The sequence below is a fragment of the Engystomops pustulosus genome, chromosome 6 (assembly GCF_040894005.1).
Source record: "Engystomops pustulosus chromosome 6, aEngPut4.maternal, whole genome shotgun sequence".
Taxonomy (NCBI): domain Eukaryota; kingdom Metazoa; phylum Chordata; class Amphibia; order Anura; family Leptodactylidae; genus Engystomops; species Engystomops pustulosus.
In genome coordinates this window covers 162,714,379-162,775,152 of record NC_092416.1, presented here as the reverse complement: position 1 = coordinate 162,775,152, position 60,774 = coordinate 162,714,379, and the positions used below count along the sequence as shown (strand labels likewise).

General features: G+C 41.5%; 1 protein-coding gene across 1 annotated transcript; it reads right to left on the bottom strand.

Annotated features, from left to right (window-relative positions):
* Positions 1–10,561: 10,561 nt before the first annotated feature.
* Positions 10,562–60,473, bottom strand: PLCG1 (phospholipase C gamma 1). Its single transcript, XM_072112162.1, has 32 exons — positions 59,784–60,473; positions 35,417–35,569; positions 35,080–35,173; positions 33,704–33,751; positions 32,438–32,522; positions 29,980–30,063; positions 29,563–29,585; positions 26,848–26,920; positions 25,693–25,794; positions 25,494–25,612; positions 25,306–25,391; positions 23,558–23,678; positions 21,721–21,889; positions 21,498–21,620; positions 21,309–21,410; positions 20,518–20,705; positions 20,198–20,398; positions 19,898–20,017; positions 19,338–19,518; positions 18,533–18,610; positions 18,296–18,399; positions 17,785–17,881; positions 17,292–17,361; positions 17,042–17,199; positions 16,330–16,426; positions 15,995–16,219; positions 15,203–15,351; positions 14,971–15,085; positions 14,271–14,432; positions 14,097–14,185; positions 13,192–13,355; positions 10,562–12,589 (listed from the first exon to the last, which is right to left on the bottom strand). The coding sequence occupies exons 1-32, from the start codon at positions 60,064–60,066 to the stop codon at positions 12,547–12,549; spliced, it is 3,906 nt and encodes a 1,301-aa protein (XP_071968263.1). The 5' UTR covers positions 60,067–60,473; the 3' UTR covers positions 10,562–12,546.
* Between the last annotated feature and the right edge of the window lie 301 nt (positions 60,474–60,774).

Sequence of the window (60,774 nt, the reverse complement as noted above, 5' to 3'; positions counted from 1 at the left end):
CTCTATGGTTACAGACTACAAGTGGTTTATATTAAACCCTAAATGCGTTTGTAGTCTGTTACCATAGTAAAGCATTAAATTCTAGAAACATAATTTAAGGGAGTCTATTCCACCAATTGACTGGGCATGGTAGAGAAATGCAAAGCAATTTCTAATTTATTATTTCTTTCTGTTTCCAAGATTTTCCCAGTCTAAGGCTCCATTCACACACATGTATGGGGGACGTATATACGGCCGATATACGTCCCCCATACACTCCTATGGGCTCACGGCCCTGTACGGGCGCGGTACGGGAAAAGAAAGGACATGTCCTATCTTTTCCCGTATTACGGCGCCGTGCGCTGTATCTCCCTATGGAGAGGGGTGGGGGGGAGCAGCGCTCATCCCCTGCTCATCTCCGCAGCGCATCGTGTGAATGTAAAGGAAATCTACAAGATGGATTCAGTATTTTTCACTAAGCATACTTACATGCATGTGTGTGTCCCCTGAACCTGGAACCGTTCTTCTTTTATCCTCTAAAGGGAACCTTTCATCAGGAGCCCTTTTTCTGGCCTTTTTATGTCTCCGTAGAGAATAATATACACATTGCCAAAAAGTTTTTATAGTAAAACTCACTTATTCTGAAAAAAATGTTGGATGAAAGTTTACCTTTCTGTATGCAGAGCTGTGTCCCTAGCCCCATGGGAGGGGCCAGTCAGGAGAGGTTTCCCACCCCACCCGCAGGAAACCGCTTCATCATGCATTGATTTCAAATTGGAAAAAAAAAAGTCCCATATCCCCCTGTCTCTTTCCCTCTCGGGACTTCAAACATGTCTTCCCTGCTCCTCACTGGCCACTCCCATAGGACTAGGGACACATCTCTGCATACAGAAAGGTAAACTTTCATCTAACTTATGTTTTTTTTTTTGGGGGGGGGTGTTGAAGACAGAACGTTACCTTGAAGAAACCTAATTTGCATAGGGATTAAAATAGAATTTCATAGAATAGAAATTCATAAAGATATATAACATTTATTATAGTAGAAATAGTTGACATGGACTGTTCTTGCTTCCCAGTCAAACGTCTATCAAAAGTTTTTTTTTTTAGCTGCCACTTTTTCAAGTTTCCTGAAGTCGGCCTACTTAAAGGGGTTATCCGGGTTTAAAAAATTTCTTATGGCCGGGCTGGGGAGGGCTAGTTAAACATAATAAACATGTACTTACCTCGTCCGGCGCCGCTGATGTCCCGCGCCGCGGTCCCTTCGATCCGTGCCCCTGTTTGTTTACAGGGGCACGGAAGCCACGCACAGGGAGCTTCCGGTCCGCGATGTGGCCGGCTCCTCCCATCCGTTCCTATCTCTCAGCGTTGTAAGCGCTGGGAGATGGTGCCGCATGGGAGCTTCCGGCCGCCCTTGTACTGAAACCGGCGCACGGAGAAGATGGCCCGCGGCGCGGGACATCGGCAGCACCGGAGGAGGTAAGTACATGTTTATTGTGTTCACATGTCCCTCCCCAGCCCGGCCATAAGAAATTTTTTAAACCCGGATAACCCCTTTAATCATTGCAAAGTTTTACCTTTTTGTGATATACATGTGATGGCCTGTTTAGTCTCACTTATGCGACTTTTTGTGGTGTGCAACTTTTTAGTCCCAAATAGTAGCTCCCAGAAGTAAGTCTGGGTCTATCACGCTCTATTTTGGGACTTATTAGGTGCAATAATGGGACAATATCAGAGCCAAAAAGTTGAACAAACATCTGCAAAGATAAATACGGCCACTGCATTACATCCTTTAGGCAGATAACTTTGAGAATGTTTAGGTGCAGAATCAAGCAGCCTACCAAACTGCAAAAAGTCGCCCAGAAAAAGAAAGCAATAGGAGTGATACATGTCTCCCAAAGAATTGATTCAGTGGGGTCAAAATGGATGAATTGATAGAATTGTTGTAGTGTTTTTAGTAGGTATCTGGGATATGCCATAAAACGCTTTCCCAAAAACTGGACACACTCCTATCTCCAGTATTGAGGTCCTCCAATTCTAATAACAGATGTGCTTGGAATTCCCAGGTCTCCGGTGGGTTCTATACATTCGAGGCAGCGACCAACAGCCACATTACTAGACAGGGAGGTGGTTGGTGCTCCGTGTTCTGATACAAGGGGCATGTGCCAGGGGTAGGACACGCAGATATAGGTGATACTTTAACATCAATTCTGTGATCATACTGAGCCTATGCAGTTACTGGGATAGAAATGACACTGCTACTGAATGGCAGAGTCGCTGTGTTTGTAATCTTGTCTCCGGTTGGCACATTAAATGTACCATTTTGGAGCTTTTTTTATCGCCTCATATTCGCTGACGTTGCACTATACCTTGTGTCTGTCAAGATTTGGTTAGAGGCTGTTTGTCCAAGACAACTTAGTGTAAGTAACAGGGGCGTAACTACAGCTTGGAGCTAGCTGCTATGGGGCCTGCAGTGTCAGGGGGCCCAGGTACCCGACCTGCTACATTGAAGAATGGAGGATGTACACCATTATATACAGCAAAATATGTATATAACATATTCCACAGTACACAACTGAGGCTGCACCTTAGATAAGAAATGTCGGGAGGAGGGGAGGACTAGGGATCTTCCATCTCTGCTTCCTTTGCTCTACTTTCCTGATGTCGTCAGTACCTGCTGGGACCTAGAATAAGAAATTTGGCACATAGTGAGTATATACATATTTGTGTATATGCTGTGTGTGTATATGTGATGTTTATTTTCCAAGACAGACTTAGGAGTTACAGATACTGTATAGATGTGTACATATGGTGAGTTTGTATATACTGGATGTGTACATATTGTATGGGGGTACACGTGCATATAGTGTATGTATAAGTGTATAAACGTGTGTGTACAAATATGTATATTTTCTAAGGGCCTCCTGATCTCCTAGTTACACCCCTGGTAACTAATATTCTTATTACTAACTTCTGATATGTCACAGATTATAAATGGTGGAGCTCTGAGTGGTACGAGGCCCTGCTGAGTACAAAAGTTAAGCCATAGTTAAGCCATGAACTACAAATAGTGGGAGCTGGTTAGATTGTAAAGGAAACCTGTCACCAGGGACCACATTTCCACTAAAGACAGGTTGTAGAAGCCCATCACACCTACAGTGCAAATATACCTTCCTGCCTTTTAATTACAATAGAATAGTGTGTCATAACTGACAGAATCCTCTGTGTAGTCACAGGGGTTGGGCTTTGGTTTGGATGCATTTCAAAAAACAATGTGACTTGTTTGTGCTGCTGACTGCTCAGTTCTCAGCCCCCACCTTTGTTCTCCTATACAGCTCCTCTCTCCCCCCCTGATGTCAGCTCACCAGGCTGTGATCTCGGTGAAGGAGCAGGAGGGAGGAGCTGTACAGAAGCACAAAGGTGGGGGCAAAGAGCTGAACAGTGAGCAGCACAGACAAGTCACATTTTGTTTTTTTTTAAATGTATCCAAACCAAAGCCCAACCCCTGCAACTACACAGAGTGCCAGGATGCAAGGTAAGTTATATCACACAATTAAATTGTAAATGCTTAGAGAAAACAGAAATACATTTGCACTGCAACTGTAATGGTCTTCTGCCACATACCTTTAGTAAAAATGAGGTTCCTGGTGACAGGTTCCCTTTACGGACAGTACTAAGAGCATCTTAATGACTTAAGCTACAAGAGTCCCTGCAAAAAAAAAAAAACCTAAACAAAACACAAGTGCTTAACTGTACAGGATAACAAAGGGGAAGAAGGGACTCCTTGTATGATATATCACTATGATGCCCAGAGTCCTATCCTCTGCACTTTGGATGGTCAGTGAAACCCAGCCAGCTCTCTGAGCAGATTTGTGGTTAACCTTAAAGGGCTTAGGTTTTTAGCTGAGTCCTGTGATGCTTTGTTTCACTCAATGGAAAGTTGAAAAGTTTATGAAACCTGCACAAAAATAAAGAGGCACAGCTCTCAGCCGGATTCTTCTGTCCCATTGTTGAAGGCCACCAGATACATCAGGAGGCTGCGGGTCGGCTGCTTACACACATTGGGGCTCATTTACTAAGGGTCCGTGGAGCGCATTTTTGTTGGGTTTCCCGGCGATTTCCGTTTTGCGCTGCATCGTGCCGGGGATTGTGTCGCACAAGAATGGATTTTGGCGTATCGCCTCGGCAGGCACACAACAGAAATCGGGGGCCGGGCCGTCGGACAACGCACAGGATTTAACATTTAGAATTGTGTCGCAAGACACGCACTTACAAGCACCGGGAAGAAGGAGGGGAACTACGGCGGACCTCGCCACAGAGGCGACGGATGCAGGAACTCGGGCGCACGATCTTCATGAATCGCGCCGGACTTCATCCTCGTCGGACAGTCCGAATCGGGGATCGCGACAGGACCAGGTAAGTTAATTTGCCCCATTAACTCCTTGCAGGCTATAGGGAGTGCGTAGGACAGGACCCCCCTCACCAGTCAGACTATATAGGCCGCGGTACAATACATCACTGCATCATGGCGTTACGTTATTCACACACTGGTGACTGTGTCGTGCCTTGGTAGGAAAACCTAGGTTCTGACTCTAGAATTTTAGATTGTATATTTAAGAAAACATATTTGGACAAAAGATATTTTTGTGTTTAACTAAAGAACTTGTGATTTCAAGGGAACAGGAGCACTTTCACATGACTGCGTGTAAATAGACAAGTGTGTAAACTGGAGGAACGGTTTTAGCTGTTTTTACACTGTATTTTATTCAGTAACCCTTAAATAAACCGTACGTTTTTTTGATTAATTTTACAAATTTTCTGCCTTAAACTTTTTTACGTACGTAGTTCTGAATGTAGATCATCATCTTCCCCCCTGCCTCATGGAGGGCTGTTAATTGGGGAGTCAAGGTAAATGTTATTGTATGTGTTATGAAAAGTTATATAATTTTCCAGTAAACTTTCTGTATGAACTCCTGGTTTATAGATCTCTGCTTGCTGTCCTTCTATAGGAAGTTTCATTGTTTACTTTATGTGGATTGAAACTGATCCCTGGTCATGTGATGTCACACAGGTGCACGGCTTGTTATATTCCTGGTCATGTGATGTCACACAGGTGCACGGCTTGTTATATCCCTGGTCATGTGATGTCCCACAGGTGCACGGCTTGTTATATCCCTGGTCATGTGATGTCACACAGCTGCACGGCTCGTTATATTCCTGGTCCTGTGATGTCATACAGGTGCTCGGCCGCTAAATAACTGGTCATGTGATGTCATACAGGTGCACGGCCGCTAAATCCCTGGTCATGTAATGTCACACAGGTGCACAACGCTTTAAATCACAGAGAGTAATTAGAACTGTGTAATACTAAGGAGCTGTGCACTTGTGTGACAACACATGACCAGGGACTGGCGTTTATCCACAGGAAGTAAACAATGAAGCTTCCGATAGAAGCAAGCAGAGATCTAGAAAACATTGAGAAATTCACACAGAAAGTATATTGTCAAATTATTTCATTACACAAAACATATCAATTGCTTGCCATAAGTGGACAATCCCTAGAAAGTAACTGTCCAAAATGAAGCACAAAAATTGTAGGCAATACGTGTAGAGGAGGATTAGCTGCTGTTTATTATCCTCAGATCTCGTTTTTTAGCTGGTTTTTAACTCGGCAGTATCAGGGCATAACTATGATCAGCGGCTACTACAGGGGCCTTTAAGGTGTCTGGGACACACCCCTGCAACCTTTATTGGCTCACACAGCTTTTACTCCAAATTTTATACTCCATAATACTATCAGCTCCCTCAGATATGTACGAAATGTCTTTTCTGGAACTCACAAATTATCCTTTACCTATAAAAAGTCTCCACAAAAGTTATGTGAAAATGATCAGAGAAGTGTCATAGCTAGAGGCTGCAGGGGGCGTAGAAACACGCTCTTGGTGTCCTAAAACTTTGTAACTCTGACCTATATATACACATAAACATAATGGGGTGAGAAATAATATTTAAAAGTGGGAGATTTATCATAAGTGTTTGACATGGGAAACTAGAACAGATCTGCTCTCAACCACTCAGAGCTCAGCTTTCATTTTACCACAGCCGTTTGTAAAAGTAAAGCTGAGCTCTGATTGGTTTTCATGGGCAACTAGGACACTAGACACTTCTGAGAAATCTTCCACATGGGGGTTGCTGCATATTACAGCAAACAAACTGCTAGCACCGATCACGGGTGTTTGAGTGCCGACGGCGGGACGTGGGTGCTGCCATTTTTGTTTACACATCAGTCCCCCTGACGTCATTGGGGATCATTGATCCGTTACCATGACAGCCTTAGGTCTTTATAAGGCACAAGGTTATCTCCTTCCTGCTATTACAATAAAACCTAAAATTTCAAAATCACCCCCTTTCCCTAGAACAGATAAACATAAATATAAACATGTTAGGTTTTACCATGTCCCAAAAAGTCCGGTCTATCAAAACTACAATAATAGTTATTCCTGAAGTTGAACCCTGTAATGGAAAATCGTGCCCAAATGTCTGAAACACCACTTTTTTGCATTTTTGCAGCATATAAAAAAAACTGGAACAAAAAGTGATCAAAAGGTTGTACAGCCCACAAAATGGTAGCAATGAAAACATCAGCTCATATCACAAAAAAAAATGACACCACGCACAGATCCGGACAATGAAGTATGAAAAAGTTTAGTGTCAAAAGAGGGCGAAAATGAATTTTTTTTTTCTGTGCACAATGAGAAGCATCTGCTTCCCAAGCAGTGCTAAACTTGACTCATCAGGCAAAAACATGACTCTTCTCTGCTCATTTTCTAATGACTTTGGAGGAAATTTCAGATAAAAAAGGAAATCCTAGAAAGTATATTTTATACCCTACGTGGAGGGGGGGGGGGGGTGTTTGGGGCTGCTTGTTTAATGGGATAAAATCTGGTGAAAGAGTCCATTTAAATAAATCTATATAGTACAATGACATCCTTTCTATAAGGTTTTCCTGTCTTTGAAAACGCATGCGTTTTTGTCCATTTTTAATTGCGCAAATTTGGAAGACCTGACAAAAAAATGCGTTTTTAAATACAGGTGAGTTTTTTAACAATCTGAAAACACACTAAAAACGCCATGTGTGACATCACCCTAAGGTTTCCAGTGCTGTTTTCAGTATGCAGACTCTTTGTCGCTGCCCTGACCTTTGCCCCAGCCGGGGAAATGAGGGTATAAGGATGTAGGACTTGGCTTTGAGCAAGTTATTTCATATATCCCTTCATAAAAACATAAGGAAAGATTTTATCAGACGACCCAGTTTGGGCTGGAAAATGCAGGTTCAAGGCCTTTCTCATGTCTGCATTTATCCCCTATCCACAAGTTTATTGGTGAGGGTGATCCACACGTGGCATTTTTGGTCCGTTTTTAAGCATGCGTTTTAAACGGACCAAAAACACCATGTGTGGCATCACCTTGAGGGTCCAACTACCAGGACCATGGCCAATCACGTGAATAAACCCCCAAGCCGGTGAATTTCTGATCCTCCCATATTATTGAACGGAGCGGAAGGACCTGCCACTCCAACAATTAGTGATGCTAGGATCCACTGGGTCTGTTACTATGAAGCGTAGGAGTCCCAGCTCTCAGACTTATCACCATCCACATCACCATAGAACCCCTAAAAAGGAAACCTTTAATGCCATCAAATCAATTCATGGAGTGAGTTTTATGACCCAAAAATCTGCATAATCGTAGTCCTCTTGACTTATCAAATGGGACAAGGACCATTGTTCAAATTATGAAGTACCAGCAAGCAGAGATATTGAAAAACCATAAGATCCAGGAGATTTAACGGAAAAGCGTTTAGTTTTCGAATATAAAACTGAATCTATAATTCAACTTTAAAGGGATATATGCGAGAATTTTCCAAATATTTCTCAGATTCACTCACACAAGGACAATGGTAACGGGACAATGGTAACGTTCAGACACGAGGTTATAAATATGTGCTTTATTACTAACATAGTGACGTTTTCTCCGGTTTTTGCCAGATCTGAAATGATAAATAATCTGCTGTACATTAGCGGTTTCTTTACAAACACGAGGAAATCAATGTTCAGGAAAGAAGTTTATAGGTCAGGACTGGATTCATTATCCCATGTCTGGTCCCTGCAAAATCATAGCCCCAAGTCACCAATACTCAGTGTATCAGAGGCTTTCCATGTGAGAAAGTGATAATAGGTAGATAAAAGGGGTGTTCCAGGCAAGAAGTGGTGGGGGTCCAACACCACGGACTCCACAGATCATCCGTTTTCAGCGGCTGATACATGGAGAATAAAATTGGAAGCAGACAACACCATTCTCTGTGTAGTGTTCATACTAGGTTACTACAGATCATTTTAATGGGAGCTAAGAATCAGTTCAGCAATAACACAGAGAATGGCGCTGCCTGCTGTTCTGCAGTACCCAGATGTAACCACTACACCGCGAACAGCGCTGTTTCCTATTTAAGCTTAGCTGTGGGAGAATAAGGGGTTGGACCTCCAAAATTCAAAATTTATGTTCAATCCATAGAATCTATAGCCCTCTTAAGGCTGTAGGAACATCACAGAAACACAAACCTATTCGCATATGAGGCCTTAAAGGGGATTGGAACTTTACCTCATGTTTTTTTGTAATGTGTATGTAAGTGTGGGGGGCAGGATGTTTGGTAATTAACCAATAAACATCTATTATTAGTTTCCTGATATGTAAAGTGAAGCCTCTTGTCTATTACCTCATCAGCCAGAAATTCCTGTCCATAAAATGGCCGCAGATGGAGGGTCATGTGAACTCTGTCCATGAACAATCACCTTACCAGAACCTTCATCTTTTATTTTATGAATACCATCAGAAAGTCCTGGTAGGGAGATTGTTCATGTACAGATAGAGATCACATGAACCTCCATGGGCAGCCATTTTATAGACAGGAATGACTGGCTGATTAAGTAAAAGTCAGGAGGCTTCACTTTTCAATATCCCACCCGCGACACTTAGGCCTCATATACACTATATATGTGGGAACACGAGACGGCCGCACAATTTGCTGCCATATCACAGCTCCCATAGACATCTATGGCACCCGGTCATGACTGTGCCGCAAAATATAGACCATGTCCTTTATTTTGCAATAGTAGATCGCAGTCTGCATCGCTTTTAATGGAGAGAGGTGTACATGAGGCCTTATACGCACCCCTTACAAAAAACATGAGGTAAACTGGCCAACCCCTTTAATATGTATCCCATAAACTTGCTTAAAACCAGTAATGTAACTTGGAGGTTATTTTTGGAGATGATCCTCCTTCATATATTTATGGTATATAGAGATCTATTCACATGTGATAGCGTTTGTATGAGGCAAATGTTAAAATTCCTGCAGCAAACCTATTAAAATGAATAAAATACTTATTTTTCGGCTACAAAATTTAAGAACTTTATATGTCGAGGGAAAAAAAAAACAGAGATGCTCCCTCTCGTGCCCTAAGCAAAAACGTCAAAAAGATGAGCGAATTGTTGGGAAAATTTGCCAGAGAATGGATCACCTTCATGATAACCAATCACAGGGCAGCTTTTATTTTTCCACAGCTGTTTAAAAAATGAATGCTGTGTCACGATTGGTTGCCATGCTAATATGGCTAATCATTCAGTTTTGATAAATTATTGTTATGTGGGATTGCAGCCATAGAATCAGATATTGGGGTAGATAAAGCTCTTACAATACATATTCCAGAATTAGATCCTAATATATCTAAAACAGTTGTATCTATTCAGGGTTAAAATTGATGCCCTGACCCTAATGGTTCCTTCTTTTCTTCTTGGGATTAGTATTAGCCCCACCAATTAAAGATATAGTCTATTTTAACAAAAGTCATTAAATTATATTACATTTCTGAAATAATCACTGTGGGTCTTCTGAGATAAACAGCTTAAAAGGATTTTTCAGGCTGTTAAAGGGGTTGGCCACTTTTCCTCATGTTTTTTGGAATGTGTGTGGGGGGGCGGGCAGGATATTAGGTAATTTACCAATCGCCCTGCCAGGACCTTGATCTTATATTCATGAATAGTATAAAAAGGTTCAGGCAGGAGGAAAGTTCATGGACAGATAAGGTCACATGACCCTCCATCTGAGGCCATTTTATGGTCAGGAATGTCTGGCTGGTGAGGTAAAAGACAGGCAGATTCATTTTACACATCACTAAAGCGGTACAGAACTTTTAATAGATGTATATTGTTAAATTACCTAATATCCTGCCCCCCCCCACACACACAATTTACAAAAATCAAAAGTGGCCAACCCCTTTAATTCCCCGGAGAGGCCATTAGTATCCAATTGATGCGGATCCAACAGCAGTACTGTGCAAATCAGGGTGCAAGAGGCTGCACAGCCTATAGCACCCACACTAAGGCACCTGCTGCCTCACGCTGTAATAGCACATATAACCTACGAACCAGAATGGAGCCATGTTTTTACTAAACAGACAACCCCTTTAAATAAGGATCTCATTACAGAATACTAATAAAGTTTACAAAAAAAAAAATACAAAATACTGTAGATGGCAGCATAGTTTCTCTTCCAAAGAAGGTCTGTGCTTACAAAGGTTGCAAAAAAATTTGAAAACTAAAACAGCGCCTCTCTTTTCCATGGGTATCGGGTCAGACAACATTTTTCATTTTTTTCATACAACCTGTTAAAGATTTTTTTTATTAAAAGTTGTGGCATTCTCTTAGAGGGTTGTGTGAAGGAATACATAACGGATTCTGACTTCTCAATACAAGTGCTAATGATAATACTGCAGGGTTCAGTGAGATGGAGGCTACAAGCCAAAAAATGCTCGGAATGGAGTTGAACCTTGTCCGTGTGTATGGCCTAAGAACGAAAATTCAGGCGTGGCTATGTAACACAGGATAGGGGAAAACAACTAAAATAAGGCACGTGAAATCGGAATATATTGGTCTCTTGCGCCTCACGGATCATTTCTGTAGAAGGAATGTAAATCTATAAACGTGGGTGCATTTTAGCCTCCATTTTCCGGATGCACAAACCAGATCTCAGGACGCCAAAGAATGCAATGATGGGTCCAGGTGCTGTGGCGGTAATGCTTCCATCTTAGTGGACGTCCGTCCCTCCTCCGAATTTAATTCTAACAACTGAACAAATGGCAACTACACAAAAAGTAATACTACTCACAAGTATGGCCCCATGAATATAAGATGGCAATGTCTTACGTTACATTGCTGGCCATTGGCTTGTATGAATATGGCCACACCGACATACGATTACAGAATATACCACCTTAATACGTTTTATCGGATGAAACCCCAAATCGGCCGATATATTCTAGATGTTAAAGCATATTAAAGAATACATTCGGAAAAACCAATCTGGTCTAGAAAACATTGATCTGACCACCATTCAGGGCATATCGGGGGTGTCCAGCCAGTAAATTTTTTTTGAAAACCAGAATTATTCGCCTTATCAATCCTCAGCTTAAACGGTGAAACAGCGATGTTATTGATTGGCTGCAGCAGTCACATGTCAATGCGGGGAACCAGTAGGCATTGGAACAAGTGCAATGGAGTAATTGGTAAGGCGAATACTACTGTATAAATTTTATATTATTCTAAGCAGTTTTTATAAAAAATTTTAGTGGTTGGAAAAGGGTTGCCAGCTTCCCCCTGCACCACCCTTGTCCATGTGCAATACCAGACCTAGCTTATGGACTAATCTCCCCACATTTCTAGAGAATAACATACAATAAACTTTTCTTTCTTTTTTTTTGCAATTCCCAGACATCCCATTTAACGACTTCATTGGTCTCATTCTCTCGAAATCAACAAAAACAGTAACAACGGCATCCTGGTTAGTAATACATCCAAGCTGCCATGTCCGATTGTCCAAATCTGATGAAATGGCTGGTTTTCTAAGGATAGGTCCAAATCGATAAAACATGATGTACAGAACACGATAGTCCTTAAAAGGATGAAATGTAAAACGAGGCGTGATTGCAGCAAGATATCACGGTCCATACAGGAATACCGCAGTGAGAGGTCAAAGGCCGTGCACTTGAAAAAGAAAGAAGAAAAATATCATCTTTGTACTGCTCGAGTCCCTGAAATGTGACGCAGTACGGAAAGAACGGCAAAACAACCTGGAATATGAACACTGACTATTCTTTAGTATCTTCTTTCACAGTTCGACAGAAGAAAACCAAAGGCCAAGCAAGGCCGCTATGCTACTCCAGAAACGTTTTTTTGGAAACTCAAGTTTTTTGAGAGCAGCCAAACTCATATACAAGGCATTATATATAGAGAAGGTTCCGGGTCACGCTGTAGGTAAAGGGTTCCCATGGCCGGAAACGCTAAGCAAAATGACCCTTTCAGGGGTTAAGTTGAGACACCAAATGTGCAAAGAACAAGCTGCCAGGCAGCAGAGTTCCACATCGAGGCACTGTTTTCCAAGGACTGAAAATGGATCCTTGTTCCAAAAAGCCATATCAGCCTCTGGTTTACGAACAACTTTGTCTTTATTTTTTGAGTTTAAAGTCTATTATCTCCACTCAGACGTGTCTTTCGGGGGACCCTGTAACAAAAAGAATAGTAAGTGTAAAAATTGTAGAGGTGACCTTCCACCACCAATTCCAACTCTTTGCACACTCCAATTGGTGTCATTTCACCATTTTCAGAACAGTTGGATTTTGTCCTCTAGCTTACATCTTTCCTGAACAATCAGTGCTGCTATTTTTTTTTTTTGGCTCTGTCATGTGGGAGGTACCAAGCTGTTGGCTCCACCCCACACAACTGACAGTTGGGTGCCAAATTAGCACACTGGTTTCTGAATAATAGCAATGATTGCTTTGGAATGTTGGTGGTTCCATCATCATTGCTTCTCGTAATAGGTGTTGCTACAAAGAGTTGGTGGAGATGGTAAAAGGTCCTCTCTCACCATCGAATTTATAACCAAACCATAGTTCTCACAAATTCAAAAGGCTACTGACTACTAGTGAGAACTTTGTCAACAGGATTTCTCCAAAGTTTGGTCATCTCAAATCGGTGTTTGGAGCCGGGACAAGTCTGGTACACTTATCAGTGATGGAAACCATGCCTATATGTTTTCCTACAGCCGAACGTGATCATCTATGATAGAATTCAAATCAAACGTTCATAAGAAACACTGAGCTTTACCTCCTATCTCGATCAAAACCATCTGTAAATTCTTGAGGGATTCGAAAGTCATCCAGCTGGTGTAGAGCATAGCGAGAATCCCCAAAGCCATCACGTAGCCTTCCGGATGAATCACTGACACGCTCTCGGGGTGCGGAGGCTCCATTCAGATCACCATTCTCCTGCTGAAAAATGGATGGGAGATTAGGATCTCTGTGACTCCAAAAGACTGCACTTCTGAGCGCTTTAAAAAAAAATCACATACATCGTGGCCAGTATTCCTTGCCTCAAAGCTTTAAGGGGTTTGCAGAACTTTGCTTTTCTATCCCTGCTATACCTGATGACCATCGATTACTACATTTCAGTACGCTTGCTTCAATTCAGGCTTGATCGTATGGTCAAGGTAACACCTGTGAGATTTTATGACTATGCCCGTTGAGTCACAAAAGTAGAACCATAGTCAGATAAAGTCATGTGATCCGCATAGGAGCCAACATGGAGTTATAACTGGATCTAGAAATCCATCAGAGCTTACAACTTCTTGGACAGTCTATATACATGTGATGGTAAATTTGGGGTTTGATCTTTTTTTTGCATCACCTTCTAAAATAATGGCAAAATCAACTTTAATCAACTTCAACTTCTTTAATAGAAGTCATCCACAAATTTAAGTAGATTTGAACTTTTTTTCTAGGGGTTTTGCCACCTAATATGCTAATAAGGCCCTAAACGATGGGTGGTGCCAGGCTTTGTGTTCCAGCCCAGGATGGCAAAGATTGCCGGAAGCAGTGGCACCAATTAAATGAGGAAAGTTGTTGATTGAACTATACATGAAGAAAAATGTCGGAGATGAAGAAAAGTTATCTTTAAAATGGAATAGAGGGACTTGTCTTCATAAAGGGAAGAGCCCCTGAATATGTTCTTACCTTACTGGAGTAGATGTCTAACCGGATGAGAAGTGAAGCCAGCTCCAAGTCTTCAGTGTAATTATTCTTCAGTGGGACAGCCCTGAATCCTGCAATACATACAGGTATTTACAATCTTCACGAACTAAGCCATATATGTATCACTAGTGAATTCTCTCTCATTAAATACTGTACCTGTTTTCAGACCGCGCACCACAAATGACGCCTGGGCCAAGAAGTTCTGATCACTGAACATGTCTTCTTCATAGACGACAAATCGTAGGAAGGCAAAGTCTGGATTGGCAATGAGAAACTGGAACGTCTTTTGAGGCCAGACTGGGTTGAGACCATTATCAACTGTGGAGAAACCAAAAGAAATGTAAGGGATCCTTAAATCTTGAGAGCAAAATAGCACTTAGGTCAACCTAAGGTAAGACCTTTTAATGTAGGAAGAGGCTTTACTAATCTAAAGTATTAGGGTTATCACTGCTTAAAGAACATCTACCACCAGGATGAAGGACTGTAGGCAAATGAGCCTGAGGGGCTCCAGGCTCCATTAACACCTATGGAGCCTGGAGCCCCTTTGACTCATTTGCATACAGTTCTTCATCCTGGTGGTAGATGCCCTTTAAGCCAAGACATCAAGAGGGTGCACCATGGCCATACCCATGCTCATTTGCATATTACTAGATTTTATTCTGCATCGAGGCCCCAAAGTTTCTCATAAATAGACACTTCTCCTACAAAGATGTATATCTAATGTATATAATGTATATGTGAACCTAGAGCACATACTAAACCAAGACAATGTGAAAGTACAGCGTTTTACTTCAAAGACATCTCAGCTCCTCCACAAGCAGCACGAGTGCCACAAAAGAATACAGAATAATCTTACCAACAATTTCTGTCTTCGATTTAGCATTGTCATATTCTGCTCCACAAATTTCCACTTCTACAAATGGGCACACAATACCGCGGCCATTTTTAGGCAAATGTCTGGCACCAAGGATCTGAGGTGGAAAAAAAAAGAAGACATAGTAGTCATCACAGTCATCACAGTCCAACTGGTCCAAATCGATGGCCTGTTCTGGTTTGTCTGTATAGGAAACCAATCTCCGGAGACTTACCTCAACACAGATAATGATTGGCTCCAAAATGTGAAGGGAACATTTGTCAAATGGATCAAACAGGTCTTCTCTCATACTGTTTGGTTGCAGGACATAACCACAACGTCCGCCTGACTGGAACAGGGCTTGGTTCATCTGCATAGGCTTGTCTGAAGAAAAGAAGTGTTGAACTTAGTGTAAAAAGACATTTAACCGTTTCACAAAGCGAGTTCAATATGGGCAACTAGGTTCATGTGTTAGCCGGCTGTGACCCAAACCCAAGTCAACTGAACCAACATGCTGAGGTGGTTTGGGCCCAGTAAATCAAGGATACACAATGAACCAGTTTCAGGCGATACACTTGGCAATGGACATGGCAGAGACTGCAGGTACCTTCTATTTGCTTCTAGGACACATTTCCCAAAGCCACAAGTACCGCAGAATACGACAGAGAAGTTTTTTGTGAGCACTACCTCAACTCTGTGCACATCAGAGGATGCAAGTGTTCAAGTGTCAGAGTAAAGCTACATTCACACTGCCATATGGGGGACGTATATACGGCGTATATACTTCCCCCATGGACGGCAATGGGTGCAGCACCGGGAGCGGTACGGTGCAGCACCGTCCCATTCCTTAGCCAGGAGAAAGATAGGACATGTCCTATCTTGCCCCAGAATATGGCGCCGTGCGCCATGTTTCTCTATGGAAAGGGGTGGTGGTGAGCATCCCCTCATCTCCCCGGCGGCAACGTGTGCCCGCAGTGCTATGGTACAGGGGGCACACAGTGTGAATATAGCCTTAAAAAGAAATTACCTGGCGTCTGGAAATTGAGGGCCACCAACTGGCTACCACATATCCACATGTTCAGAGGGTCATAGTTAGAGGAGTCCAGGCGTTGGCCTTTGGGGTAAATACGAGACAGCTGACGCCGATTGTACTGCAGGAACTTCTTGCCCTTCTGCTTATTCACATATTTCTCAGCTTTAGTTTCAGGGAAAGAGGACATATCCCGATAGCATGCCCTCTCTGTGCCAATCTCTGCAAAGGAACAGACATCGTTGATGTCAATGACACAGTCACTTCTCCTGGATACTTAAACATGGGTAACCATACACCCGTAGGGTAATATAATTAACTATTTCACTTACTCTCTTCATCAAAGGGCACAGGCCGGCAGTAAATGACAAGTTCAGACAACTCTAAGGCAATTTTCTTTCTTCGCTCCATGATTTTACCCTCTGTGAGCTATACGTGTTGAAAAATATATATATATTAGTAAATTCACGATTTATTTAACCCCCTTAGGACCAGGTTTTTCAGAGTTTCCAATTTTTTAATCCCCTTCTTCCGCCAGCTGTATCTTTTTAAGTTTTGCAGTCACAAAGCTATTGGAGGGTTTATTATCTGTGGGACAACTTATACTAGTGGCACCATTTTATACACTGTGGCATGTACTGGGAAGCTGGAATTTTTTTTTTTTAAAGGGGACGGAATTGGCAAAAAATGATGGGCTCCTAGAAGACGATACTTCTATGTTCACGTGTTCACAGCAGCACGAGATGCATATTTTTTGCTGGATGAGATGAAAAGTTTTCATTGATACCATTTTGACAGCTGTATTATTTTTCATCAGTTTTATGTATCAGGGCTTTTAGTCCTGTCAGATTGGCAAGTGACTGAAGTGTGATGGGACCATAAGCCCAGAGACTGGAAATATGTTGCTGTGACCAGCGTGGATGTTTTTTTATTTTTTTGGACAAAAGTCACATACCTGAATGGTGAATGTCTGAATATTATAAAATCGCTCAGATAAGATTTAAAAAACAAACAAACTACAAGACAAGACATGGATCCTCATACCCGAGCATCTGCTGTCTGGGTCGCCTCCCGGATCTTTCTCACCCAGTCGTGCATGTCATCTGCTGAGTCAGCTGCCACATCAAGTTGACATCTTGTCACAGATGGGACATTTATAGTAAAAACATATGGACGATTGTTCAGTCCCTCATGGCGGATGGCTAAAACATGGAAGATAGATAAAAGTAAATTGCCTAATACATGATGTACCTCCATAACCAGCATAAATATAACACTTTTGAGAAACACTCACCAATCTGACAAGATGGAACATCGATTATACCTCCAAGGAGGTCTCCAAGTGGACTGTTCTCATCCAGATGCTGAGGGAAAAAAACAGGATTAGACATGGCACAGATGGGTATGTGTGTCCACTAAGGCCTCATGCACACGTCCGGGAGAGTCCGCTGTGAGCTAGCCCCAAAAACGGAAGCTAGCTGGCGGCCACCATTGACGTGATCACATTTTGTCTCACTGTACTATGTCCGAGCTTTGCGCTAAAGATAGATCAGGTCCTATACTTGTCCTGGGAGGCTCTTCTGCTCACTATGGAAAGTAGCGCTCACCGTTCTTCTCTCCATTCCCCTTGCTGCTCACGGCACACATTGGCTGCTGCAGACATGTGCATGGGGCCTAATACAGATTTCTTTTCAGTAGGCATTCCGTTTTTGCTTCCCAAATAAGGAAACAGATGGCATTGTGAGGTGTCCAAGCATACACAAACTTTACGCAGGAATATGACTTACTGGTCGCTCTGGTTCAGGTTCAGGGGGGCTGAAGATCTCCTCCACATAGTTGGAAGGGAACCACATCTGCTTTTTACCGCCATAATCTCCTCTCCACCTTTAAAAAAAAAAATCTCAGTATAAGTAATAGCCCCTTACTGTGATAAGAGTATATTCCACTTACATACATTCTGATCCAATCTCAGCCTTTTATAGCATATGATAGGCCTTGGATGTCTTACAGACATCTCAAAAGTGGGGGTTATGACCCCTTATGTCATCCATGGCATATAGGTTGAGTGTCCCTGACCTCCGGTGTGAGTCCCATATTTTAGAGGGATTTTCTCATTACTAAATATCCTTCTGAAAATCAGGATCATCACAGCGGGTTTGCTTTTTAAAACCCCCAACAGGTTTCCTCTGCTCAATGGGAAATTTATGAGAAAGTACAGGACCACCCTCAATGACTCAATAGGCAGGGGTTGTCCTAAAATGATCTTTATAGAACAAGGTTGGGAGGCAATGTGCTTACCATCCACCCTCCTGCTTATCCACATTCTGGATTATGGCGTTCTTGGTAAATGTAAGTTCATCCTCGCGCTGAGCTTTATAATCAAACAGGGCCCTAACAGAGCACTGGGGACACAGAAGGAGCAAGATTCGGGGAGAGAAAAAGGAAGATTAGGAAGGGAAAGAACAAAGGACCATTGGTAAAAGGAGACACAGACATCTACAGACAATCTTGGGTGAAATTAGTAGGATTGAATACCTTGAATGCGGGCATGGGATTGGGCTCCACATACAAACCAGGATTTCTCCCCTCATAAAGAGCCCCATAATCTGGTTCCTACAACAAGAAGAGGAAATTGTGAATGCCCAATATTTCAAAAGTAAAGACTTGCGCAGATGACATTCTATGTAATGGATTTTTTCCCTAGTCGAAGAAAAGCAGCTGCAGTTTTGGTAGAGGAATCAACTTTTAAACTGTGGTCAAAAGGGGAGTTTTAAGGCAGAATACTGCCTTAAAAGGGATTGTACACAGTTTGCTATTATCCACAATCCAAAAGGATAGAGGATGATAAGCTGATCATTCGATTGCAGAGTCACCCATTGATAAGGAGAACAGATCCCAGAAACCTGGAGAATAGGAGTCCCGTTCTTACGAGCATATACATCCTTCCTCTCCATTCAATAGTATGGGAGTGTTGGACATTGCCACGCATAGCGCTCAGGTATCTCCAGCACTCTTTTTATTATATGTTAATACTAAAGATAGCTGAGCGCTGACTATTGAATGGAATGGCAGGAAAATTGCTTGACCTGCTCCTCCACCCATTATTGAGAAAGTTACGTTCTCTGGATTTCTAAGGTTCCATTCTCATGATCAGTGGGGTCCCTGCTATTGGGCTCTCCCCGATCATCTGGTGCAAACTTTGTACAAACAACATGTGTGAACTTAGCCTTAAAAGTCAATGCAACCTATACAAAAATCGAAATAGAGACTAACACCCCAATAGGATTTTGAAGCAGGAGACTGAACCTAACCTAAACAAAATCCCAGCCTTAGCACTCACATTTGTGCCGATCTTCTCCAGAGTCTCTTCATTGATGGGATATCTCAGCTTCATCTTGCGGTACAAGGGATGCTTCTCATAATAACTGATGAGATCCACCAAGCTGTCAAACTCTGAGCTCCCCAGTACCACACTCTGACCCTCCTGCTGGACCCGGCAGTGTTTGATCTTTCCCTCCGCTCTGTATCAGATCAATGAGAAATGGGATATATTAAAAGCAAATCATAGATCTTTAGAAGGGTTGAAGACGCATTGAAATACCCTTCCAAAATTACACCAATTGGTGCACATATATTTGTTCAATTTTGATAAATCTGTGAATGATTAGTGCCAAATAGAACAAACGTGAAACAGTTAGTGCCAGGTTTATTACTGGGATTTGCCACTTTATTGGAGCAAAGTATTAAGACGGTTTAATGAAGAGCCAACACGAGCCTAAGATGCACCAAATTTACAGCACCAGCATAAGCCATAGTATTAGATTTGGTTCATCTTATTAATGCTCAATTGACATTTGGGATATCCTAAATATTAGGCAGCATTAGTAAATCTCTCCTTACCTGAAAGATATTGCATAAGAGTTGGGCTCGCTCCTTTTGCGCACTAGGAAAGCACCGTCCCGCGGTACTCTCATCAGCATATGTTCGGCTTGTGTTCGGGTGAGGCTAGCATGGTACCATCTGCAACGAGAACATCAAAACTCAGATTCAAAGAGTGTAACTTGACAAACAACAGGCACAATAATAATCTATGAGAGTTCAGTGTCAAACAGCTGGTGCATCCTGTGAGATCATCAATATTTTAGTCCCCAAAACCCCTTTTAACTACATCCACTTGTGTGTACAGATCCCAAAACTCACTCTTTACTCTCATGTGCATTGGTTTGTGGAACGGGCTCGGTCAGCCTCATCTCAAACTCATTACACCTTAATGGCATCTGTTGGTAGTGGTTGATAAGCACATATAGACTTTCGAAAACCAGGTTATCCGTAAGGAAAAACTTGGGGCTTCCCGCTTCTTGTCTAGAATGTATCCGGCAATGCTGGACTTTTCCATTTCTCCTATAGAATAGAAGAAGAAGAAGTCAACATCAAATACACATAATACCTCTTAACATGTTCACAATTTCACCAACGTGACACATTATAATGCAACATGGTTTCTTATTGTGAACACGTACCAGAAAGAGAGCGTGTAATCCCCTACAAAGGTCTCGCTATCCCGAACAAGGAAAGAACCATCTGGGGCTCCAGTCTCGATGCAGTAGTCAGTCAGGAGCCGTTCGGCTATTTGCCGTCCGTCCCGGCCTGCACCAAGCTTCCCGTGGAACCATTTTTCCGCTGAGTGCAACTCTGAACTGTTGCTGATCTGTATGGGATGAAATCTATATTTTAAAATGTAATGTTGATTTTGAGTGCATTATAAACCAATTCCACATTTAGATGGTCTTAGTCCAGACAATACATGTAATATTTACTGCCAAGCAATGGATCACAAAGCAGGGAGAACAGTGTTGGACGGTCCCACCAGAGCATCAGAAGATCCTCCGGTGGGCCCAGGCTATAACCTAACAAAGATACATCAGAAGACAACAACCTAATTTGCTAAATTGTTGAGACATGCTGAAGATTGGTTCTAAGGAACCCCTCCTTTGGAGGAACGCCCAGACCCGACATTTTCCGGTCATTAATTTCTTGTTTATATACACATAAAGGGAGCACTAACAAAACTAGCTATGACTAAGGATATGTTAATTTTTTATTTTGCCTGAAATGCGTCAGCTGCTTAGTTATGTTGCTGTATTTTAATATGTTCCAATAAAGAAAGTTTATTTTTAATGGAGCTGGAACCCAAAATCCTTTCAAACCTGTCTACACAGTCCTAAGGAACCACAGTCTGACACCAAGGATCTAATATGTTCCTGGCAATAAATATACAGCATCCCAGTCCCCCAAGTCCCACAATTCATACTTCTTTTTGCTCCTCCTCATCATCGTTTGTTTGTCCACCATTCGTCTCTTCTGAATAGTAGATCTTGCTGCTGGTAAGTACAAAGAAGTGAGGATACCACTCCTGTAAATGGAGAAGAAGATGAAACAGTCAGTGTAAGATATCACCTCACCAGAGTCACTGACTCCATCGCCCTGACCAAACTCTTACATGATTTATGGGATCCTGTAGATACAAGATTCCATTCTTGATTGAATTGCTGATATCATTCTCCGAATACACAGTAGAAGTAGGAATCTCCTCGTAGGTGCTGCCCTCCGCAAGCTTCTTGTGCTGTGAACATTACATGAAGTGGGTAAGAAAGGACGGGGCAATACAGAACCATTATCAATTCGGAACAATGGCTGCTTGCGATGTGGTAAGCCTTGCTAACCTTGATGAGGATTTTTCGCTTGAGCTGGTTTGGTGATGGGAGGCCATCGGCATTGACATCCACTGGTTTAGTAAGAAGCATGTCCCCAAACACTTTCTTAAAGTGCTGGGCCATATTCCTCTGCTGGGCTATGCTACAGTGATCTTCAATTGACAAGATAACCGGGTACCTAATTGAAAGAAAATTGTGCAATGTGAGAAAATATAAACCTATTAATGTTTTTTAACATGTCATACAAACATGTCCCTGACAAACCAGCTACATAGATGCAGAGCATCGCGCCTGCTGCTGCCACTGGAAGGAGTTTAAAGGGGTTGTCCCAAGTGTTTAAGTTATCCTCTATCCAGAGTGTAGGGTAACAAGGTGATCAGAGAGGGTCCCAACGCTCGGAACCCCACAATTATGAGAACCCCAGCAATCTGGAGACCGGAGGTCCCATCCTCACTAATTGCTGCTCCATTCAATACCATGGGAGTCTCAAAAATGTTTTGATGTTTTTGATGTCCCAGTAGAAAATCCTTCAACGATCACCTTCTTATCCCCTATTTTCTATAGGGAACATCTTGAATCTTGGGTCAACCCCTTTAACCCCTTCACAAATGCCATACAGCTATATATGTCCTATCTGCACCTTCCCTTTACAGTGTCATGACTTTAAATGGTCATATCTCCTGAACCGCTGCTGGTGTCTTTTTAAAGAGGAGAATCTCCCATTTAATATAATACCAGGATGTTCTTGTAGGTGAAACAGAACCACAGATATCCACTGTTAAAGATGGAGTAAAAAATGTGATTTTTAAATTCAGAGCTTAATTCCGGAATGTAACTTTAACAGTGGATATTTCTATTTCTGACATGACATCAGAGGGGGACATTCTCCTCTTTAATAGGGTGTTTCTAGGAGCCAGGAATTCAGGAGACATGATGGTTGAAGCGAGCCCCCCTCCAGGCTGCCGCCTGAACGCAGAATGTAGAAGGAACTGCAGAAGACACTTTGTAAAAGTACATGCACTCTCTGCCGTGGTCTCTGAGCATGGAAAATGATAATGGATTGACACTGTACATATTAATAACATATTTTTGTAAATGTTTATACAATTTTACGGCTTATTAAGGAAACATTTTAATGTAACAAAAATTACAAAACAAAAAGCATATTTTTTGTTTTGTTTGCCAATTCTATAATAAAAATATGCCATTAATAAAATTATTCTATCATGTTAAAGTCTCACATATCATGAAAAAAAAAACTAAGTAAAGAATTGTTATGATATGTGAAGCTTTTCCAAAGATAGAGCAGGAAAGAACTGCAAAAATATGACCTGAACAATCAGATACCAATAACCCACTGTGACCTATGGGTTAAGAGATCAATATTTTTCAATTCAATGTATTACAGGGGTTATCTGTTATAATAAGAACCAGAGCGGTGATGGGGACCCTCAATGCTTGAAAATCACTATACAAACAACGGGGACTACCGAAGAAACAGTGCAGATTTGGTAAGGGACAGAAAAGTGAAGTAGTGTTTTTTTGTTTAATTTTACATAATTTGAGGTACTTTTTATTTATTTTTTTATACTGTATATTACCTGATTAGTTGTGTTATTTTAAACAAAGATGATCACTATAACAGTGGGCTCCCTCTAGTGGTGGCTGAAAGCAGACAGAATTTCATTTCTTTTGTCTATACAGGGGAGTTAGAGCTCTGGCCATTATAAATGATAAAGTTTTATTATGGGGTTTATCCCATAAAAAACAAACAAACAATCCATGTCTCATGATGATCATACCATCAGGGACATTGATCAGATCCGATCATGAAATAAAAACTTACTCGGACGTCACAAAGGCATGTTCCTTGATGGTCAAGAGGACTTCAGAAAACTTTATCTTGGTGGTCAGGGTATGTCCATGATAAATTACCGGCATCCCATCTGGTCCGTCCCAGCAGTCCACTAGATACAAAAGAGGAGCCAGGTAATCATTGGGTGGTCACACCATGTACAAAAGATCAAAAGGTTATTTGTATACAAAGATCCTAAACTGGTTAAGACCGAAAATAATGACATAAAACTGTAATATTCCCATTGTAATCATTCATCAGGGAGTCCTACAGACACAATTATTAATCATCTCTGCAGACACAGCGATTTTTTGGGTGGCTGCCCAGGAAAAAAGCTGCCATGTAATACAGTGATGTCACTTGATCTCCAGACTCAGCTTTCCAATTCCATTTTATAAATAAACTGTTCTAAAAACTGGCATCTAGGAATATTGTCATTCATTCCAATTATGGACGACTTGTCAAGTTGTGTCCTGCTGCTCCATAGGACTGCAGGTGATACCCGGGTCCTGCGCAAGCCATCTTTATTACTGCCATAGGGATGTGGCTAGAACTCTTACATGACCAGTCCCGTGAATACAGGATAGCAATGAATCTTGGGAAAACCCCTTTAAAAGGGGGTCCATGTATTACCATCATTACCATCAACCCTCCAACCAGTGACATGGGAGTGGTGCTTATGTAGGGGATGTGAATTTAGTAATAAGCCCACAGCCCCCTGACCCGTAGGATATGGGACAGTAAGTTGCAAAATCGGCTGCCGATGGATCACGTGGAGGGGCTCCTATAGGTGGAAGCGATTAGTACAATATGAGTGATCTTATCGGAATATTATACTTGTCCTGGTGGATTTTCTTATACGTAGCCAGCCCATTTAAAGGAGTTTCCCCATGAACTAAAGTTAGGCCCTATCCTCGGGAACTTTCTGATCAGTGGGGTCTCAGTGCTGAGACCCCCTCAATTCGCAAAAACAGACTAATGGAGCAGACGGACGTTCATGACCATTCTGCTCCCTTAATCTCTATGGAGCTGACGGAAATTGCCGAGCGTCCATTAGTCTGACTGAGCGACGAGGTCCCCTCATTTTTGCAATCTGCAATCACTGATCAGCAAGTTAGGCCCCATCTCGTGGAAAACCCCATAAATAGACCACGTAGCAATAATGACCAGTGAATCAGTGAGGCTGAACAAAACCAATTAGAAAGTTGATCATATATAAAAAGAGAGGTGATCAGTATCAAAATCCTGAAATACACCTGTAACCGCTATGGGCGGCACGGTGGTTGAGTGGGTAGCACTTCTGCCTTGCAGCGCTGGGGTCCTGGGATTGAATCCCACCCGGTCAACATCTGCAAAGAGTTTGTATGTTCTCTCTGTGTTTGCCTGGGTTTCCTCCGGGTCCTCCGGTTTCCACCCACACTCAAAAACATAGTGTTTTGTACCAATTTGCCATGCTTTATGCAGCGCTGCGTAATCTGTGTGCGCTATATAAATAAAGAATTATTATTATTTATTATTATTACTAGGATACCGAACGCTTTTCCAATTCCTTCTGCCAAATCCTTGATCTAAATGGCCGATAAATTAAAGGGTTGATGTTCTGCCTAAATACATATCCTCAGAGTTTAAGTCATTGATTCCTATCAGTAATATGGTGAATTTTTAAAAATACTGATATATAAAAAGAAAATAAAAGCAACATAGACTCTCCACTAGGTGGAGCCATTCATGTTACTCACATTCTATACAGCGGCAGCCCATTCGCAGACAGCGGGCGTAAGCTTCCAGAGAGGACTCACTGGAGAACTGATCCCCTGTAAGGTACCTAAAGACACAAATAGTGAGTAGACAGGAGGTAAATGTGTACATGGAAAAAGAGAGCGAAATTACATACAAAAGTAAAGAAATCAACCCTGAAAAGTCTTACGTGTTGTGGGAAGAGGAGATCCAGTAATGGGACAGAGGGTTGTCCATATATTGGGGACACACAGTGTCCAGCGATGAATCCCACACGTTATTCTCCTTGGAGAACAGGAATGTAACAAACTGCAGGGACATCAAAAACCGTGTAAGATAAAAGTACAGCAGAACAAAGGAGGTCATAACTGAAGTGATAAGACGCTCACCTCCTCCAAAGTAAAATATGGGTCCTCCACCTCCCGCAGAGGGTCACGCAGGAAGTGGAACATGAAATCCCTGACCCTCAGGAGGTCAGTCGCCCACATTTCCTACAAAATGTAGAAAATGGTGTAAAAAAAAAAAAAAAAAAAAAAAAAAAAAAAAAAAAAAGGAGGTTAAGAAAGAATAGAAGGAAACTAAAAGGTGACTGCAAGATGTGCTCAAACTACAACTCCCATCATTCCTTGCAATCACAATGGGGGTGGGGGGCAACGATTTGTAGTAATGGGTGAATGTTCAGTTTTGACATCTACATATAGTATATTCATATGTGCTCCATCAGATGGTTTCACGTCTTGTATCCCAAACAGGTAAGGACGGTGGGTGGCCATTGTTCATATGAGATGGTGTAATGTAGTTGCTACATTGAATCACAGACTATACATAGTGATAAGGAGGATTACACCATAATTGTGGGGAGACACTCCCTTTAAAATGAGATCTACCACCAAAATGAAGCCTGGATAAACCACTTACTCATAGATCCAGGTACCCTGACTGTGGTAATCTTTTAAAATTTGTTATCCATGGCCTCCTTCCTTCTAAAATCAGCATTTAAAACTATCCGATGAGCCTAAAAGGCTACTGGGGCAGTGCCCAGAGCCCCCTGTGCTCTAGCTTCACAGGCTGTTGCACTTTGCAGGAGCACTCCCCCCCTGCCCCACCTCCTACTGTCTGCTGCAGTGAGATTATAGGAGGGAGGGGGTGGAGGGGGGTTTACCGAGGGACCAGGGGGAGGGGAAGACAGTGTAACAGCCTGTGAATCTGTGACATGGAGGGGCTATGGGAAAAGCCTCAGTAGTCTTTTAGGCTCATTAGCATAATTGTTAGGTGGCCATGGATAAGAAATATAAGAAGAGGGGGATGTTTGTCTGAAAGTGTGTGGGGGCGGGGGGAAGGGGGAAAATGTATGAAAAAAATTATTAAAATGTTCAATAAAAAGTTTTGATTAAAAAATAAATAAATAAAAAGAAGATTATCACAGTCCCGATGCCAGGATCTATGAGTACGTGTCTCTGGGTTATTTTGATGGATTCTGATGGTAGATTTCCTTTAATTAGCACTTCTTATTAGACTCCCATCATCATACTATTGCTACTAACCTTCTGATACTCCAACAGAAAGCCCTGGAAATCCAGTAATGATACTCGGTACAGCTCCGGACGCTCTCCTCCTCTGAGAGGAACAATTGTTTGTACAAAATTAGAAAAACAAAGCTGCTTTTTACCCAAAAAAAGATTCCCCCGCCGGTCCACAAGTTGTCTACTCTTGTAGCGCAGCTCTAATCACTTTATAAAACCTGAGCTGCAATACCAGACACAACCAACAGCCAGGTGTGGCGCTGTTACAGTGAAAAGAGAGAACATCAGATGCAGATCAGCAATCTTTATATCGTCGTACACATCCCTACACAGACAGATACCATCCTTAGTACAGATACAATGTAATGATACTAATATTATATTCCATGCATGACCTGAGCTCAAAATGATAGAGCAAAGCATAAAAAAGCTGCCTATTAAGAGTTGCTTTCTATGCAATGCTGCATCTCCGGCTGTGATCTTCAGGGGCCTCTGAAGTTTCTGGAATTGCTGAGACTCTCCATTCAGATGAATACTGAGTGCCTTCAGGTAGTGGAGTCAGCATTCATGTTATACTGTATGTACAGAAGAGGTCATCATTTCCAACCCCTAATAAATCAGCCCTGGTTCCAGAGACGAGCAACATTTTCCCATGATCTGACAGCTGGGATCATTGATTATACAGATCATAAGACGAGCACCACAAGGCAATTGTGGAGGGGATGTCGGATGGCTATGGATACAGGGTTACAATCACAAGATCAAACTAAGATCACCACAGAATTCTAGAATGCTCATAAAGCTTCACTAATAACCAGCACACTAGAAGCACCGGCTACCAAAATACAGGCGGTCACCCGACTTACAGATGACCCCTACTTACAGACGGACCCCCCTGCCCACTGTGACGTCTGGTGAAGCTCTCTGGATGCTTTACAATAGTCCCAGGCTGCAATGATCAGCTGTAAGGTGTCTGTAATGAAGCTTTATTGATAATCCTTGGTCCAATTACAGCAAAAAAAAAAATTTAAACTGCAATTGTCACTAGGGCAAAAAAAAAAAAAAAAAAAAAAAAATTGTCTGGATCTACAATTATAAAATATACAGTTTCGACCTACATACAAATTCAACTTAAGAACAAACCTATGGAACCGATCTCTGCCACTACAGAAATAATAAATACCGCAGTACAGCACTAACTACCACCCAAGAAACCAAACAATAAGACAATAATTATAGAGACCCCAGAGCAGATATAAGTAATAAAGACCATCAGAGCATACAATAATGGAGACCACAGAGCAGACAAAAATAGATTGACCCCCTCCCCCAGAGCAGATAATAAAACTGGAGACCCCAAAGGAGATAATATTAATAAAACTGGAGACTCCAGAGCAGACCTCTAACTATGGAGATCCCAGAGCAGACTCTCCTGACACAAATTCGGCAAAGAGAGGCTTAAAAGTGATCTGGTATATAAGTGATTTGATATAGTTGGATCTTTGTACTGACCAAACATACAGCACATTATTTATTATTTCGGAGAACTGTGCAGAGGATGAGGAGACATATATTGTGGATTGAGGAAAGAAGGTGTAGATGTTTACATAGTAAAGGGTTCTCTACAGAGAAGTTATAGAATGCGCTACACCAAAGGTAGTAGTAGCAGAAATCTAAGATAGGCCTAGATTTTTTTGAAATGACAAATGGCACTGATGGTTATAATTAAAAGGATGGTACAAATTTTTCAGCTTATCGATTATCCACAGGAACAAGGTGCTCAGGGTGCGTCCAACTGCTGGGTACCCCACTGAGCACAAAATCGAGACCCCCACCAATCCATAGAAAGCCGATTCCCGTTCTCACTAATGGAATGAACGACAGGATGAGCAGGTGGTCACTGGGGTTGTCCCACGAACCAAGTTCTCTCTACAGGATAGGGCCTAACTTGCTGATCGTTGGGGTCTCAGTGATGAGACCACCACTGATCACGAAAACTAGGGGTCCGATTGGGTCCTGAGTACCTCAGACGGACACTCATTGCTCCCAGAGATGAATGGAGCAGACGGCCGGGCATGACTGTTCTGCATTATTCATCTCTATGGAGCTGAAGGAGATTGTGGCAATCAGCTCCATAGAGATGAACGAAGCAGAACAGTCTAGCACAGCAGTCTGCTCCAATAATCTCCTGGAGCTGGAGACTCCATTGGACCCCTCATTCTCGTGATCTGTGGGGGTCTCATCACGGACTTGGTTCGTGGGACGACGCTTTTAAAAGTGCTGCAGATACCCGAATGATCTGCAGCTTCTGAAACTCCATTTCCTTTGTATGGAACAACAGGATACATCCTCCTCCTTCTGTTCCAACCATTAGCTAGAACAGGACCACTCTTCTACAGATCACTGGGGGTCCCATTCTCATGATCAGTGCGGGTCCCAGCAGGCAGACCCACATCAATCACCTAGTTGAAAATTTAAGACAACCCCTTTAACAAATGAATGAATGTTGTTTACAACAGGTCATAGGGGCTTCTTAGCTACAATATATTCCAGAGGGAAATATTGGATAATCTGTTTCCATTCTCATCAACACTGTTGAAAAAAATATAGGTTGGACTGATTGGATTTTTTCCTCCATATGACATAACTTTTTGCTAAGGCTTATGGGCAGTAAGTCAAGACCACCTTTAATTTACTAAATTTTGCGAATAAATAAAAGTTACTCCGGTTACTCACCTTTCCAAGAACGGAAGTGGCATCTGAAAACGAAAGACACAAGTGATGAGGGCAAGAAACTTCAATGTTTCAGACACATTTCTACGACTATTAGACTTTGGCCTGAAGAAAAGCTAAAACCATACGGTGACTCAGATCACATCCTGCAACCCTATAAACTACAGCAATCTTGAATAAGGTCAGCCCTGTTTTTAGTTTATGTTGTCATGTGTGGTTTTATTTTAGTCTTTTTGACACAATCAATTGCCAATGGCCGGGTAATGACAAAGACGATGCACTATTACCATGCTACAAACGAGTGTGACTGGAGACAGGCTGACCCAGTACGTGAGGAAATCCCATTACTGGTTTATGTATTAAGAAACAAGAAGAATGGGGGGGGGGGGGGGAGATGTAAAAAGGATGAAAGTTACATACCGTCTTCTGAGCGTTGTACATGAGCGAGCGGTACAGCTGAGCAAACTGGGCATAGTTGATTTCTTGGTTCCTCTGTTCCACTTCCTATATTGAAAATGGGAGAAAACACGTGAGATGAAGCCCAGTATTGATAATTTTCATCCGCACAAATAAACGAGTAATTTTTTAAGTCACTTTCAGAGACTGGATTACCAATCATCTCTTTCCATATAGCGAAAACAGATATTTAATTATTTTAATATGGGGCAGCCATCTTGCCTCGGCTTTATCTCAGGGAGGGGGAGGAGATAAGCTGTGACATCATCTATTGTCAGTAGTGATGTAATGATGGGTCAGTGTTATCTATATAGAGATCATTGTACAGGGAGGGGGAGGAGATAAGCTGTGACATCATCTATTGTCAGTAGTGATGTAATGATTGGTCAGTGTTATCTATATAGAGGTCTTTGTACAGGGAGGGGGAGGAGATAAGCTGTGACCTCATCTATTGTCAGTAGTGATGTAATGATGGGTCAGTGTTATCTATATAGAGGTAATTGTACAGGGAGGGGGAGGGGATAAGCTGTGACATCATCTATTGTCAGTAGTGATGTAATGATTGGTCAGTGTTATCTATATAGAGGTCATTGTACAGGGAGGAGGAGGAGATAAGCTGTGACAGCATCTATTGTCAGTAGTGATGTAATGATGGGTCAGTGTTATCTATATAGAGGTCATTGTACAGGGAGGAGGAGGAGATAAGCTGTGACATCATCTATTGTCAGTAATGATGGGTCAGTGTTATCTATAAAGAGGTCATTGTACAGGGAGGGGGGGGGGAGATAAGCTGTGACATCATCTATTGTCAGTAGTGATGTAATGATGGGTCAGTGTTATCTATATAGAGGTCATTGTACAGGGAGGGGGAGGAGATAAGCTGTGACCTCATCTATTGTCAGTAGTGATGTAATGATGGGTCAGTGTTATCTATATAGAGGTAATTGTACAGGGAGGGGGAGGGGATAAGCTGTGACATCATCTATTGTCAGTAGTGATGTAATGATTGGTCAGTGTTATCTATATAGAGGTCATTGTACAGGGAGGAGGAGGAGATAAGCTGTGACATCATCTATTGTCAGTAATGATGGGTCAGTGTTATCTATAAAGAGGTCATTGTACAGGGAGGGGGGGGGGGAGATAAGCTGTGACATCATCTATTGTCAGTAGTGATGTAATGATGGGTCAGTGTTATCTATATAGAGGTCATTGTACAGGGAGGGGGAGGAGATAAGCTGTGACATCATCTATTGTCAGTAGTGATGTAATAATGGGTCAATGTTATCTATATAGAGGTCATTGTACAGGGAGGAAGAGGAGATAAGCTGTGACATCATCTATTGTCAGTAGTGATGTAATGATGGGTCAGTGTTATCTATATAGAGGTAATTGTATAGGGAGGGGGAGGAGATAATCTGTGACATCATCTATTGTCAGTAGTGATGTAATGATAGTGTTTTCTATAGAGGTTTGATCTTCATTTGTAAACTTGTCCATCTTGTCTTTGTTGTAAATGGGATGACTACCGCACATAAAACCCCTTTGTGACCAAATTTTTTATTAAAGATAATTAGCGGAATTGAAAAAATTCCCCAAAAAGGTCATTTACTTAGTAATAATAAGGTGAAGCTCCTTATTTACTTGGAAAATTCCCGTCATCAACAAAACTTAGCTTTCAGTTCCATCCACAAGGTAAGTCACAAGATGAAAACCAGAACTTTGTGGTGTACCATGACCACAGAATGAGACGTATATTAGAAGACATTGATAAAGTATGCCACCAACGTACAACTAGTAGAGGCCTGAAACCCCTGGTGACATGGGTGGATTAAGTCTGCCATGGGCCCTGGGCTGTATGGATGTTATAGCCCCTACAAGTCTGGAATCACTTCCTACATCTGGTACTAGAATCAGCTTCTTGGGGAATGGAGGATGTGTCCCTTCTGCTGCTTTCAATCTGCAGTTTCAGGACCTTTTGAGGACCTTCAAAAGATCCAGAAATGTACTTGTGTATTGAGAGCAGGAGCAGATGGATGAGGATTTCATTGGTGATGGTCCTTCTCAGTATAAAACTTGGTGAGTGATTTGGGTGGCCATGGGCCCCCTAAAAGGCTTGGTCACTGGGCTACCGCCTCAAATGCCTATATTTTCATACACTCCTGCATGGTGTCGTATAGTTTTATAGTATTGTATAACTAGTGGCGGTGATGCTTATAAGGTGCCTTCCCCTTACCCATGTGCTATTTCCAGGCACACATAATAGGTATTGAGTTTATGGATCCTGGAAAACTCCAGGTGGGGCAGCCAGGAAATAAAAGTTGCACATTAATGGGCACAATCCAAGGATTATCCAACGACATCTACAAGGTGACAAGTCTTCCATATGATCTGTATATGTCCAAAAAGGGAGCTTAAAACCCACCGTAAGCCGATCCCGTAGAAACCTCATGTTGGGAACCCTGTAGTTGACCTGGGACAACATATTCTTCAAATCCTTCACAGAGATCCTAGTGTAATAAAGCAAGACGTCATTGTATACATTTCAAAGTCCTGGCAAGACTTATATCATTGTAAGTTAATGTAAGGAAGTGAGAACAATAAGATATAGAACAAACGCACAGAAGAGACAGCCCCCCGCTGACAACAATGGGACTATTTAAAGACTATGCATTGTAAACTAACAAGTGTAAACAGGAGTGTATAGGCAGACGCAGCAATGTATACAGACTACAGATATCATGTAGGATACCAGCTTAAAGGGCACAAAATGTCACTTATCATTATACTAAAAATGTTATTAAAAAGGGGCTGGATATTTGGATCCACCATTATCCTTATAGAAAGCAGCTTATGCCTTATCTAATCTAAATTGTTGACATTTTTATACGTTCACATTCAAAGCCACTTTGAATACATATATACACAGACATGTACATTATACAATCAATTCAAATACAACAGGTTATAAGAGTCTTGATTAAAAATAGTTTGCAGTTTTGGGTTAGGTTTTAGACCAATGTGTCACTATGGTAACAGACTGCAAACAAACTATGTAGTCAAGTCCTACAGACAGGATAATATTCTGCTCTTTGTTTGTAAGAACATCGATTTCGGTTCTTTCGTCCGATTTTTTCCTTAAAATGTACATGAGAATGTGCTGTCAGAAATAACTAAATTGTATGCATCGAATGGTTATCCTCTTACTCAGTTGGCCAACAAATCTACAGAAAAAATATAACGCTCCCTGCTTTTAGGAACTGACCAGTTACAACACTGGATTTAGGAGATACTCAATAAATAATAATGGCCCCCCAAAAAAAACATTTACTGTATTTTTATGTGAAAAAGAAGAAGTTCAGGAACCGATCCCTCGTGGTGGATTGTAAGCCCTCACGATGGATGGATTAACGGAGTGTGGACTAGATTAGGGCTAGGTTTTGTATGTAGTTTGACACCATAGAGATACATATGTCTGTACAGAATCTGTCAGTCTAACCACATGTCTGGATGATAAAGACAGTTTACACTTATAGACTTCTACTATAACGACCATAAGCAAATTATTGATACTGTGACCATACAATCGGACCCTCGTTCAAAAACGAGCGGAAGTAAAAACTGTGACAATACAATTTGGAATAATTGGTCAACTGGTATAAAGGAAATGGGGTAGTAAACAATAACTCACTTGTCTTCACGATTTCTGTCCAGAGAGTAGAATTGTTTCCGCAGCCACCTATGTAAAAAGTAGAAAACACCTTAAGAACAAAACGATGATCCATCCAATGTTCTCTGCTGTATATCTTCATAACAATTTGGTGTATGGGTTATAAACACCCACTTTACCATGTCTTTCTCCATGATGCCTATGAGAGAGATTTATCATGAGGTGTATGAGGAAATCACGCCCTTCCGGCGCAAATGAGGAGGCCTTGTCTGGCATAGATTTGCGCTATTGACCAGCAATCATTCAGCTTGAATGGTTGCTGGCTGTAGAAAGTGTGCAAACGTGAGACATGAATGCCCTGTGCCGGCTCACTCTGCCTCCGGCCAGGGCCGGTTTTAGACACCGTGGGGCCCTGGGCAAAACTAAAAGTGCTCCTTTAGCCCTGCACAATAATAACACATTGGAGTTACACACAGTAGTAGGTAAGTATCTGTAATATGGGACTGCAGGAGGATTTTATAGGAGACAGACAGACGATAGAACATATATATGAAAGTTGATTATATTTAGGTACCTATAAATCTATGTAGTATTTATAGATAGCTAGATAGATGATAGAAGAGAGATAGATATGAGAGATAGATACAGAAGAAGAGAGATAGAAGATTGATTAATGGATAGATAATAGACAGGAGATAGATATGATACATAGAAGATGTATAGATACCGTACATATAGAAATGCTACATAGGAAATAGACAAATTATAATGTGAGCTGAAACCACTTCTCTATTGACGAGCTACCTAAAAAGAGGTTGTACTAAATTTGCAGATTACCCTCTAACCTGTGGATAGGGTGTAACAAGCTGATAAGTGATTGTATGAAATCTGGGTCCCCCACTCATCACGAGAATGGGATCCCCAGCAATATAATTAACGGGCAACATTCTAAGTAACAAGTTGGAACTCCATTCAATAGTATTGGAGCACTGGAAATTGGTGAGCACAGCGCTCGGGTATCTCCATTTTTCACATTTGCCGTCTGACACTGTGCTACTATTAAATGGAGCTGCAAGACGCATGCTCATGTAGATGTACCTGTAAAGTTGCAGGTAATGCCTTCAGTGTTTTCTCATGTTACAACCCATTTGAGACAAAATCTCAGAAGAATAAAGAGCTAAATCATGAAATTCATCTCTGAGGAACACAGTTAATGCAATTATAAACTATGATAATAGACGTCCTGACCAACGTAAGTAAAGCATTGAATTCAAAAAGTTTCTCAACTTTTTCTGTAGATTCTATTGTATGTGTAACGTGTTTATGGGTGGGTTAGGCTGACAATTATGTGTCTAGCCACCCTACAGGATAGCCCTTGTTACACCCTTCTTTATTACCTCTCTATCTGCAGTGGGGTTGGGGCCTGAAGAGTATCCTGGAGCAACCAGTTCAGTCCTTTTATCCACATATTCACTTCTTCTTCAGATGTTGCTGCAGGACAAAAATAGTTCAGAAACAAGAGAGAGACTGATAAATCACCATCGCAGTGGAGGAGAAAGGATAAAATTATTTTCAAAGTTGACCGCACGCTTTCCCAGGAAATGGTTTAACCCGAAGAAATCAATATTAATAAAGAGGCATTAGGTGCCTGCAGCACATTTATACACACGGTGGTTAGTACTAATATTATTCAGGCAATCAGGGTTATTAAGGTATTATGTGGAGGTCACTTACCCTGCAGGCTCAAGGTCTTTAGCCTAAACTCCATTCCATAGAGAATAACAAAGCAGTGATCCGGTTCCAGGCGTACGGTAGCATCTTCCTGGTAACGATCAAAATCCCGAGAATTCTTCCCTGGACGAATCTCCTTTATTTCCCGGATGTCCACTAAAAAGAAGAACATATGGATGAGCCATTTATTCTTATATAAAGGTATTCGATTTGGAGCCTACTAGATCTTGACCACAGTCTCTAAACCAGTAATGAACGTTTTGTCATAGTCTCTAGAACAGTGATCCCCAACCTTTTTTGCCCAGGGACCGACTGTGAACATAATTTTTTTCCAGGGACCAGTGGGAAGGGGGTATGCGGTCTAGTATCATTGTCTCATAGCCATAAAATGTATGTTTGCATGCAATTTCCCCTTTCCTACAGCATACTCACCTTCTCCACTCCCCCGCAGCAGTCTACTCTACCTTTACTTCTCTTCTGTACCTAATGTATGGCTCTTTTGTCGGCAGACGCAATGCCAGTGTGCTTTAACACGCAAATGAAGTAAAGGAAGAGAGGACTGCGGTAGGGGAAAGGGGAAGGTGAGTACTGCATTTTTTTTTCTTTACACAGTTTGGCCACGGCCCAGGACCAGGTGCTCCACAGTACAGGTCTTGGGTCATGGCCGGGTGGTTGGGGAACACTGCCCTAAAAGATTATAAATAGAAGCCATACATCCCAAGCCTGGTTGGCTTATGGGGGGAAATTTAAAGGAAATCAAAACATGATAAACTTTATAAACAGTCATAGATTCAGGAAGTCATATAAATCAAGGAAGTAATACAAAAACTGGTTTGATATTACCCAATTAGATTTCCCAATCCTTACAAAGCCACTCTTGTTCTTGTCTGTGGCAATGTCTAGTATCGCAGGTTTGTCCTATACACAACTATAGGGTGGAACTGCAATACTAGACATAGCCCATAGACCAGTGATGGCGAACCTTTTAGAGACCGAGTGCTCAAACTACAACAAAGACCCGCTTATTTATCGCAAAGTGCCAACACAGAAATTTAATTTGTGATTTATACTCCCTGCTCTGTCACAGCTTTCATTGATACCAGCACTCTAAGGACACCAATAAAGCAGAAAATAGTCCCAGGTAGCACTGTCACTTTAAAATACCTCTGTGCACAGCAAGTCCTGGGCTGTCTGGGACTGCAGGAAGATACCTGGAGTCATCTCTGGTGATGGCCTGAGTGCCCACAGAAAGGGCTCCCAGTGCCACCTCTGGCACCAGTGCCATAGGTTAGCCATCACTGTCATAGACCATAGTGGTGGTTTTGGAGCAAAAAGAGAAGCAACACAATTTCTGGCAATGGTTTCCAACTCCCCGGTCGCAAAGTGCACGCTCTCTTGCCCAGTTACTTTTCAGGTATTAGACTGTGTCAAGCTCTCTGTACCTACAATTCCTTGGGCAGGATTTATCACCACATTGTCTGGTTTCTGATCTGGTATTACTTTTTAAGACTTATTTTGTCTCACTTGCAAGTCAAAAAGTAATACAAGAAATTACGTGTGTTAAGCGTGGTGATAAAGCTCCACATGTGTTTGTTTGCACAAGACCAAAAAGCTGAAATTCCCTTTAAAAAATGACACCATGTCCATACTGTGCAACCGTATATAAATTATTGCAGAGCAAAAACTGATGAAAAATTAGAGAGTTTAGGAGTACGGTAAGTCATTATTGTTATTCTACTTAAATTATCATTATTTTAAAAAGCATATGATTCCTGACAGTCTCTTCCTTCATATCTCCTATTTAGGTGTACTAAAGTAATCTCTAATCTATCAGAACGTGTCACAGTGTACCATAAATACCTGTATCTCACGTATTTATGGCCTTGTAGTACACAGAGGCGTTATATAATATTACAAATATCAACTGGTCCCCCAAAACAGCTTTCAAAGAGTTGTGTTATTAACGTCCTTTGCATTCAATGTCCCCGTTTGGATGAGCTTGAAAGTAGAAACCTATTACAAAGTAAAAGAAAGAAAACCAATTATTGGTCAACGTCAATGTCATTTACTGAGAAATCACTTCCTGTGTGTTGAGGAGAACCAAAAGGCATTGGACAAAAAATGGCGGGAAAAGGGTTGTGGTGGCCACCACTTTTTCAGTCAGGATTCTGACAAAAAGTTTTTTTTGGGGGTGAATGCTAATTGTATGGCCTTTTGCTGTTGATGAAAAGTTTTTTCTCTACATTCTATTTCACCCCCTTACAATGGCCCCAAAAGTCATACAGTTTGATCACATAGGAAGACCATGGTTAGACCACAAGGTTTTTTGTGTGAGGGAGTAGGCTCAATTTTATCCTAGATCATTCTTGGACTTTAAGCTAAAAAGTGGTAAAGGGCAAATCCATGCAGAGCCTAAGAAGCAAGACAGTAGAGGTTCATAAGAGGTACACATAGGCCTCATCATGCCTACAGGCCTTGCAGGATAGATGGATAAACCAGGGTTGTTTTGCCAATATTTTTTTTCAATAATCAGGTTATGTAAAAGGCCTACAAAGTTTTCTATCCCTGATTCTGAATAACCCACCCTGCCTACCCGAGCGGACATCTAGCAACCCACAAAACATCTTCTTTCAGCCCACTCCCCTAGTTATTCCCTGAATATGTAACCGTTTTGGTCTCTTTATTCCTGTTTTTTTCTCTCATTCTCCCATACATGGGCAGTAGTGGTTGTATTTTTAGTTATTAAAAAGGTGCAAGTGTATGGATATTAAGGCTGCCCAATTGGTGGCCACATCATGGCCTACCCCAGAGGTCCATGGCACCTATTCATGGTGCAGTGAGTAGACTGTGTCAGCACCTGGCTTTCTATGAAGAGGGGTGAGGAGCTCTCTCCCCTTCCTCCACCCGTGTGAGCACATGGCCTTGTGCAAGAAGACTAAATTTGCCAAATTTGGGATAAATTTCTATGCAAATCATGTAAAAAGTGAAGAGTTTATTCACATGTTTTATAAAATCTGGTAGTGGAGTGGCGGTGTACAAATTTTCGCCCAATTTTTTACTGAATGTCAAAAAAAAAAAAAAACGGACATAAATGGAAACTATGGACGGTAAAAACTTCTAAAAGAAAAAAAAGGCACAAGTTTGTCATAAAATAGGCATATACATAACAAACCAACAAAAAATGAGCAGCCCTCCCCTAGTTTTCTCTGCAAAACTGGTCAGTGTGCCCTAAGGGGGTCTCACTGTATACCAAAATCTGCCTAACATAAGGTAAAAGATATTAAAGGGCATCGCTTCATTCTACAGCTCTATAGATTTCTAGATACAAGAGGAAGACTTCATTTTCTATTTTAAGTTTGGAAATTCTTGATGTTTGGCAGGAAGGTGTGTTGGTGGTTATTAATATAGTAAAGGTTACTGGTAAAGCTCATCCTCTGTAATTCCAGGAAGCCATAAGTAGGCAAGAAATTGACAAGAAACCAAAAATTTGCACTGTGACTTGTAACTCTGTAATAAATGCAAATATATTAATATTTTACAAGTTATGTGAAAAGTAATGGGCGATTCTTGTCAAAATATGGCACTTACATGCTTAACTAATGCTAAATATGGCACTACACTAAACAAAAGAATCATCAAAGTCCTCTAATATTTGACTCAGTGACCATCAGTGGTTCCCTCTAATATCTTCTTCCACCAAGTCAACTTTAATACAACAAGTTGGTAAATAGATAGGTTTCAGTATGGGATGATATGGGATGATGAAATCTTAGGTACATATGGACTAATCGGCTTCACTTTGTTTTTTAGTGTAAAGTTCTAGGACTTCTCATAACTACTGTATCAGATTTTTTTAAAAGAGGGTTCTTGCAGTGAGTTGCGAGGTTTTTTGTTTGGTTTTCTGTGCGTATAGAAACATTGGTAAGTGAAGACCACTGGGATGCTACAATCTACCCAAGAAAAACCCTTAAATATTAAGCTGGTCTCCAACATCTTTATTAAATTTGTATGAGAAGATGATATTGGAAAGCAACACTGGAAGTCTACCTAAACACAATCCTTTGCCTTTTGGGTTTGCATAGTGGATGATCCAAGGTATTACAAGGGGACAATCATTTAGATACTTATAGAATAAACAGGATCTAAAAGAAGATAAAAGTATCTAAATGATTGTCCCCTTGTAATACCTTGTATCATCCAAAGGTTCCATTGCTCAAATACATCTACCGGTTGGACTTTCTTCTAGTGCCCCTTATTTTTGGGGGGCGTATAGACCTTTTTTGGTACTTGTATTAGGTCTTATTCTCAAATTGCTAACGGAGTTGCCCACAATTAGAACAAAAAATCTGCACCATGCAGTCGGTTGACTAGAATTGTACTGAACTGCAATACGTAACATAACACAGACATATGTGGTGCCTCTTTTTTCCTTATTTTGGACAGACCCTTTACGACTGTAAAAATATAAGAATTCAGAAACAAAAGGGGGCTTCCTACTGAAGTAGAACAATATCAAGGTCATATATCCAGGTCACGGTCTTAGCTAACTGTACTATTGAGAGGAGGAACATCTACAATTCTTAGACTTCCTACTGCTATGGGCCGAGGTCCCTCGGGACCTTTCTACAGAAGCTTGATCCATCAGCAGATACGGGCAAAGCCTGACTTGGAGTTAGAGTGATAGATAGGCGCAGAGGTTATGTACACATAAGGTAGGCAAGGTTCTTATTTTCTTGCAGATGTATTATTTTATCTTTCCCCATAACTGATCTAGCAGTTCCCACTGAAACAGCACCATAACCACATACAGCATCTGTGCTCTGCAATATAGCTTCCTGCCTGCCCGCATCCGGTGTCACCAAGAGGGGCACCGCGTCTTATCCTGTGCCCACTATTTACCATGCAGCACACACCTTCTTAAATTGAAATACACTTCTCAGCAATGTTCTATACTTACTTTTAGCATATTCTTCAGAAACACAAGACTCTGCTGACTCACGACGCCCGACCTTAAAAAGTTTAAGGGTTCACTCCTGTAGCAAATTGATTCAAATCCAGAACCTTCTGTTTTACAAAAAAAAAAACCACAACAATACAAAAATTTTGCTGGAAAGGAGTCCGTTTCTTCTGTAATACTGCTCAGCAGTTTACGTTGAACTAGCCGCACCAAAAACGGAAAGCCTAACAGAAAATGTAAAAACGGACACCACTTCAAGTCCATTGTCCTGTATCCATATGGTCCTATAGTAAAAACAGGTGGAAACTGGCCCATACTTCACAACCCCTACAAAAATACATACTGTACGTTACTCTTGCAATGGGACCAATGCGCAGTGGCATATGTTGACACCTCCTTATATAAATTGAGAAATCCTGCCGATATATATCACTAAGGAAAAAGCTCAGTCAACACAGAGCCAGAACTACACTAGGAGACAATACAAGCAATCTGTGGTCAGACTTCACTCCAATAAGTGCTAACCACCACAAAGCCACCTCTGCTATTTTGAACAGGTATCCAAATTTTTATTAAAGACTAGTGGCCTCCCAAAATACATCCAGGTTAATTTGTAATGTGTTGAATATTTAAAAAGGAACACTCCAGTCAAAGCCAATTCATTGAATAACACATGGTGCAGGGCCTGATGGGAGGTGCAGGGCCTGATGGGAGGAGCAGGGCCTGATGGGAGGAGCAGGACTCATTGTCATTGCTGGAGTCTTGCTCCTCCCTTCAGGCCCTGCACAAGGGATATTTCAATGAATCAGCTGTGACTGGAGTGTTCCTCTAAGGTGATGAATGTGTCGCTGACCAAAAAGAAAAAAAACAAAACAAAAACAAAGTAAACGTATGAAGATTTACAAGAATAATTACAGGCAAACAAGTACCAAGCCAACTTTGACAGCTTTTTAATCAGTGGCGGATAAGCGCTGCCCTGTGTTTGCTTTGGAATACCTTACTGGATTAAGACATCTTAAAGAAAGTACAGGCAGTCCCCGGGTTACATACAAGATAGGGTCTGTAGGTTTGTTCTTAAGTTGAGTTTGTATGTAAGTCGGAACTGTATATTTTATCATTGTAATCCCAGCCAAAACTTTTTTGGTCTCTGTGACAATTGGATTTTAAAAATGTTGGGTTGTCATAAGAATCAATATTAACAATAAATCTTCATTACAGACGCCTGTGATAACTGTTACAGCTGATTATTGTAGCCTAGGACTAAAGTAAAATAAATTACCAATATCCAGAGGTCCGTTTGTAACTAGGGTTCGTATGTAAGTCGAGTGTTCTTAAGTAGGGGCCCGCCTGTACCGCCAAGAATTTATCACAGTATTTTCATATTGGAATCACCATGAATTGGCTCATAGTAGCAATGAAGGCCTGAATCACATTGTTACACCCAAAGATTGATCGGAGTGTTGCTTAAATGGGAAATCTACCATCATGATAAACCAGGGACATTACTTATAGTTCCAGGCACCGGGACTGTGGTAATCTTCTTATATTTGTTATCCTTGGCCACCTTTCTATAATCAACTTTTATAATTATGCAAATGAGCCTGAGGGGCAACCGTAGACCCTCTGTAATCTGCCTTTGCAGGCTGTTACACTGTCTAACCCTCCCCGGCTTCTGGCTCATTAACATAATTTTAAAACTTGATTTTTGAAGGAAGGAGGCCATGGATAACAAATATAAGAAGATTACCACAGTCACAGCGCCTGGAACTAGGAATAAGTGTCCCTGGTTTATCATGATGTATTTTTGTATATTTTTTCTTTAAATGTCTGAATAACTTGGAAAGTGTGCCAAAATTGCTCTAGCATAAAAAAAACAAGATGTGGTGTAATAAAGGGGAAACGTCTAGCAAGACTTGTCTAGTAAGATGCACCACAGTGAGAAATTTGGTTAATGCTTTCCCTGCCAGTTCACGGTCATTGTCAGATCCTACCAGGTATACACTGGCAGTGTGTTAGTCATAAGTGAGGAGGGGGCGGCTTTTCTCGTAAATACGCTGGGCTCATAACTATGATGATGAGTCAGATGTATTATAGGTAAGCTATAGCGCAGACATGTACTCACACTACCTCAACATATTGCAACATTACAAGATAAAGGCTCAAGTTCATTTAGAAAAGATGAAAGATACAAGCAGAAGAGTGCATGTTCTGGGTAGTGTGCGCTCCACTACCTATCAAATATTGTGCAGAATTTTGCGGACTGACCTTTACACAAGGACATAACAGAATAATAACTGTTGCAAAGAATTGAGAGCTATGTAACCAAGGGTATGGGTGGATTAGAGTACAAAGGACATGAGATTACTTGGATCTTAGTGCAATGTACCAATATCACCCCTCAATCAGTAACTTTGGCAAGGGGTCTCCATGGAGGAACATAGAGCAAGTACAGATCCACCATCAGCATAGATGGGGATCCTTTACTATAAGGGCAGTGAGAACTATACTTTTACAAGTTAGGGGTACTAGATGTTTAGATGCTGGAGATGAGATGATACTTATGTCTACAGTGTATTTGACACTCGCTTCTTAGAATTAGAGGCTTGAAGTGTTACACATAAAAACACACATAATGGGGCTCATTTACCAAGAGTTGCAGATCACACTTTTGTCAGACTCTTCGTTTGTTTCGGGTTTTGCACGGCTTGGACAGGTATTTAATAAGTGCCAAGTTTGATTTAGGCTCAACAACATAAGGTCATTACCAATGGGACCCACACCTTAAAGGATTCAAACAAACCTAAACAACAGAGTGGTGTGCAAAAGAAAAAAGGTCCATTCCATATTTGCATATCAAAATAATCTTAAATTTATTGAAGAAAGAAGAAAAACACCAATAAAAACATTTAAAAATGCACGTGTAAAGATATGTGCCACAATAGGGGACTGGTTATGATGCAACCAGTCGTATTCCCCTCCACACTGACTCCCTATGTGAACATATGCAAGCATATCATAAATGAAAAGAAGGCTTCAAGATCAAAAAACTGGCTCACAAAACCAAAATACCCCAGTCTCCAATACATAAGGGCTGAAATAGCCTAAAGACATAAGCATGCAATTGCCAGTGTGATCTGATATTACCTAATTCACGCTTGCAAAGGGGAGTGGTGTGGGCTAGTCCCCACGCGTATCGCCACCTTTGTGGCTTCCTCAGGGGTAGCATAAGATAAGATAAGATAATCCTTTATTAGTCCCATAGTGGGGAAATTCACAGCGTTACAGCAGCAGAGAGGGTAAAGAGAGTGAAGTACAAACTATGACAACAATAATATTAGGGATAAATGAACAAAAAGAAAAGGGGGATAAAGAGACAAAAAAAAGAGACAAGCAATGATCGGCAGTTTGATGTTTAGTCTGTGGATGGGACTTGCAGGGACTGGTTAGGTGGGGGACGCAGGTTACTTCTGTTTGGGCCTTGTCTGTTGAACAGCCTGATGGCAGCTGGGAGGAATGACTTACGATAACGCTCCCTTTCACATTTGGGGTGAAGCAGTCGGTCACTGAATGTGCTCCCCAATGCCACCACAGTCACATATAGTCACATTCACTACAATGGGCAATATGGTCATCCAATTAAATGGCTGCATTGCCCATTGTACCGGACCATGAGCGAGACATAAAAAAAAGCATATCCTATTTTCACATGTATTTCCTTTCCATAGACCCCATAAAAGTCTATGGAAATATATATAAAATACATCATGCATACAGTTGTGTACCGTATGCTGCTGTAAATGGGTGTAGTACACAGGAATTTGGGGGTTGGGCAAGGTAGTAACATAATTTGGCAACCCTCCATATTTTATACGAAACTCATACGGCAATGTGCATGCACTTACTGTTAAAAAAACTTTTATATTACGGCCAAATATGGCACTGAAATTCACAACTAAAAAAAAGCATACATCCGGGCGAAAGGCGCCTAATTCAGAGAATAATGCACAATTTTTCTAATCGCTACGTTATACTTACAGCTGATTTAAAAAGGTGTATTTAAAACCTTTATGAAGTATTCACGCCAGAACGTCTATAGTTTAGGTCAGTGGTGGCAAACCTATGGCACGGGTGCCAGAGGTGGCACTCAGAGCCCTCTATATGGGCACCCTTGCCGTCACCCCAGGGTAGAGTTTGCCAGACAGGACTCAAGGCCTCTTGCAGTCCCCCAGAAGGAAGCTACAATGACAATCTTCTTCTCCTTATTTCTACTGTATTCGTGTCCTCAGGTGCCTATACAATTTAAACCCGTGAAAGAGCAGGTAGTAATAAGGTTTTTGCTTTTTTTCTAGTACGGGGAACCCTCAAACACTGTCCAAACCTGGGGAGGTGCGGGGTGGCCATACTGCTCATTGCATCACAGAAGTAGCTGAGCTGTGGCAGAGCCGCTCACATACATGGCCATCTCTTCACTCACTATTTACTTGGAGGCAAAGGACAGCTGTTCCCCAACCCGGCAGAACAGGAGTCAGGGCCTAAGTGCAGGTCCCTGAGGTATGGTCTGCATCCATCAATGTCATGTATGGGAATACCATGATAAAGCAACGTCCACAAGGAATAGTTTCTTATAGCAAAAATCTAAAAAGGAAAAGCTTTACTGTAAATTCTCAAAAGTCACAAAACTCAACAATAAAGAATAAAGGTAAGTACACAATCTCCTAACATTATGTAGACTACCGACCATAGTCCCTACAAGTCCTCCACTACTAACAGGGCCGCCGCAGTGATTCTGGAGCTCGATACGTACAGGAAATACTTCTCTCACACATGCCTCCAAATAGAACACTTTATTCGGGACAGACATTTGTTGAGCTCAGAATGTTTGTGAACGTTTAGGGCTGGGTGTGGCCTCAACAAAAACAGAGGCATGGACGATCAGAGATGTTGTTTCCAAAAAAACACTCAAAAACAGGGACATGACCTTTTCTAGCTATTCTATTTTTTTGTTAAATGCTATTTTTCCCCTGTGTGACATTTGAATGGAAATGTCATTCTTAAAATTAAAAGAAGGTGGATAAAAAAAATAAATTGAGACGTGAAAGAAGAAAGAGCATAGAGTCCATGAGCGGGGGCGCTTACTGATCTTGAAATTAAAAGGGGTTGGCCACTTTACCTCATGTATTTTGTAATGTGCGTATAAATATGGGGGTGGGGGGCAGGATATGAGGTAATTTACCAATATACATCTATTAATAGTTGTGCTCCGCTTTCCTGATATGTAAATTGGAGTCTCCTGTCTTTTACCTCATCAGCCAGAGATTCCTGTCCATAAAATGGCCACAGATGAAAGGTCATGTGATCTCTATCTGTCCAAGCCAAATCTACCAGGACCTTCTCATGGTATTCATGAACAGAAGTTTAAAGTCCTGGCAGGGCGATTGCTCGTGTACAGATAGAGATCACATGACCCTCCATCTGCAGCCATTTTATGGTCAGGAATGTCTGGCTGATGACGACAGGAGGCTTCACTTTACATATAAAAAAAAAAAACAGTGCAGTAAATGTATACAGGCAGTCCCCGGGTTACGTACAAGATAGGGTCCATCTGTTTGTTCTTAAGTTGAATATGCAAGTCGAAACTGTATATTTTATAATTGTAGCTCCAGACAAAAAATTTTTTTTTTTTTGCACCAGTGCCAATTGGAGTTTCAAAATATTAGCTGCAATGGCACCAAGGATTATCAATAAAACTTCATTACAGACACTTAACAACTAAAATAAAGCATCCAGAGAGCTTCACCAGATGTCACAGTGGGCAGAGGCGTCCATCTTTAACTAGGGGTTGTCTGTAAGTCGGGTGTCCTTCAGTAGGGGACTGCCTGTATTAGCAAATTACCTAATATCCCACCCCCAGCACATTACCAAAATCTTTAAGTGGCCAACCCCTTTAACATTGGGACTTCCAAGCATGAGTGGTAGAGATGGTTTCAGAGTGTCCAAGAAACTAAAATTTTGCAGAGATTAATGGAAGACGGTGGAGTATGAACAGACCCTGATCAGTGGAGAAAGAAGCATTTTGTACTTTTTTTACAAAGTTTTTTATATTCTCTTGTCATATCAAGTTTTGCAAAGTTTTTGTCTGTAGTGACTGTTCAAAGGTGGGTGTCAGATCACAACTTAGGAGAGCCAAGAAAGCCAATAATAACACAAAGACATTTCGCTCTGATGTTCGTAAGCTAGGTAGACCTTGGCTTTAATTTTACACTTTGTGAACCGTACCTTTGGGTTTTAGCTTATAAACATCACAAATGAACAACTACTTCACAATGATAAGATGCCAACTATTTACCAACGCAGATATTACAGTCATTTGTGGTTTTAGTCTGCCAACACCAATTTATTGCTGTAACCCACAAGACTTGCTTTCTTTCCTTTTATGCAAATATAACCTGTAGCAATACACACAAAGGATTATTTTTTCAAATCTTTGGGAATACAGATGTTATGCCACAACAGATGAGGGACAGATTTATTTTCCCCCCAATAGGGGTCCTTGTCCTGCTGTCTGAATGGAAAAGGCGGCTCCGCAAGCACCTAACGGTGCCATTCATTTTGTAGTACGGCTGGAGCATAGATACTACTCGGCTATCTCCGGTAATCCCAGACTGTGAATGGAGCGGCTGTACACATGTCTGCGGCTCCATGGGATAATAAGTCATACATTCACCATACATCTCTATTAACCCAATTGCCTTGCAGCGTTTTTTAGTTAATTTTTTGCTCCCCATGTTCAAAAATCTATAACTTTTTGAAGTTTCCTGTGTGCAGAGGTCTGTGAGGGCTTATTTTCTGTGTAAAAACATTCCAAATGTGGTGAAATTGGCAACCACACACACACACACACTTTTGTCAGATTCTTGTGGGCTCAGTTTTAACAACTTTCACTGTGCGCACAAATGATATGTCTACCTTATATTAATAATAATTCCTTTATTTATATAGCTCACACAGATTACGCAGCGCTGCACCAAATCAGTCCCTGTCCCCAATGGGGATCACAATCTAATCACCCTACCAGTATGTTTTGGAGTGTGGGAGGAAACCAGAGGACCCGGAGGAAACCCACACAAACACGGAGAGAACTTACAAACTCTTTGCAGATGTTGACCCTGGGACTACTTTATTCTTTGGTTCGTTGCGATGACGGCGTTACCAAATTTATATAGGTATTATTGTGTTTTAATACATTTTTTTTTAAAAATGAAAACAATGTGTACGGAATTTTTTTTTTCGTTTTGCCACCTTCTGACCCTACCGTAATAACTTTTTCATACGGAGCTGTATGAGGTGTCATTTTTTGCAAGATGACCTGAAGTTTTCATTGCTACCATTTTGAGGACCGTGCGACCTTTTGAGCACTTTTTATTACATTTTTTATGTGATGTAAAATGGCGTAAAAGTGGCGTTGCAGACATTTGGGCGCTATTTTCCATTACGTGGTTCACAGCTGAGAACAATCATTTTCATATTTTGAAAGGAGAGGCATATTGGGACGTGGGGATACCCAACACGTTTGTGATTTTTACTGTTTATATAGTTTTATATCAGTTCTAGGAGTGATTTGAATTTTTAGGTTTATTTATTTATTTAAATTTTTTTTACTATTTTTTAAACCCTCTAGGGTACTTTAACCTGATCTACCCCTCTAGGTCACTTTAACAGTCTGATCGGTCCTACCATATGCTGCAATACTACTGTATTGCAGTATATGGCATTTTTACATGATTTATTACAATGTGCCACTGGCACATTGTAACAACTCTGCAGAAACAATGCAGCCTCAGGTCTTACAAATGCAACCTATCGCCGCTCTCCGATGATTTCACTGGAAGCGACGATTGCAAAGAAGATGACGGCGCCCACACGCCGCCGCCTTTCAAATGCCACCGGCAGCAATCAGAGTTAACATCAGTTTTACCGATGGTAGACTAGTCCTACTAAGAAACTAAGGAACTATGCTCTTCAAAACTCATTGGGGCACCTCAGAGTGCCTTGTGTTATTAATTAGTCCAGCCCGTCATCTGCTCTATGCATTGGTTGCTGTTGGGACTTTCTTCTTCCTCATCTTGGTCCATTTTCTTCTTCTTCACACCCTGCCGGAAAGCCCCAGAATGATTAGCATAATTTTTATAATACTATATTGGCGCAATCGTGGCATATAGAACTATAATAAAACTCCTGAGGAGCATCGTTCCAAGGAACTTCTTAGTAGGACACATGTACCATCAGTAAAACCGATGGCAGATGTCCTTTAATACACAAGGCAAAAGCAGGTGTGACATCGGAGAAACACTCAGAGCTCCACTTCCCACTTGTATTAATAGTTTTAAGTGAATTACAGTAATATTCCAGAAAATCAATCCAGACTTAATTACACAATCATATATAAGCCGAATAGAAATGTATGTAAAAGGAGACACATGAGCATCGGTGGGACGGACACGAGGCGGCTCCTGATATCCTCTAAAACGTCATGTGGGCCCCAGGGGGCAGCTACATTATCTCCTCATATCCTGCCTAGAACTTGGCCAAAGGGCTGGGTACATCAGTCTGATGAATTTCCAGCCAGACAGACCCCTGGGAAAGTGATAGCTGCAGAGCAGGATAGCCCCCCTTAGCGAGGCTGTACAGTGGCCTACAACACATCGGAGTGAGATTAGCACTAGATTATTATTTTGGGGGATGGGGATTATTACAAGTTATCCAACTGCAAGTGATTTTATGGGAACAGGATGTTAGTGTTTAGCTGTAACTTATCAATTACATATAGAGATCAATCAATATATAGATAGATATATGGCATTGACACTTATGCAGCGCTGTATACAGGATTCCCTCACAATAGTGTATAAATATTTTTTTCCCTGTACAAACTTAAAGGGGTTGTCCACTTTTAACAAATAATTGATATTTTTGTGTAATGAACAGTTATACAGTTTTTCAATATACTTTCTGTATCAATTCCTCACCGTTTTTCAAGATCTCTGCTTGCTGCCACTGTAGAAGATAGATTTTATCTTTACCTCCAGTGGATAGAAACCTGTCCATGGTCCTGTGATGGACGTGCAGGTACAGAGAGATCTGATTGCTCTCTGTAATACTAATGGCTCGTGCATCTGCGTGACCATCTCAAGACCTTGGACAGATTTCACAATGACAGCAAGCAGAAATCTTGAAAACGGTGAGGAAGTGATACAGAAAGTATACTGGAAAAATGTACAAAATTTCCTTATACAAAACATATCAATTATTTGCTGAACATGGACAACCCCTTTAACAACACCCGACTTACAGACAGATCTATCTGTCCACGGTCATCTCTGGTCTTTGATCAAAGTACATGCCTGTCCTTCTTTAGTACATGTCTAATATATGTACAGACGGTTCCCTACTTAAGAACACCCGGCTTACATACGACCCCTAGTTGCAAACGGACCTATAGATGTTGGTAATTTACTGTAACAGTTACCAGAGGTGTCTAATATTAAGTTTTATTGTTAATCCCGGTTCTTATGACAATTCAACATTTTTAAAATAATTGTTACAAAGACCAAAAAAAATTTGACTGGGATTACAAGGATAAACTATACAGTTCCAACTTACATACAAATTCTACTTAGGTTCTATAGGTTCGTTCTTATGTTGTACATAACACGGGGACTGCCTGTTGTCTAAAATTAGATCAATAGCACCAAAACATTGCCAGATTTAACACCAGAGTCAATGGTAAACCTGACCATAAGCTTCCATTTTGCCTGGCTCGTCCCTTCCTTGTGAAAATGAACGTGACCCATGATAGAGAAGGACTTCTGGATAGAGAATCGACGTGTGGCACATCCATGATGTTTATCATAGCATCATAATTTATACGGTTGAAAAAAAGACAGGTGTCCATCAAGTTCAACCAAGGAAGGGAAGGCATTGCATGAGGAAGGGATTTAGGGGAAACTGTTCTATATAACATAACCACCAATGTTATTTAGGTGTAAAAAGGCATCTAAACCCTTCCTGAAGCTCTCTGCTGTCCCTGCTGTGACCAGCGCCTGAGCTCGGCTATTACACAGATTGACAGTTCTCATAGTAAAAAAGCCCTGTGACCTCTGGTGATTAAACCTCGTTTTCTCCAGACGGAGACAGTGCCCCCTCGTCTTTTGATTTGATTTAATCTGAAACAACTTACCACCATATTTTTTGTATGGACCATTCATATATTTATATAAATTAATCATGTCCCCTCGTAGTCGTCTCTTTTCCAGACTAAATAAATCTAGTTGTTTTAATCTTTCCTCATAACTGAGACCCTCCATACCCCTTATCAGTTTTGTTTACTAAATTCAAAGGCCAACAACCCAATATGTCATGAGAAGAGAGCACTATGGGTAAATGTATGGTACCCCCTAAACCAGGGCATATTATACAAAATGCTAGGCAGGTCAGTAATGGGGTTGGGGGAGGATTGTGAGTGACAATTACAGGCTCCACAGGAAGTTTACATATGGTAAGATAAGAATCAGCACTATCACCAGCTTACAGCTAGAGCTGGGATATATCAATTACCGTCTCATCTGCAGGTAAGGGAATCTGCCGAGATAAATCAATACGCATCAGAGAGAGCGCCTCCCATAGGGACACCGCCAAGGGCACGGGATACAGGCCACGTAGCACTAGAGAGAACAGAGATACTGGCCATCGAAACCGAATCTGCCTATGCCTGGAAGACAACCCTATATTTGACTCATTCCGTACATTCCCCGGAGAGAAGCATAAGCCTCATAAAACGATAGCATTCACTCAGCAAAAGGCACCGAAGGAGTGAATGACGTTTGGGAAATAGACATAAGGGACATGGGAGGGGGTAAAGGAGAACACAAAGACTGCCTGTTACTAAAAAGGACACAGAAGTCTTGTGTACAACTTATTGCCAGGGTGGCAAGCAGCGCGGAGGTATGCACATCATTACAGGTTATAATCCAACGCTGGAAAAATCCCAGCCGACACAAACCCGCTTATCTAACACACAAACACCAGAAATAAACGTCTCAAGGCGAGTCAGTGATTCATGGACAAGGACTTTCAAGAACGTCCCAAGGTAGCAAGAAAACAAGAAATTAAGAAAATAAAAATTATACACACAGCCTGCACCCATTTGTAGTTATCCAAAATTAGTTACTCCATAAAATTCGGGGTTTTCCCAAGAGGCGGCCATACAAATTAGACTTCAGTCAGCAAAACTTGTTGCCATTAAAGATATCCGGGCATGTAGGTGTCTGGAGGAATAACCATCGGATGAATGAGCAAGTGACTATAGGATATTGTATGTGGGCAACTTAAACGGAAAACTACCACCAGGATGAAGGATTGTAAACCAAGCACACTCACATGCCGGGATCCACTTTTCTTTAAAGAGGACCGGTCACCCATAAATTGGGCACTAAAGTAAGCAGCTCCTAGTGCTTAATCAAACGCCGCATTATTAGAATGATAGCGTTACCGGAAACCTCCAGTAATGCTATCTAACACTGCGGCGGAGTCCAATGTAAACGCCGGACCGCTCGCAAACTGGTCCGATGTATTCATGAGGGGGCAGGGTTGGGGCGGGATTAGGGGCAGTGACTGCCGCTTGACGCGCCACAGTTACCACTGGCCTTTAGAGCAAGCGGGGCGGTCCAGGGAAGAGGCAGCACCTCGGACTGCCCCCTCATGAATAGGTTGGACCACTTTGCGAGCGGTCCGGCATTTACATTGTACTCTGACGCAGTGTTAGATAGAATGATAGAGTTACCAGAAACTTTAGTAAGCAGCTCCTAGTGCCCAATTTATGGGTGACAGGTCCTCTTTAAGCTTCTTATGCCCTCTTTTTAAAAAATAAAAGGCTTTTAAAATTATGAAAATGAGCCTGAACCTTGTAAAAGAAAAAGCGGGGAATAAGAAGCTAAAAAAAGAGCAGGTCCTACCAGAGGGGGCACACACCAGTATGTCAGTGTGCTTGGTTTACAATCCTTCATCCTGGTGGTAGATGTCCTTTAAGGAGCGTAACCACTTTTATTAACAGGGAAGGGATAAGACCGTAATAGAGTCACTAATATAAACATACTTTGAAGTCATGAATGAGTCGGGTTTATGAAGAGTCCTGTTGCCCAGAGGTCACCTGACCCACGACTCACAAACTTTAACAGGTTAAGTATATTATAGTTGACTCTACTAGAATCTTGCACGTACTTACTTTACAAACCCTATTAAAGGCTTAGGAGTCATCCATACTGTGCTCCTTATTTTTTTCAATGGATGTAGAGTCACATTTTATTGCAAACACTATTAGAAATGTCACAATACAAGATTTTGCATAGAGGCCTAAATAAAATAAATAATAATTAATTATTATTATGGCTGTAGGAAAATGTCCTTGAAGGGCCAAGTTCACACTGCCATTACTTAAAACGTGGGCTGCAGCATTATTTTTGTGAGGGACGCATAACCGATGGTTACCTTACATACATTCAAGTAATGGGAACGGATGGTAGACGAAAAGGCTACCATTTACCATATTATGTGTCTGCTACAGGCGGTCCCCTACTTAAAGACACCCGACTTACAGACGACCCCTAGTTACAGACGGACCCCTCTCCCCACTGTGACTTCTGGTGAAGCTCTCTGGATGTTACTATAGTCCCAGGCTGCAATAATCAGCTGTAATGTGTCTATAATGAAGCTTTATTCATAATCCTTGGTCCAATTACAGAAAAAAAAAAAATTTTGTCTGGATCTACAATTAGAAAATATAGTTTCGACTTACGTACAAATTTAACTTAAGAACAAACTTATGGACCCCATCTTGTATGTAACCGGGGGACTGTCTGTATTCTACTTCATAATGGGATTGCCCATCAAACATGTGAACTTCAATAACGCCCATTGCTAATCCAAGTAGGGTGACATATACTCCCCATATCCTAGGATCCATCAGCCAAGTCACCTCTGCCCCATTCCCATCTTTTTAATACGCTCACTGTTAAATAGTTAAACTCCAAGTGGTAAGATTGGAGATACGGAGGTGGGTATTACAGTGTGACACCCATTCATCCCTCCTCAATGCATTTATTATGCTCCCCTACAACTATTTTATAGACTACACCAATGTTTTTCAAGGGATTGCAGTAAAAGCCTTCCCAATGAATAGCGCCTTTCACTCCTGGACGACATACACTACAGCCATGGCCGCAAACATCATTGCAGATATGTTACGGCAGGAGTCCGGTCTGCTCAGAACCCACCCAGAAATAACCAAATCCTTCGCCACGTAGGAACACGCTTATCTTTTTATGGATCACACTGCTGTTGCGGATGGGATGACGACATGTATTCTCCAGCTGAAGTGACTTTAGTATACAGATGATAGGAATACATGAGTAATAAATCATCAGAAGATTTAGAGATACTCCTGGAATGTGTAACCATGTATGGGGCGCGGGGTGTGTCACCTCCATGACTCATAGTGACGGTCTTCCTAAATGAAAGTGGAGATGTCAATAATAATAATAATAATAATAATAATAATAATAATTCCTTTATTTATATAGCGCCTACAGATTACACAGCGCTGCACAAAGCATGACAAATTGGTCCCTGTCCCCATGGGGCTCACAATCTAATCAACCTAACAGTATGATTTGGAGTGTGGGAGGAAACCAGAGGACCCGGAGAAAACCCATGCAAACACGGAGAAAACATACAATGTTGCAGATGTTGACCTGGGTGGGACCTGAACCCAGGACTTCAGCGCTGCAATTTAGAAGTGCTACTCACTCAGCCCCCATGCTGCATGAAGGGAAAAGACGCCTATGGTTCATCTCATCTGTATGATCATCTCAGATGTGTGATGTGTTTTCATCAGAACACAGTCCGCAGCCACATATACATTGTCTGTTTAGATATAGACAGCATTAATAGGGCACTTTATAAGTTTTGCGGTCTTCCATTGATCTGTCATTTAATGACATTTTCACCTTTATGCAAATGCACCCCCTGGTGCTCTAGGGGCGTGGCTATACCTGCCAGCACATGCATTATCTTCCTACAATGGATGTCAATCACGGTATAAGGGGTAGCGCTGGATAGCGTAGAAAGAAGAAATGGGTGCACCAGAAGGTACAGCCACACCTCTGGTGGCAGTAACGCCAGATGGACTCCATAGATAGGGTTTGGTTTATTTTATGGGGCCCTACATATTAGCAAGAAAATAATTTTAATAACCTACTATGGAACCATGAACAACAAAGACTTAAAGGGGGTTTCCATGTGAAAATAAAAAACCTACAGGGGAACAACAACGCACACTTAACCCCGATTGCTTCACTACATCCAGTTTTTGACCTGGTCTAGGGTCAAGGAAGTTCCAACAAGGCCAAAAACCGTATGAATAACTGTTTTCCAAGGTGGGAACTGGAAAACAATGCCTCTTTCTGCTGAACTTCAAGGTAGCAGAAGGAGGCATTTTTTTCCACTCCCCACCTTGGAAAATGAGTTTGCATATTTTCCCCTGGTGGTGCAACAATGGCTATAAGTCTTCACACACCTATAAGGCGGCCTTAATTGGCAAACTATCCATAAGGAGAACTCTTACTTCCCAACATCACAGGGAGTGAAGTTCACTGGAAAATAGAAGTGATGTCCCATGGTTCATTGGAAGAAGCAGGTCCTCTGACCCCCCAGAACTTCTGGTGGAGCATAGGTCTGAAAAAGGAAGTACTGGAGCAATGTGGGAACTGGAGTTGGTCAAGTATGTGCGTTTTCTTTTCCCAACTCTGGCTTCAGCTACTTGAGGATTTCCATTTTCATGGAAAACCCCCTTTAAAAGAGGTAATTTTATTCTATACTAAGAAAGCTTTCACTTTTATTCCTCCAAAGAGGGAGGAGTCACAAAACTAGATTTGTTTTGTACATTTCTGAGTTGTTCAACGGGACTAAAGACAGTACAACAATAGGTAGGGGGATCTGAAATCCCCTACAGCCTAATATATATTACATATACTGGGTGCAACAGAAAACTGAAGAAGCTGAACGAAGAAGATGTGAAACACTAAATATATGACATATAACGAGTCTCATCAAAAGGGCCCCAAATAAATGTCAAAATATAATGTCATAAATTAAAATATAATCTTCTTAACTATAAAGAATGAAAGTAAGTGCCCCCTCATAAGATCATAATGTACTCACAGGGGCAACACATTGATCCAACCAACAAAGTCAGTGCCCACAGCCAAAATGGGGTTTCAGACAGGAAAAAGTAGTCAGTGCGTTTTTCTAAAAGCTGCCAATTTGGCTCTCTAGGCACACAAAGCAAGTGTATCACACACAGAAATATGTCTATTTCCTAAACACCCAGAAACCAGGACTTTGTTGCCTAAACAGAAAGATGTTGTTAAATAGCAGAAGGGGAATAATGCGCCATTCATCCACTGGTCAGTGTAGCAGATGTGGATTGGTGGAGACACGTGGATGTTACAATAAGACAGATAGGATTCCCAAGATTTATTACTACTGACATCAATGTAACAGTGTTACCCACATAAATACGGGGAAACTATGGAGACACTATACAGATGGCTTGAGCTTAGAAGCAACGCTGCAGGGATCATCTCCAGTTACCTTTAATTTAGGATCGCCATATTACAGATTAGGGGAAAAAGCGCAACTAAAATTTCATCCGACAAAATGTTGGGCACGGTAATAGAAGAAAAAAATGTGTCCCATTCAGTCATACAATGGATCCATCCATGTCAAGTATTCAGATATTCTGATCCACTAGTGTAAGGGATTGAAAAGCCCAAATAATATTCTCTACAATATCAATGTCTTTTCGCCTTGATATATACAAAGGACATTTGAGAACCTCATGGGCTCTTAACTTATGGGAGAAGATCCAAAGCCACAATCTCCATAAGATACAAGTTGATGCTCTAGCCACGACCCGATGGCAGACTGGATACCATTTAGTCCTAGATTGAGGGGCAAAAATTCGTATTTTCCACAGTATACCTTTCCATTTTGAGCCATCTGTGATAACCCTCTTAATCCACTTTTAGAAGTGAATCAGAAAGTATTGGTGAAATGCCTGGCGGGGGTGAAAATTTTTTTAAGCAGCAAAGAGGGACTGAAGTAGAATTACATCTTAGGCTAGATGTGCTAGACACAGAGATTGAGAAACTTATCAAACATAACATACATAATAAATGAAGCAGATTAAAATTGGCAGTACCACTAGTGACCTATCAGATCTCAGCTGTCACTTTTCAGATGCCTTTTGCATAATGAAACTTGCAACGTAATTGGTTGCAAACAGTAACTACTGTACTTTTCCCTTGGACTAGGCCTAATGTTCCTGGATGTATGAACACTATGAGTCACTTTTCCAGCTTTACACAAAAACCTCACGTGAATTATTGGAAACGCACAGATTAAATTCACTTCTATGGGCTCATACACATGGCATGACTTACATAGTGCTGTACGAGGTTCAGGTAGTCTTTATTGCGGTCTTCAGTACACGAGTGGACCTGACACAAGGCTGCCAACAATGGATCGCGGATTTATTGTTTGCGCTCTGCGATATGCAGACGTTCATGAGCAGGAGGCCAAAATCAAAGGGAACTTCACGGCTTATTTCTGGTCCAGCTGTAGAAAAACAGTCTAAAGAAAACGGTCCTCCATAGGACACGTGCCCACGTTTGAAGTGCCAACCCAGTATGAAGGGGATTGGCCCTATCCCATATGCGTTTCGCTGTAACGATCATTTACTAAGGGTCCATGGAACGCACTATTGTCGCAACACAAATCGGGGGCCGGGCCGTCAGAGGTTCAAACGGATTTGGTCAACGCGCTGGATTTACCATCCAAAATTGTGGCTCAAGCCAGGGAAAAAAAGATGGAGAACTCTGGCGGACCTCAGCAGGGAAGCCACACATGCAGGAAACTGGACGCACGATTTTAGTGAATGCCGGCAGCTCCGAATCCTCGTCGAACAACGCATCCTGAGGATCGCAACGGGACGGGTAAGTAAATGTGCCCCATTGTTTACAGCCAAAACACGTGGTGCTCATTATCAATTGAATGCGTTTTAAAACGCAACTCAAACACCATGGGGGAAATTTATCAGTCCGTCTACACCGGTTTTCCGGCATAGAAGCACTTAAATAATCGCAAAATTATTATCGTGACTGCGCCACCTCCACAACATGTTGCAGGGCATTCCTGCCCCGTGCTTTCGCACTTTCCAAAAACCGTTGCTCAAATTTTTTATGTAGTTTTGTCCACCAGCATGGAGCGCCGGTAGATACATCATAAGGTATAAGCCTTATGGCGGCGGTGAATGGGGCTTTATCATAAGTCGCCGCACGGAGCGCTGGTGCATGATAAATCTCTCCACATGTGTGAACGCGGCCTCTTGCTTCACACATGTGTCTGTAGTAAACTTATATTGAGTTTTATAGAAATTAATATGGAGGCATATAAAGGCTTCATACAGAATCTGTGGTATCAGCAATCACATCATATTACAGAAGTTAGCACTGGTGAAAGTGATATTCCTGTACATGAAGACCCATATGTGTATGGGTAATGTATGTGTGTATATAATATAACATATTATATATATGTGTGTGTACACTAGCCATATATGTGCTTAATATGTATGTGTATATAATATACCACAATACGTATGTGCGTCCATGTGTGTATACTAAATTATAGGTATATAATGTGTATGTCAGTACTATATAATCTGTATATGTGTACAGTATTACATATTATGTACTACTGTATATAAAACACACACAAAAAAAAATTACATTCTGATTAAAATCTACAAACCACTTTGAGCCTTTATCACACATTTTAATCACCATCACGACAACAGAGAAAACCCCATGTAATCATCTGCATAATTTCATGTACATTTCTAGGCAGCAACATATGCCATAGCGTTGTATATAAATCAGACTGTCCCACATTATGTCAACCATTAAGCCTAAAAAACTCAATATTATAAAAATATTGTGGATTACAGGTACCAGTATATCAGAGCCATAGGTGTCATGTGTATAGAGCCACGGATCCAAATGCACTGCCACTACATCCACTACAATTTATGTTTTAGAAATATTTCCAATTTTTACATCACCCAGAAATATATATTTTCTGCAGCTATATACTGTAGTGTTGCAGTTCCCAGCTAAGTCACTACTGCCATTGAAGGCTTATGAGTGAACAAGGCCCGATGACTACTATTAGGATCTGTCCGATATTAATATATGATACATTCTATAAAATATACAGTAAGTGAATGGACCCCAATAACCCTGGTATAGCATATGACAACTGATGCAATCCAATGAGTTAATAAACTACCCAGCAGCGGCAGCCGGCTGGGGCTGTAAACTAATTCGCTAGACTGCAGAACAAGAGGCCTGCTGGTCAATATCCGCTTCTCCAGTGTGGAAGGAGTTAAGTGAGGAGTGGAAGTAAGACAATAACATCCAGGATACACCTGGAAGCCACAAATAGACAGGGGAAATCTAGAACTATTCCCAGAACTAATGCTATACTCCCACCAAGAACGTGGGCGCAATGGCATAGGGGCTTAAAAAATGTAAAAAAATTATAGAGTCTAAAGACTAAATGGAGAGAAATAAAAAAAAGTCACAATTTTATATACATGTAAATGGAGCAAGAGATGTTCCATAAATACACGTATGCGACTGTAAATACCACTATGTGGTGTAGTTACAAAAATATATATATATATATATATATATACTAAAACTGACCCATTTCACACTGGGCATTGGATCCGTCAGGGAAGCGCACTACATGAGTGTAAAGGTCCAGACAATAGGCCACTGAGTACGTACAAGATAAATTTGCGGATAATAATGTCAATTTGATAAAGACGAATCCTATGGAAAAATAGGAAGTTAAAAGGATGACATTTTTACCCTTTCAATCCGGGTAAAAAAATAAAAATCGTAAAAGGAATCGGACATAGCGTCCAACCTAAAGTACAGCGAAGCGTCAGAACGGTTCGGTACCGATGTCATGTGGAACCCATACTCTGTGTAAATTTTGAGACATTTTATGAATATGAAAAACAGAATCATATCAAAATTAGTCATTCGTGTTCTACAATGGAATAACTTGTTCCTGTAGTTTTTTTCCGTAGGCCCCTATGGAAATCTTACGCTCCCCCCCCCCAGCAATGTTGTAACGTTATATGGTAACGTGGTGATAAGCCTCCACGTTATATGTCCTGTACATAGCAGTTAGTGAAGAACACGCACAGCAGGCTTCATGACTTCTTACCTGCTCCTTCCACTTTGTCGGCCCCCCTGCTCCATGTAACTTGTCTGGTCTCCAGCTTCACTTGGAAGGTCCTCCTCTCTGGTTTCTGAGACTTCTTGGAGTAAAAGAGGGTCATTACTGTGCCAACCTCCAGGCTTCTGCATAGATGGGTCAGCTCTGCTTCACTCTGCCCAGAGGGGGCAAAGCCATTGACAAGAGCCCCTGCATCCATCATCCTTCCACTCCAGGGGCTATTTAGAGGGCACAATCCAAAGGGGAGGCCATGAGAGGACAATGCAATCATGCAAGTGCTGCTGCCTGCAATATCAGAGCAGGGAAGAAGGATTTCCAGCCCTCTCTATTGTTGCCAACTGAGACTGAGCTGAGATCTCCCTCCTCCTCTTCCACCACCTCCTCCTCCTCCTCCTCTTCTCCCCTCCTCCTCCTCTGCATGCACTGATCTGAGGAAGTGTCCCTCCTGCAGACCCTCACATCTCTCCTGCCCCTAAAGCAAACATCTGCAGTGCATCCATGACCGTGCAGTGATCCTGGAAATATGGCCAGTGTCTGCACAGAGGGGTGCACAGATTGCTATCAGCACCCACCCACCCAGTGCTTCCTTGCAGTGTCCTGCTTAACATGAATCCATAGAGATTCCAGTGGGATTAAAAGCAGAGAGGAACTGGAGCCAGGACTCCACACCTCCTCTGTGCTGGCTCTGCCTCTTAAAGGGATAGGCACAGCCCCTGCACTTTCACTCAGTGCTGGCCTATGGCTCACAGAGGCTGCTGGGTACATGTGCTTCCACCTGGGGGAGCTATGATTTGAAGGTGAAGGCCACTTCTACAGAAGGGCTTTTGTCTAATGTAACATACAGGAATAATATATTAGACTTGTTTAAACTGAGATTAACCACTTGGTAACCTATGTTAGAAAGCCCTAATCTCGCTATATACATATATACTTTGTATAAATTAATGTAAATGTGACGTCAGCTGTATAATTGTAGATT

What these genes read in the sequence shown, in the direction of transcription:
- PLCG1 (XM_072112162.1), bottom strand. Translation starts at nt 60,066, where the DNA reads ATGATTGCATTGTCCTCTCATGGCCTCCCCTTTGGATTGTGCCCTCTA. An exon ending in TTCTACGGGATCGGCTTACG is followed by an intron (nt 30,064 to 32,437) that starts GTGGGTTTTAAG and finishes TTTTCAATATAG; the next exon opens with GAAGTGGAACAGAGGAACCA. An exon ending in TTCTGTTGGAGTATCAGAAG is followed by an intron (nt 25,795 to 26,847) that starts GTTAGTAGCAAT and finishes TACATTTTGTAG; the next exon opens with GAAATGTGGGCGACTGACCT.